The following is a 72,089-nucleotide window of genomic DNA, read 5'->3' on the forward strand; positions in this document are numbered from 1 at the left end:
GGGTGCGAAAGTATGAGTCTGATGAGGTCAAATCCCAGACCAATCCCAGATCTAACTTGCGTTATCCTCCAAAATATTGATCGAAACCAGGTTTAATCGACTGTTTCAGTGTGGTACCACATTACTACGTGATCCAGAACAGAAAAAACCCAGGGTCAGTTCATCAAGTACGTGAAAAACGCGAAAGTATGAGCCTGATTAGGGCGAATCCCAGACCTATCCCAGACCTAATTTGCGTTATCCTCTAAAATATTGATCGAAACCAGGTTTAATTGACTGTTTCAGCGTGGTACCACATTACTACGTGATACAATCCAGAAACAGCCCAGGATCTAGCCATGAAGTATGAGAAATATGCGAAAGTATGAGCCTGATGAGGGCAAATCCTAGACCTAACCCAAACCTAACATGCGTTATCCCCTAAAATATTTATCAAGACCAGGTTTAATTGAATGTTTCAGTGTGGTACCACATTACTACGTGATACAATCCAGAAACAGCCCAGGATCCAGCCATGAAGTATGAGAAATATGCGAAAGTATGAGCCTGATGAGGGCAAATCCTAGACCTAACCCAGACCTAACATGCGTTATGCTCTAAAATATTGATCGAAACCTGGTTTAATGCACTGTTTCAGTGTGGTACCACACTACTACGTGATCCAAACCAGAAAAAACCCAGGATCCGTTCAACAAGTATGTGAAGAATGCGAAAGTATGTGTCTATTGAGTGAAAATCCCAGACCTAACCTAGACCTAACATGCGTTATCCTCTAAAATATTGATCCAAACCAGGTTTAATGGACTCTTTCAGTGTGGTACCACACTACTACGTGATCCAAACCAGAAAAAACCCAGGATCCGTTCAACAAGTATGTGAAGAATGCGAAAGTATGTGTCTATTGAGTGAAAACCCCAGACCTAACCTAGACCTAACATGCGTTATCCTCTAAAATATTGATCCAAACCAGGTTTAATGGACTCTTTCAGTGTGGTACCACACTACTACGTGATCCAAACCAGAAAAAACCCAGGATCTGTTCAACAAGTATGTGAAAAACGCGAAAGTATGAGTCTGATGAGGTCAAATCCCAGACCTATCCCAGACTTAACTTGCGTTATCCTCTAAAATATTGATCGAAACCAGGTTTAATCGACTGTTTCAGCGTGGTATCACATTACTACGTGATACAATCCAGAAACAGCCCAGGATCTAGCCATGAAGTATGAGAAATATGCGAAAGTATGAGCCTGATGAGGGCAAATCCTAGTCCTAACCCAAACCTAACATGCGTTATCCTCTAAAATATTTATCAAGACCAGGTTTAATTGAATGTTTCAGTGTGGTACCACATTACTACGTGAACCAAACCAGAAAAAACCCAGGATCCGTTCAACAAGTATGTTAAAACTGCGACAGTATGACCCTGATGAGGGCAAATCCCAGGCCTAACCTAGACCTAACATGCGTTGTTCTCTAAAATATTGATGGAAACCAGGTTTAATGGACTGTTTCAGTGTGGCACCACATTACTATGTGATCCAAACCAGAGAATAACCCAGGATCTGTTCAACGAGTATGTGAAGGGTGCGAAAGTATGAGTCTGATGAGGTCAAATCCCAGACCTATCCCAGATCTAACTTGCGTTATCCTCCAAAATATTGATCGAAACCAGGTTTAATCGACTGTTTCAGTGTGGTACCACATTACTACGTGATCCAAACCAGAAAAGACCCAGGATCAGTTCATCAAGTACGTGAAAAACGCGAAAGTATGAGCCTGATTAGGGCGAATCCCAGACCTATCCCAGACCTAATTTGCGTTATCCTCTAAAATATTGATCGAAACCAGGTTTAATTGACTGTTTCAGCGTGGTACCACATTACTACGTGATACAATCCAGAAACAGCCCAGGATCTAGCCATGAAGTATGAGAAATATGCGAAAGTATGAGCCTGATGAGGGCAAATCCTAGACCTAACCCAAACCTAACATGCGTTATCCCCTAAAATATTTATCAAGACCAGGTTTAATTGAATGTTTCAGTGTGGTACCACATTACTACGTGATACAATCCAGAAACAGCCCAGGATCCAGCCATGAAGTATGAGAAATATGCGAAAGTATGAGCCTGATGAGGGCAAATCCTAGACCTAACCCAGACCTAACATGCGTTATGCTCTAAAATATTGATCGAAACCTGGTTTAATGCACTGTTTCAGTGTGGTACCACACTACTACGTGATCCAAACCAGAAAAAACCCAGGATCTGTTCAACAAGTATGCGAAAAACGCGAAAGTATGAGTCTGATGAGGTCAAATCCCAGACCTATCCCAGACCTAACTTGTGTTATCCTCTAAAATATTGATCGAAAACAGGTTTAGCCGACTGTTTCAGTGTGGTACCACATTACTACGTGATCCAAACCAGAAAAAACCCAGGATCCGTCTAACAAGTATGTGAAGAATGCGAAAGAATGAGCCCGATGAGAGCAAATCCCAGACCTAATCTTGACCTAACATGCGTTATCCTCTAAAATATTTATCCAGACCAGGTTTTATTGAATGTTTCAGTGTGGTACCACTTTACTATGTGATCCAATCCAGAAATAGCCCAGCATCTAGCCATGAAGTATGACAAATATGCGAAAGTAAGAGCCTGAAGAGGGCAAATCCTAGACCTATCCCAGACCTAACTTGCGTTATCCTCTAAAGTATTGATCGAAACCAGGTTTAATTGACTGTTTCAGCGTGGTACCACATTACTACGTGATACAATCCAGAAACAGCCCAGGATCTAGCCATGAAGTATGAGAAATATGGGAAAGTATGAGCCTGATGAGGGCAAATCTTAGACCTAACCCAGACCTAACATGCGTTATCCTCTAAGATATTGATCGAAACCTGGTTTAATCGACTGTCTCAGAGTGGTACCACATTACTATGTGATCCAAACCAGAAAATATCCCAGGATCTGTTCAACGAGTATGTGAAGTGTGCGAAAGTATGAGTCTGATGAGGTCAAATCCCAGACCTATCCCAGACCTAACATTCGTTATCCTCTAAAATATTGATCGAAACCAGGTTTAATCGACTGTTTCAGTGACGTACCACACTACTTCGTGATCCAAACCAGAAAAAGCCCAGGATCTGTTCAACAAGTATGTGAAAAACGCGAAAGTATGGGCCTGATGAGGGCAAATCCTAGACCTATCCCAGACCTAACTTGCGTTATCCTCTAAAATATTGATCGAAACCAGGTTTAATTGACTGTTTCAGAGTGGTACCACATTACTACGTGTTACAATCCAGAAACAGCCCAGGATCTAGCCATGAAGTATGAGAAATATGCGAAAGTATGAGCCTGATGAGGGCAAATCCTAGACCTAACCCAGACCTAACATGCGTTATCCTCTAAAATATTTATCAAGATCAGGTTGAATTGATTGTTTCAGTGTGGTCCCACATTACTACGTGATCCAAACCAGAAAAAACCCGGTATCTGTTCAACATGTATGGGATATATGCGAAAGAATGAGCCTGATGTGAGCAAATCCCAGACCCAACCTAGACCTAACATGAATTATTCTCTAAAATATTGATCGAAACCAGGTTTACTTGACTGCTCCAGTGTGGTCCCACATTACTACGTGATCCAAACCAGAAAAAACCCAGGATCCGTTCAACAAGTATGTGAAGAATGCGAAAGTATGAGTCTGATGAGGGAAAATCCCAGGCCTAACCTAGACCTAACATGCGTTATCCTCTAAAATATTGATCGAAACCAGGTTTAGTCGACTGTTTCAGTGTGGTCCCACATTACTACGTGATCCAAACCAGAAAAAACCCAGGATCCGTTCAACAAGTATATGAAGAATGCGAAAGTATGAGTCTGATGAGGTCAAATCCCAGACCTATCCCAGACTTAACTTGCGTTATCCTCTAAAATATTGATCGAAACCAGGTCTAATCGACTGTTTCAGCGTGGTACCACATTACTACGTGATACAATCCAGAAACAGACCAGGATCTAGCCATGAAGTATGAGAAATATGCGAAAGTATGAGCCTGATGAGGGCAAATCCTAGACCTATCCCAAACCTAACATGCGTTATCCTCTAAAATATTTATCAAGACCAGGTTTAATTGAATGTTTCAGTGTGGTACCACATTACTACGTGAACCAAACCAGAAAAAACCCTGGATCCGTTCAACAAGTATGTTAAATCTGCGACAGTATGACCCTGATGAGGGCAAATCCCAGACATATCCCAGACCTAACTTCCGTTGTCCTCTAAGATATTGATGGAAACCAGGTTTAATTGACCGTTTCAGTGTTGTACTTCATTACTACGTGATGCAGTCCAGAAAAAACCCAGGATCTAGCCATCAAGTATGAGAAATATGCGAAAGAATGAGCCTGATGAGAGCAAATCCCAGACATGACCTAGACCTAACATGAATTATTCTCTAAAATATTGATCGAAACCAGGTTTAATTGACTGTTTCAGTGTGGTCCCACATTACTACGTGATCCAAACCAGAAAAAACCCAGGATCCTTTCAACAAGTATGTGAAGAATGCGAAAGTATGAGTCTGATGAGTGAAAATCCCAGGCCTAACCTAGACCTAACATGCGCTATCCTCAAAAATATTGATCGAAACCTGGTTTAATCGTCCGTTTCAGTGTGGCACCACATGACTATGTGATCCAAACCAGAAAATAACCCAGGATCTGTTCATCGAGTATGTGAAGTGTGCGAAAGTATGAGTCTGATGAGGTCAAATCCCAGACCAATCCCAGACTTAACTTGCGTTATCCTCTAAAATATTGATCGAAACCAGGTTTAATCGACTGTTTCAGTGTGGTACCACATTACTACGTGATCCAAACCAGAAAAAACCCAGGATCAGTTCAACAAGTATGTGAAGAATGCGAAAGTATGAGTCTGATGAGTGTTATTCCCAGGGCTGACCTAGACCTAACATGCGTTATCCTCTAAAATATTGATCGAAACCAGGTTTAATCGACTGTTTCAGTGTGGTATAACACTACTACGTGACCCAAACCAGAAAAAACCCAGGATCTGTTCAACAAGTATGTCAAAAACGCGAAAGTATGAGCCTGATGAGGGCAAATCCCAGACCTATCCCAGACCTAACTTGCGTTATCCTCTAAAATATTGATCGAAACCAGGTTTAATCGACTGTTTCAGTGCGGTACCACATTACTACGTGATCCAAACCAGAAAAAACCCAGGATCAGTCCAACAAGTGTGTGAAGAATGCGAAAGAATGAGCCCGATGGGAGCAAATCCCTGACCTAACCTAGACCTAACATGAATTATTCTCTAAAATATTGATCAAAACCAGGTTTAATTGACTGTTTCAGTGTAGTACCACATTACTACGTGATCCAATCCAGAAATAGCCCAGGATCTAGCCATGAAGTATGAGAAATATACGAAAGTATGAGCCTGATGAGGGCAAATCCTAGACCTAACCCAGACCTAACATGCGTTATTCTCTAAAATATTTATCAAGACCAGGCTTAATTGAATGTTTCAGTGTGGTACCACATTACTACGTGACTAAAACCAGAAAAAACCCAGGATCCGTTCAACAAGTATGTGAAGAATGCGAAAGTATGAGTCTGATCAGTGAAAATCTCAGGCCTTACCTAGACCTAACTTGCGTTATGCTCTAAAATATTGTGCGAAACCAGGTTTAATGGACTGTTTCAGTGTGGTACCACACAACTTCGTGATCCAAACCAGAGAAAGCCCAGGATCTGTTTTAGAAGTATGTGAAAAACGCTAAACTGTGAGCCTGATGAGGGCAAATCTTGGACCTAACCCAGACATACGATGCGTTATCCGCTGAAATATTTATCCAGACCAGGTTTCATTGAATGTTGCAGTGTGGAACCACTTTACTACGTGATCCAATCCAGAAATAGCCCAGGATCTAGCCATGAAGTATGAGAAATATGCGAAAGTAAGAGCCTGATGAGGGCAAATCCTAGACCTATCCCAGACCTAACTTGCGTTATCCTCTAAAATATTGATCGAAACCAGGTTTAATTGACTGTTTCAGCGTGGTACCACATTACTACGTGATCCAATCCAGAAACAGCCCAGGATCTAGCCATGAAGTATGAGAAATATGCGAAAGTATGAGCCTGATGAGGGCAAATCCTAGACCTAACCCAGACCTAACATGCATTATCCTCTAAAATATTTATAAAGATCAGGTTTAATTGATTGTTTCAGTGTGGTCGCACATTACTACGTGATCCAAACCAGAAAAAACCCAGGATCTGTTCAACATGTATGAGAAATATGCGAAAGAATGAGCCTGATGAGAGCACATCCCGGACCTAACTTAGACCTAACATGAAATATTCTTTAAAATATTGATCGAAACCAGGTTTACTTGACTGTTTCAGTGTGGTCCCACATTACTACGTGATCCAAACCAGAAAAAACCCAGGATCTGTTCAACAAGTATGTGAAAAACGCGAAAGTATGAGTCTGATGAGGTCAAATCCCAGACCTATCCTAGACTTAACTTGCGTTATCCTCTAAAATATTGATCGAAACCAGGTTTAATCGACTGTTTCAGCGTGGTGCCACATTACTACGTGATACAATCCAGAATCAGCCCAGGATCTAGCCATGAAGTGTGAGAAATATGCGAAAGTATGAGCCTGATGAGGGCAAATCCTAGACCTAACCCAAACCTAACATGCGTTATCCTCTTAAATATTTATCAAGACCAGGTTTAATTGAATGTTTCAGTGTGGTAACACATTACTACGTGAACCAAACCAGAAAAAACCCAGGATCCGTTCAACAAGTATGTTAAAACTGCGACAGTATGACCCTGATGAGGGCAAATCCCAGGCCTAACCTAGACCTAACATGCGTTGTCCTCTAGAATATTGATGGAAACGAGGTTTAATTGACTGTTTCAGAGTTGTACTTCATTACTATGTGATGCAATCCAGAAAAAGCCCAGGATCTAGCCATCAAGTATGAGAAATATGCGAAAGAATGAGCCTGATGGGAGCAAATCCCAGACCTAACCTAGACCTAACATGAATTATTCTCTAAAATATTGATCAAAACCAGGTTTATTTGACTGTTTCAGTGTGGTACCACATTACTACGTGATCCAATCCAGAAATAGCCCAGGATCTAGCCATGAAGTATGAGAAATATGCGAAAGTATGAGCCTGATGAGGGCAAATCCTAGACCTAACCCAGACCTAACATGCGTTATTCTCTAAAATATTTATCAAGACCAGGTTTAATTGAATGTTTCAGTGTGGTACCACACTACTTCGTGATCCAAACCAGAGAAAGCCCAGGATCTGTTCAAGAAGTATGTGAAAAACGCTAAACTGTGAGCCTGATGAGGGCAAATCTTAGACCTAACCCAGACCTAAGATGCGTTATCCTCTAAAATATTTATCCAGACCAGGTTTCATTGAATGTTTCAGTGTGGTAGCACTTTACTACCTGATACAATCCAGAAACAGCCCAGGATCTAGCCATGAAGTATGAGAAATATGCGAAAGTATGAACCTGATGAGGGCAAATCCTAGACCTAACCCAAACCTAACATGCGTTATCCTCTAAAATATTTATCAAGAATAGGTTTAATTGAATGTTTCAGTGTGGTACCACATTACTACGTGAACCAAACCAGAAAAAACCCAGGATCCGTTCAACAAGTATGTGAAGAATGCGAAAGTATGAGTCTGATCAGTGAAAATCTCAGGCCTTACCTAGACCTAACTTGCGTTGTCCTCTAAAATATTGTTGGAAACCAGGTTTCATTGACTGTTTCAGTGTGGTACTACATTACTACGTGATGCAATCCAGAAACAGCCCAGGATCTAGCCATCAAGTATGAGAAATATGCGAAAGAATGAGCCTGATGAGAGCAAATCCCAGACCTAACCTAGACCTAACATGCGTTATCCTCTAAAATATTGAGCGAAACCAGGTTTAATGGACTGTTTCAGTGTGGTACCACACTACTTCGTGATCCAAACCAGAGAAAGCCCAGGATCTGTTCAAGAAGTATGTGAAAAACGCTAAACTGTGAGCCTGATGAGGGCAAATCTTAGACCTAACCCAGACCTAAGATGCGTTATCCTCTAAAATATTTATCCAGACCAGGTTTCATTGAATGTTTCAGTGTGGTAGCACTTTACTACCTGATACAATCCAGAATCAGCCCAGGATCTAGCCATGAAGTGTGAGAAATATGCGAAAGTATGAGCCTGATGAGGGCAAATCCTAGACCTAACCCAAACCTAACATGCGTTATCCTCTTAAATATTTATCAAGACCAGGTTTAATTGAATGTTTCAGTGTGGTAACACATTACTACGTGAACCAAACCAGAAAAAACCCAGGATCCGTTCAACAAGTATGTTAAAACTGCGACAGTATGACCCTGATGAGGGCAAATCCCAGGCCTAACCTAGACCTAACATGCGTTGTCCTCTAGAATATTGATGGAAACCAGGTTTAATTGACTGTTTCAGTGTTGTACTTCATTACTATGTGATGCAATCCAGAAAAAGCCCAGGATCTAGCCATCAAGTATGAGAAATATGCGAAAGAATGAGCCTGATGGGAGCAAATCCCAGACCAAACCTAGACCTAACATGAATTATTCTCTAAAATATTGATCAAAACCAGGTTTATTTGACTGTTTCAGTGTGGTACCACATTACTACGTGATCCAATCCAGAAATAGCCCAGGATCTAGCCATGAAGTATGAGAAATATGCGAAAGTATGAGCCTGATGAGGGCAAATCCTAGACCTAACCCAGACCTAACATGCGTTATTCTCTAAAATATTTATCAAAACCAGGTTTAATAGACTGTTTCAGTGTGGTACCACACTACTTCGTGATCCAAACCAGAGAAAGCCCAGGATCTGTTCAAGAAGTATGTGAAAAACGCTAAACTGTGAGCCTGATGAGGGCAAATCTTAGACCTAACCCAGACCTAAGATGCGTTATCCTCTAAAATATTTATCCAGACCAGGTTTCATTGAATGTTTCAGTGTGGTAGCACTTTACTACCTGATACAATCCAGAAACAGCCCAGGATCTAGCCATGAAGTATGAGAAATATGCGAAAGTATGAACCTGATGAGGGCAAATCCTAGACCTAACCCAAACCTAACATGCGTTATCCTCTAAAATATTTATCAAGAATAGGTTTAATTGAATGTTTCAGTGTGGTACCACATTACTACGTGAACCAAACCAGAAAAAACCCAGGATCCGTTCAACAAGTATGTGAAGAATGCGAAAGTATGAGTCTGATCAGTGAAAATCTCAGGCCTTACCTAGACCTAACTTGCGTTGTCCTCTAAAATATTGTTGGAAACCAGGTTTCATTGACTGTTTCAGTGTGGTACTACAGTACTACGTGATGCAATCCAGAAACAGCCCAGGATCTAGCCATCAAGTATGAGAAATATGCGAAAGAATGAGCCTGATGAGAGCAAATCCCAGACCTAACCTAGACCTAACATGCGTTATCCTCTAAAATATTGAGCGAAACCAGGTTTAATGGACTGTTTCAGTGTGGTACCACACTACTTCGTGATCCAAACCAGAGAAAGCCCAGGATCTGTTCAAGAAGTATGTGAAAAACGCTAAACTGTGAGCCTGATGAGGGCAAATCTTAGACCTAACCCAGACCTAAGATGCGTTATCCTCTAAAATATTTATCCAGACCAGGTTTCATTGAATGTTTCAGTGTGGTAGCACTTTACTACCTGATACAATCCAGAAACAGCCCAGGATCTAGCCATGAAGTATGAGAAATATGCGAAAGTATGAACCTGATGATGGCAAATCCTAGACCTAACCCAAACCTAACATGCGTTATCCTCTAAAATATTTATCAAGAATAGGTTTAATTGAATGTTTCAGTGTGGTACCACATTACTACGTGAACCAAACCAGAAAAAACCCAGGATCCGTTCAACAAGTATGTTAAAACTGCGACAGTATGACCCTGATGAGGGCAAATCTCAGGCCTAACCTAGACCTAACATGCGTTGTCCTCTAGAATATTGATGGAAACCAGGTTTAATTGACTGTTTCTGTGTTGTACTTCATTACTACGTGATGCAATCCAGAAAAAGCCCAGGATCTAGCCATCAAGTATGAGAAATATGCGAAAGAATGAGCCCGATGAGAGCAAATCCCAGACCTAACCTAGACCTAACATGAATTATTCTCTAAAATATTGATCGAAACCTGGTTTAATTGACTGTTTCAGTGTGGTCCCACATTACTACGTGACCCAAACCAGAAATAACCCAGGATCCGTTCAACAAGTATGCGAAGAATGCGAACGTATGAGTCTGATGGGTGAAAATCCCAGGCCTAACCTAGACCTAACATGCGTTATCCTCTAAAATATTGATCCAAACCAGGTTTAATGGACTGTTTCAGCGTGGTACCACACTACTACGTGATCCAAACCAGAAAAAACCCAGGATCTGTTCAACATGTATGAGAAATATGCGAAAGAATGAGCCTGATGAGAGCAAATCCCAGACCTAACCTAGACCTAACATGAATTATTCTCTAAAATATTGATCGAAACCAGGTTTAATTGACTGTTTCAGTGTGGTACCACTTTACTACGTGATCCAATCCAGAAATAGCCCAGGATCTACCCATGAAGTATGAGAAATATGCGAAAGTATGAGCCTGATGAGGGCAAATCCTAGACCAAACCCAAACCTAACATGCGTTATCCTCTAAAATATTTATCAAGACCAGGTTTAATTGAATGTTTCAGTGTGGTAACACATTACTACGTGAACCAAACCAGAAAAAACCCAGGATCTGTTCAACATGTATGAGAAATATGCGAAAGAATGAGCCTGATGAGAGCAAATCCCAGACCTAACTTAGACCTAGCATGAATTATTCTCTAAAATATTGATCGAAACCAGGTTTACTTGACTGTTTCAGTGTGGTCCCACATTACTACGTGATCCAAACCAGAAAAAACCCAGGATCTGTTCAACAAGTATGTGAAAAACGCGAAAGAATGAGCCTGATGAGAGCAAATCCCAGACCTAACCTAGACCTAACATGAATTATTCTCTAAAATATTGATCGACACCAGGTTTAATTGACTGTTTCAGCGTGGTACCACATTACTACGTGATACAATCCAGAAACAGCCCAGGATCTAGCCATGAAGAATGAGAAATATGCGAAAGTATGAGCCTGATGAGGACAAATCCTAGACCTAACCCAGACCTAACAAGCGTTATTCTCTAAAATATTTATCAAGACCAGGTTTAATTGAATGTTTCAGTGTGGTACCACAATACTACGTGATCCAAACCAGAAAAAACCCAGGATCCGTTCAACAAGTATGTGTAGAATGCGAAAGTATGAGTCTGATCAGTGAAAATCTCAGGCCTTACCTAGACCTAACTTGCGTTGTCCTCTAAAATATTGTTGGAAACCAGGTTTCATTGACTGTTTCAGTGTGGTACTACATTACTACGTGATGCAATCCAGAAAAAGCCCAGGATCTAGCCATCAAGTATGAGAAATATGCGAAAGAATGAGCCTGATGAGAGCAAATCCCAGGCCTAACCTAGACCTAACATGCGTTATCCTCTAAAATATTGAGCGAAACCAGGTTTAATGGACTGTTTCAGTGTGGTACCACACTACTTCGTGATCCAAACCAGAGAAAGCCCAGGATCTGTTCAAGAAGTATGTGAAAAACGCTAAACTGTGAGCCTGATGAGGGCAAATCTTAGACCTAACCCAGACCTAAGATGCGTTATCCTCTAAAATATTTGTCCAGACCAGGTTTCATTGACTGTTTCAGCGTGGTACCACATTACTACGTGATACAATCCAGAAACAGCCCAGGATCTAGCCATGAAGTATGAGAAATATGCGAAAGTATGAGCCTGATGAGGGCAAATCCTTGACCTAACCCAAACCTAACATGCGTTATCCTCTAAAATATTTATCAAGACCAGGTTTAATTGAATGTTTCAGTGTGGTACCACATTACTACGTGAACCAAACCAGAAAAAACCCAGTATCCGTTCAACAAGTATGTTAAAACTGCGACAGTATGAGCCTGATGAGGGCAAATCCCAGGCCTAACCTAGACCTAACATGCGTTGTCCTCTAAAATATTGATGGAAACCAGGTTTAATTGACTGTTTCAGTGTTGTACTTCATTGCTACGTGATGCAATCCAGAAAAAGCCCAGGATCTAGCCATCAAGTATGAGAAATATGCGAAAGAATGAGCCTGATGAGAGCAAATCCCAGACCTAACCTAGACCTAACATGAATTATTCTCTAAAATATTGATCGAAACCAGGTTTAATTGACTGTTTCAGTGTTGTACTTCATTACTACGTGATGCAATCCAGAAAAAGCCCAGGATCTAGCCTCCAGGTATGAGAAATATGCGAAAGAATGAGCCTGATGAGAGCAAATCCCTGACCTAACCTAGACCTAACATGAATTATTCTTTAAAATGTTGATCAAAACCAGGTTTAATAGACTGTTTCAGTGTGGTACCACATTACTACGTGATCCAATCCAGAAATAGCCCAGGATCTAGCCATGAAGTATGAGAAATATGCGAAAGAATGAGCCTGATGAGAGCAAATCCCAGACCTAACCTAGACCTAACATGCGTTATCCCCTAAAATATTGATCGAAACCAGGTTTCATTGAATGTTTCAGTGTGCTGCCACTTTACTACGTGATGCAATCCAGAAAAAGCCCAGGATCTAGCCATGAAGTATGAGAAATATGCGAAAGTATGAGTCTGATGAGTGAAAATCCCAGGCCTAACCTAGACCTAACATGCGTTATCCTCAAAAATATTGATCGAAACCTGGTTTAATCGACTGTTTCAGTGTGGTACCACATTACTATGTGATCCAAACCAGAAAATAACCCAGGATCTGTTCAACGAGTATGTGAAGAGTGCGAAAGTATGAGTCTGATGAGGTCAAATCCCAGACCAATCCCCGACTTAACTTGCGTTATCCTCTAAAATATTGATCAAAACCAGGTTTAATCGACTATTCCAGTGTGGTACCACATTACTACGTGATCCAAACCAGAAAAAACCCAGGATCTAGCCATCAAGTATGAGAAATATGCGAAAGAATGAGCCTGATGAGAGCAAATCCCAGACCTAACCTAGACCTTACATGCGTTATGCTCTATTATATTGAGCGAAACCAGGTTTAATGGACTGTTTCAGTGTGGTACCACACTACTTCGTGATCCAAACCAGAAAAAACCCAGGATCTGTTCAACAAGTATGTGAAAAACGCTAAACTGTGAGCCTGATGAGGGCCAATCTTAGACCTAACCCAGACATAAGATGCGTTATCCTCTAAAATATTTATCCAGACCAGGTTTCATTGAATGTTTCAGTGTGGTACCACTTTACTACGTGATCCAATCCAGAAATAGCCCAGGATCTAGCCATGAAGTATGAGAAATATGCGAAAGTAAGAGCCTGATGAGGGCAAATCCTAGACCTATCCCAGACCTAACTTGCGTTATCCTCTAAAATATTGATCGAAACCAGGTTTAATTGACTGTTTCAGCGTGGTACCACATTACTACGTGATCCAAACCAGAAAAAACCCAGGATCCGCTCAACAAGTATGTTAAAACTGCGACAGTATGACCCTGATGTGGGCAAATCCCAGGCCTAACCTAGACCTAACATGCGTTGTCCTCTAGAATATTGATGGAAACCAGGTTTAATTGACTGTTTCAGTGTTCTACTTCATTACTACGTGATGCAATCCAGAAAAAGCCCAGGATCTAGCCATCAAGTATGAGAAATATGCGAAAGAATGAACCTGATGAGAGCAAATCCCAGACCTAACCTAGACCTAACATGAATTATTCTCTAAAATATTGATCGAAACCAGGTTTCATTGAATGTTTCAGTGTGGTACCACTTTACTACCTGATACAATCCAGAAACAGCCCAGGATCTAGCCATCAAGTATGAGAAATATGCGAAAGAATGAGCCTGATGGGAGCAAATCCCTGACCTAACCTAGACCTAACATGAATTATTCTCTAAAATATTGATCAAAACCAGGTTTAATTGACTGTTTCAGTGTAGTACCACATTACTACGTGATCCAATCCAGAAAAAGCCCAGGATCTAGCCATCAAGTATGAGAAATATGCGAAAGAATGATTCTGATGGGAGCAAATCCCTGACCTAACCTAGACCTAACATGCGTTATTCTCTAAAATATTTATCAAGACCAGGTTTAATTGAATGTTTCAGTGTGGTACCACATTACTACGTGATCAAAACCAGAAAAAACCCAGGATCCGTTCAAGAAGTATGTGAAGAATGCGAAAGTATGAGTCTGATCAGTGAAAATCTCAGGCCTTACCTAGACCTAACTTGCGTTGTCCTCTAAAATATTGATGGAAACCAGGTTTCATTGACTGTTTCAGTGTGGTACTACATTACTACGTGATGCAATCCAGAAAAAGCCCAGGATCTAGCCATCAAGTATGAGAAATATCCGAAAGAATGAGCCTGATGAGAGCAAATCCCAGACCTAACCTAGACCTAACATGCGGTGTCCTCTAGAATATTGATGGAAACCAGGTTTAATTGACTGTTTCAGTGTTGTACTTCATTACTACGTGATGCAATCCAGAAAAAGCCCAGGATCTAGCCATCAAGTATGAGAAATATGCGAAAGAATGAGCCTGATGAGAGCAAATCCCAGACCTAACCTAGACCTTACATGCGTTATCCTCTAAAATATTGAGCGAAACCAGGTTTAATGGACTGTTTCAGTGTGGTACCACACTACTTCGTGATCCAAACCAGAAAAAACCCAGGATCTGTTCAACAAGTATGTGAAAAACGCTAAACTGTGAGCCTGATGATGGCAAATCTTAGACCTAACCCAGACCTAAGATGCGTTATCCTCTAAAATATTTATCCAGACCAGGTTTCATTGAATGTTTCAGTGTGGTAGCACTTTACTACCTGATACAATCCAGAAACAGCCCAGGATCTAGCCATGAAGTATGAGAAATATGCGAAAGTATGAACCTGATGATGGCAAATCCTAGACCTAACCCAAACCTAACATGCGTTATCCTCTAAAATATTTATCAAGAATAGGTTTAATTGAATGTTTCAGTGTGGTACCACATTACTACGTGAACCAAACCAGAAAAAACCCAGGATCCGTTCAACAAGTATGTTAAAACTGCGACAGTATGACCCTGATGAGGGCAAATCTCAGGCCTAACCTAGACCTAACATGCGTTGTCCTCTAGAATATTGATGGAAACCAGGTTTAATTGACTGTTTCTGTGTTGTACTTCATTACTACGTGATGCAATCCAGAAAAAGCCCAGGATCTAGCCATCAAGTATGAGAAATATGCGAAAGAATGAGCCCGATGAGAGCAAATCCCAGACCTAACCTAGACCTAACATGAATTATTCTCTAAAATATTGATCGAAACCTGGTTTAATTGACTGTTTCAGTGTGGTCCCACATTACTACGTGACCCAAACCAGAAATAACCCAGGATCCGTTCAACAAGTATGCGAAGAATGCGAACGTATGAGTCTGATGGGTGAAAATCCCAGGCCTAACCTAGACCTAACATGCGTTATCCTCTAAAATATTGATCCAAACCAGGTTTAATGGACTGTTTCAGCGTGGTACCACACTACTACGTGATCCAAACCAGAAAAAACCCAGGATCTGTTCAACATGTATGAGAAATATGCGAAAGAATGAGCCTGATGAGAGCAAATCCCAGACCTAACCTAGACCTAACATGAATTATTCTCTAAAATATTGATCGAAACCAGGTTTAATTGACTGTTTCAGTGTGGTACCACTTTACTACGTGATCCAATCCAGAAATAGCCCAGGATCTACCCATGAAGTATGAGAAATATGCGAAAGTATGAGCCTGATGAGGGCAAATCCTAGACCAAACCCAAACCTAACATGCGTTATCCTCTAAAATATTTATCAAGACCAGGTTTAATTGAATGTTTCAGTGTGGTAACACATTACTACGTGAACCAAACCAGAAAAAACCCAGGATCTGTTCAACATGTATGAGAAATATGCGAAAGAATGAGCCTGATGAGAGCAAATCCCAGACCTAACTTAGACCTAGCATGAATTATTCTCTAAAATATTGATCGAAACCAGGTTTACTTGACTGTTTCAGTGTGGTCCCACATTACTACGTGATCCAAACCAGAAAAAACCCAGGATCTGTTCAACAAGTATGTGAAAAACGCGAAAGAATGAGCCTGATGAGAGCAAATCCCAGACCTAACCTAGACCTAACATGAATTATTCTCTAAAATATTGATCGACACCAGGTTTAATTGACTGTTTCAGCGTGGTACCACATTACTACGTGATACAATCCAGAAACAGCCCAGGATCTAGCCATGAAGAATGAGAAATATGCGAAAGTATGAGCCTGATGAGGACAAATCCTAGACCTAACCCAGACCTAACAAGCGTTATTCTCTAAAATATTTATCAAGACCAGGTTTAATTGAATGTTTCAGTGTGGTACCACAATACTACGTGATCCAAACCAGAAAAAACCCAGGATCCGTTCAACAAGTATGTGTAGAATGCGAAAGTATGAGTCTGATCAGTGAAAATCTCAGGCCTTACCTAGACCTAACTTGCGTTGTCCTCTAAAATATTGTTGGAAACCAGGTTTCATTGACTGTTTCAGTGTGGTACTACATTACTACGTGATGCAATCCAGAAAAAGCCCAGGATCTAGCCATCAAGTATGAGAAATATGCGAAAGAATGAGCCTGATGAGAGCAAATCCCAGGCCTAACCTAGACCTAACATGCGTTATCCTCTAAAATATTGAGCGAAACCAGGTTTAATGGACTGTTTCAGTGTGGTACCACACTACTTCGTGATCCAAACCAGAGAAAGCCCAGGATCTGTTCAAGAAGTATGTGAAAAACGCTAAACTGTGAGCCTGATGAGGGCAAATCTTAGACCTAACCCAGACCTAAGATGCGTTATCCTCTAAAATATTTGTCCAGACCAGGTTTCATTGACTGTTTCAGCGTGGTACCACATTACTACGTGATACAATCCAGAAACAGCCCAGGATCTAGCCATGAAGTATGAGAAATATGCGAAAGTATGAGCCTGATGAGGGCAAATCCTTGACCTAACCCAAACCTAACATGCGTTATCCTCTAAAATATTTATCAAGACCAGGTTTAATTGAATGTTTCAGTGTGGTACCACATTACTACGTGAACCAAACCAGAAAAAACCCAGTATCCGTTCAACAAGTATGTTAAAACTGCGACAGTATGAGCCTGATGAGGGCAAATCCCAGGCCTAACCTAGACCTAACATGCGTTGTCCTCTAAAATATTGATGGAAACCAGGTTTAATTGACTGTTTCAGTGTTGTACTTCATTGCTACGTGATGCAATCCAGAAAAAGCCCAGGATCTAGCCATCAAGTATGAGAAATATGCGAAAGAATGAGCCTGATGAGAGCAAATCCCAGACCTAACCTAGACCTAACATGAATTATTCTCTAAAATATTGATCGAAACCAGGTTTAATTGACTGTTTCAGTGTTGTACTTCATTACTACGTGATGCAATCCAGAAAAAGCCCAGGATCTAGCCTCCAGGTATGAGAAATATGCGAAAGAATGAGCCTGATGAGAGCAAATCCCTGACCTAACCTAGACCTAACATGAATTATTCTTTAAAATGTTGATCAAAACCAGGTTTAATAGACTGTTTCAGTGTGGTACCACATTACTACGTGATCCAATCCAGAAATAGCCCAGGATCTAGCCATGAAGTATGAGAAATATGCGAAAGAATGAGCCTGATGAGAGCAAATCCCAGACCTAACCTAGACCTAACATGCGTTATCCCCTAAAATATTGATCGAAACCAGGTTTCATTGAATGTTTCAGTGTGCTGCCACTTTACTACGTGATGCAATCCAGAAAAAGCCCAGGATCTAGCCATGAAGTATGAGAAATATGCGAAAGTATGAGTCTGATGAGTGAAAATCCCAGGCCTAACCTAGACCTAACATGCGTTATCCTCAAAAATATTGATCGAAACCTGGTTTAATCGACTGTTTCAGTGTGGTACCACATTACTATGTGATCCAAACCAGAAAATAACCCAGGATCTGTTCAACGAGTATGTGAAGAGTGCGAAAGTATGAGTCTGATGAGGTCAAATCCCAGACCAATCCCCGACTTAACTTGCGTTATCCTCTAAAATATTGATCAAAACCAGGTTTAATCGACTATTCCAGTGTGGTACCACATTACTACGTGATCCAAACCAGAAAAAACCCAGGATCTAGCCATCAAGTATGAGAAATATGCGAAAGAATGAGCCTGATGAGAGCAAATCCCAGACCTAACCTAGACCTTACATGCGTTATGCTCTATTATATTGAGCGAAACCAGGTTTAATGGACTGTTTCAGTGTGGTACCACACTACTTCGTGATCCAAACCAGAAAAAACCCAGGATCTGTTCAACAAGTATGTGAAAAACGCTAAACTGTGAGCCTGATGAGGGCCAATCTTAGACCTAACCCAGACATAAGATGCGTTATCCTCTAAAATATTTATCCAGACCAGGTTTCATTGAATGTTTCAGTGTGGTACCACTTTACTACGTGATCCAATCCAGAAATAGCCCAGGATCTAGCCATGAAGTATGAGAAATATGCGAAAGTAAGAGCCTGATGAGGGCAAATCCTAGACCTATCCCAGACCTAACTTGCGTTATCCTCTAAAATATTGATCGAAACCAGGTTTAATTGACTGTTTCAGCGTGGTACCACATTACTACGTGATCCAAACCAGAAAAAACCCAGGATCCGCTCAACAAGTATGTTAAAACTGCGACAGTATGACCCTGATGTGGGCAAATCCCAGGCCTAACCTAGACCTAACATGCGTTGTCCTCTAGAATATTGATGGAAACCAGGTTTAATTGACTGTTTCAGTGTTCTACTTCATTACTACGTGATGCAATCCAGAAAAAGCCCAGGATCTAGCCATCAAGTATGAGAAATATGCGAAAGAATGAACCTGATGAGAGCAAATCCCAGACCTAACCTAGACCTAACATGAATTATTCTCTAAAATATTGATCGAAACCAGGTTTCATTGAATGTTTCAGTGTGGTACCACTTTACTACCTGATACAATCCAGAAACAGCCCAGGATCTAGCCATCAAGTATGAGAAATATGCGAAAGAATGAGCCTGATGGGAGCAAATCCCTGACCTAACCTAGACCTAACATGAATTATTCTCTAAAATATTGATCAAAACCAGGTTTAATTGACTGTTTCAGTGTAGTACCACATTACTACGTGATCCAATCCAGAAAAAGCCCAGGATCTAGCCATCAAGTATGAGAAATATGCGAAAGAATGATTCTGATGGGAGCAAATCCCTGACCTAACCTAGACCTAACATGCGTTATTCTCTAAAATATTTATCAAGACCAGGTTTAATTGAATGTTTCAGTGTGGTACCACATTACTACGTGATCAAAACCAGAAAAAACCCAGGATCCGTTCAAGAAGTATGTGAAGAATGCGAAAGTATGAGTCTGATCAGTGAAAATCTCAGGCCTTACCTAGACCTAACTTGCGTTGTCCTCTAAAATATTGATGGAAACCAGGTTTCATTGACTGTTTCAGTGTGGTACTACATTACTACGTGATGCAATCCAGAAAAAGCCCAGGATCTAGCCATCAAGTATGAGAAATATCCGAAAGAATGAGCCTGATGAGAGCAAATCCCAGACCTAACCTAGACCTAACATGCGGTGTCCTCTAGAATATTGATGGAAACCAGGTTTAATTGACTGTTTCAGTGTTGTACTTCATTACTACGTGATGCAATCCAGAAAAAGCCCAGGATCTAGCCATCAAGTATGAGAAATATGCGAAAGAATGAGCCTGATGAGAGCAAATCCCAGACCTAACCTAGACCTTACATGCGTTATCCTCTAAAATATTGAGCGAAACCAGGTTTAATGGACTGTTTCAGTGTGGTACCACACTACTTCGTGATCCAAACCAGAAAAAACCCAGGATCTGTTCAACAAGTATGTGAAAAACGCTAAACTGTGAGCCTGATGATGGCAAATCTTAGACCTAACCCAGACCTAAGATGCGTTATCCTCTAAAATATTTATCCAGACCAGGTTTAATGGACTGTTTCAGTGTGGTACCACACTACTTCGTGATCCAAACCAGAGAAAGCGCAGGATCTGTTCAAGAAGTATGTGAAAAACGCTAAACTGTGAGCCTGAAGAGGGCAAATCTTAGACCTAACCCAGACCTAAGATGCGTTATCCTCTAAAATATTTATCCAGACCAGGTTTCATTGAATGTTTCAGTGTGGTACCACTTTACTACCTGATACAATCCAGAAACAGCCCAGGATCTAGCCATCAAGTATGAGAAATATGCGAAAGAATGAGCCTGATGGGAGCAAATCCCTGACCTAACCTAGACCTAACATGAATTATTCTCTAAAATATTGATCAAAACCAGGTTTAATTGACTGTTTCAGTGTAGTACCACATTACTACGTGATCCAATCCAGAAATAGCCCAGGATCTAGCCATGAAGTATGAGAAATATGCGAAAGTATGAGCCTGATGAGGACAAAAACCTAGACCTAACCCAGACCTAACATGCGTTATTCTCTAAAATATTTATCAAGACCAGGTTTAATTGAATGTTTCAGTGTGGTACCACATTACTACGTGATCAAAACCAGAAAAAACCCAGGATCCGTTCAAGAAGTATGTGAAGAATGCGAAAGTATGAGTCTGATCAGTGAAAATCTCAGGCCTCACCTAGACCTAACTTGCGTTGTCCTCTAAAATATTGATGGAAACCAGGTTTCATTGACTGTTTCAGTGTGGTACTACATTACTACGTGATGCAATCCAGAAAAAGCCCAGGATCTAGCCATCAAGTATGAGAAATATGCGAAAGAATGAGCGTGATGAGAGCAAATCCCAGACCTAACCTAGACCTAACATGCGTTATCCTCTAAAATATTGAGCGAAACCAGGTTTAATGGACTGTTTCAGTGTGGTACTACATTACTACGTGATGCAATCCAGAGAAAGCCCAGGATCTGTTCAAGAAGTATGTGAAAAACACTAAATTGTGAGCCTGATGAGGGCAAATCTTAGACCTAACCCAGACCTAAGATGCGTTATTCTCTAAAATATTTATCCAGACCAGGTTTCATTGAATGTTTCAGTGTGTTACCACTTTACTACGTGATCCAATCCAGAAATAGCCCAGGATCTAGCCATGAAGTATGAGAAATATGCGAAAGTAAGAGCCTGATGAGAGCAAATCCTAGACCTGTCCCAGACCTAACTTGCGTTATCCTCTAAAATATTGATCAAAACCAGGTTTAATTGACTGTTTCAGCGTGGTACCACATTACTACGTGATGCAATCCAGAAAAAGCCCAGGATCTAGCCATCAAGTATGAGAAATATGCGAAAGAATGAGCCTGATGAGAGCAAATCCCAGACCTAACCTAGATCTTACATGCGTTATGCTCTATAATATTGAGCGAAACCAGGTTTAATGGACTGTTTCAGTGTGGTACCACACTACTTCGTGATCCAAACCAGAAAAAACCCAGGATCTGTTCAACAAGTATGTGAAAATAGCTAAACTGTGAGCCTGATGAGGGCAAATCTTAGACCTAACCCAGACATAAGATGTGTTATCCTCTAAAATATTTATCCAGACCAGGTTTCATTGAATGTTTCAGTGTGGTACCACTTTACTACGTGATCCAATCCAGAAATTGCCCAGGATCTAGCCATGAAGTATGAGAAATATGCGAAAGAATGAACCTGATGAGAGCAAATCCCAGACCTAACCTAGACCTAACATGAATTATTCTCTAAAATATTGATCGAAACCAGGTTTAATTGACTGTCTCAGTGTTGTACTACATTACTACGTGGTGCAATCCAGAAAAAGCCCAGGATCTAGCCATCAAGTATGAGAAATATGCGAAAGAATGAGCCTGATGAGAGCAAATCCCAGACCTAACCTAGACCTTACATGCGTTATCCTCTAAAATATTGAGCGAAACCAGGTTTAATGGACTGTTTCAGTGTGGTACCACACTGCTTCGTGATCCAAACCAGAAAAAACCCAGGATCCGTTCAACAAGTATGTGAAGAATGCGAAAGTATGAGTCTGATCAGTGAAAATCTCAGGCCTCACCTAGACCTAACTTGCGTTGTCCTCTAAAATATTGAGGGAAACCAGGTTTCATTGACTGTTTCAGTGTGGTACTACATTACTACGTGATGCAATCCAGAAAAAGCCCAGGATCTGTCCAAGGAGTATGTGAAAAACACTAAATTGTGAGCCTGATGAGGGCAAATCTTAGACCTAACCCAGACCTAAGATGCGTTATTCTCTAAAATATTTATCCAGACCAGGTTTCATTGAATGTTTCAGTGTTTACCACTTTACTACGTGATCCAATCCAGAAATAGCCCAGGATCTAGCCATGAAGTATGAGAAATATGCGAAAGTAAGAGCCTGACGAGAGCAAATCCTAGACCTAACCTAGACCTTACATGCGTTATCCTCTAAAATATTGAGCGAAACCAGGTTTAATGGACTGTTTCAGTGTGGTACCACACTGCTTCGTGATCCAAACCAGAAAAAACCCAGGATCCGTTCAACAAGTATGTGAAGAATGCGAAAGTATGAGTCTGATCAGTGAAAATCTCAGGCCTCACCTAGACCTAACTTGCGTTGTCCTCTAAAATATTGAGGGAAACCAGGTTTCATTGACTGTTTCAGTGTGGTACTACATTACTACGTGATGCAATCCAGAAAAAGCCCAGGATCTGTCCAAGGAGTATGTGAAAAACACTAAATTGTGAGCCTGATGAGGGCAAATCTTAGACCTAACCCAGACCTAAGATGCGTTATTCTCTAAAATATTTATCCAGACCAGGTTTCATTGAATGTTTCAGTGTGTTACCACTTTACTACGTGATCCAATCCAGAAATAGCCCAGGATCTAGCCATGAAGTATGAGAAATATGCGAAAGTAAGAGCCTGATGAGAGCAAATCCTAGACCTGTCCCAGACCTAACTTGCGTTATCCTCTAAAATATTGATCAAAACCAGGTTTAATTGACTGTTTCAGCGTGGTACCACATTACTACGTGATGCAATCCAGAAATTGCCCAGGATCTAGCCATGAAGTATGAGAAATATGCGAAAGAATGAACCTGATGAGAGCAAATCCCAGACCTAACCTAGACCTAACATGAATTATTCTCTAAAATATTGATCGAAACCAGGTTTAATTGACTGTCTCAGTGTTGTACTACATTACTACGTGGTGCAATCCAGAAAAAGCCCAGGATCTAGCCATCAAGTATGAGAAATATGCGAAAGAATGAGCCTGATGAGAGCAAATCCCAGACCTAACCTAGACCTTACATGCGTTATCCTCTAAAATATTGAGCGAAACCAGGTTTAATGGACTGTTTCAGTGTGGTACCACACTGCTTCGTGATCCAAACCAGAAAAAACCCAGGATCCGTTCAACAAGTATGTGAAGAATGCGAAAGTATGAGTCTGATCAGTGAAAATCTCAGGCCTCACCTAGACCTAACTTGCGTTGTCCTCTAAAATATTGAGGGAAACCAGGTTTCATTGACTGTTTCAGTGTGGTACTACATTACTACGTGATGCAATCCAGAAAAAGCCCAGGATCTGTCCAAGGAGTATGTGAAAAACACTAAATTGTGAGCCTGATGAGGGCAAATCTTAGACCTAACCCAGACCTAAGATGCGTTATTCTCTAAAATATTTATCCAGACCAGGTTTCATTGAATGTTTCAGTGTGTTACCACTTTACTACGTGATCCAATCCAGAAATAGCCCAGGATCTAGCCATGAAGTATGAGAAATATGCGAAAGTAAGAGCCTGACGAGAGCAAATCCTAGACCTGTCGCAGACCTAACTTGCGTTATCCTCTAAAATATTGATCAAAACCAGGTTTAATTGACTGTTTCAGCGTGGTACCACATTACTACGTGATGCAATCCAGAAAAAGCCCAGGATCTGTTCAACAAGTATGTGAAAAACTCTAAACTGTGAGCCTGATGAGGGCAAATCTTAGACCTAACCCAGACATAAGATGCGTTATCCTCTAAAATATTTATCCAGACCAGGTTTCATTGAATGTTTCAGTGTGGTACCACTTTACTACGTGATCCAATCCAGAAATAGCCCAGGATCTAGCCATGAAGTATGAGAAATATGCGAAAGTAAGAGCCTGATGAGGGCAAATCCTAGACCTATCCCAGACCTAACTTGCGTTATCCTCTAAAATATTGATCGAAACCAGGTTTAATTGACTGTTTCAGCGTGGTACCACATTACTACGTGATCCAAACCAGAAAAAACCCAGGATCTGTTCAACAAGTATGTGAAAAACGCGAAAGTATGAGTCTGATGAGGTCAAATCCCAGACCTATCCCAGACTTAACTTGCGTTATCCACTAAAATATTGATCGAAACCAGGTTTAATCGACTGTTTCAGCGTGGTGCCACATTACTACGTGATACAATCCAGAAACAGCCCAGGATCTAGCCATCAAGTATGAGAAATATGCGAAAGAATGAGCCTGATGGGAGCAAATCCCTGACCTAACCTAGACCTAACATGAATTATTCTCTAAAATATTGATCAAAACCAGGTTTAATTGACTGTTTCAGTGTAGTACCACATTACGACGTGATCCAATCCAGAAATAGCCCAGGATCTAGCCATGAAGTATGAGAAATATGCGAAAGTAAGAGCCTGATGAGGGCAAATCCTAGACCTATCCCAGACCTAACTTGCGTTATCCTCTAAAATATTGATCGAAACCAGGTTTAATTGACTGTTTCAGCGTGGTACCACACTACTACGTGATCCAAACCAGAAAAAACCCAGGATCTGTTCAACAAGTATGTGAAAAACGCGAAAGTATGAGTCTGATGAGGTCAAATCCCAGACCTATCCCAGACTTAACTTGCGTTATCCACTAAAATATTGATCGAAACCAGGTTTAATCGACTGTTTCAGCGTGGTGCCACACTACTACGTGATCCAAACCAGAAAAAACCCAGGATCTGTTCAACAAGTATGTGAAAAACGCGAATGTATGAGCCTGATGAGGGCAAATCCCAGACATATCCCAGACCTAACTTGCGTTGTCCTCTAAGATATTGATGGAAACCAGGTTTAATTGACTGTTTCAGTGTTGTACTTCGTTACTACGTGATGCAATCCAGAAAAAGCACAGGATCTAGCCATCAAGTATGAGAAATATGCGAAAGAATGAGCCTGATGAGAGCAAATCCCAGACCTGACCTAGACCTAACATGAATTATTCTCTAAAATATTGATCGAAACCAGGTTTAATTGACTGTTTCAGTGTGGTCCCACATTACTACGTGATCCAAACCAGAAAAAACCCAGGATCCGTTCAACAGGTATGTGAAGACTGCGAAAGTATGAGTCTGATGAGTGAAAATCCCAGACCTAACCTAGACCTAACATGCGTTATCCTCTAAAATATTGATCCAAACCAGGTATAATGGACTGTTTCAGTGTGGTACCACACTACTACGAGATCCAAACCAGAAAAAACCCAGGATCTGGTCAACAAGTATGTGAAAAACGCGAAAGTATGAGCCTGATGAGGGCAAATCCAAGACCTATCCCAGACCTAACTTGCGTTGTCCTCTAAGATATTGATGGAAACCAGGTTTAATTGACTGTTTCAGTGTTGTACTTCATTACTACGTGATGCAATCCAGAAAAAGCCCAGGATCTAGCCGTGAAGTATGAGAAATATGCGAAAGTATGAGCCTGATGAGGGCAAATCCTAGACCTAACCCAGACCTAACATGCGTTAGCCTCTAAAACATTTGTCAAGACCAGGTTTAATTGAATGTTTCAGTGTGGTACCACATTACTACGTGATGCAATCCAGAAAAAGCCCAGGATCTAGCCATCAAGTTTGAGAAATATGCGAAAGAATGAGCCTGATGAGGGCAAATCCCAGACCTAACCTTGACCTAACATGAATTATTCTCTAAAATATTGATCGAAACCAGGTTTAATTGACCGTTTCAGTGTGGTACCACATTACTACGTGATCCAAACCAGAAAAAACCCAGGATCCGTTCAACAAGTATGTGAAAAATGCGAAAGTATGAGTCCGATCAGTGAAAATCTCAGGCCTTACCTAGACCTAACATGCGTTGTCCTCTAAAATATTGATGGAAACCAGGTTTCGTTGTCTGTTTCAGTGTGGTACTACATTACTACGTGATGCAATCCAGAAAAAGCCCAGGATCTAGCCATCAAGTATGAGAAATATGCGAAAGAATGAGCCTGATGAGAGCAAATCCCAGACCTAACCTAGACCTAACATGCGTTATCCTCTAAAATATTGATGGAAAACAGGTTTCATTGACTGTTACAGCGTGGAACCACATTACTACGTGACACAATCCAGAAACAGCCCAGCATCTAGCCATGAAGTATGAGAAATATGCGAAAGAATGAGCCTGATGAGTGCAAATACCAGACCAAACCTTGACCTAACATGAATTATTCTCTAAAATATTGATCGAAACCAGGTCTAATTGACTGTTTCAGTGTGGTCCCACATTACTACGTGATCCAAACCAGAAAAAACCCAGGATCCGTTCAACAAGAATGTGAAGAATGCGAAAGTATGGGTCCGATGAGTGAAAATCCCAGGCCTAACCTAGACCTAACATGCGTTCTCCTCTAAAATATTGATCGAAACCTGGTTTAATCGACTGTTTCAGTGTGGTACCACATTACTATGTGATCCAATCCAGAAAATAACCCAGGATCTGTTCAACGAGTATGTGAAGTGTGCGAAAGTATGAGTCTGATGAGGTCAAATCCCAGACCTATCCCAGGCCTAACTTGCGTTATCCTCTAAAATATTGATCGAAACCAGGTTTAGTTGACCGTTTCAGTGTGGTACCACATTACTACGTGATCCAAACCAGAAAAATCCCAGGATCCGTTCAACAAGTATGTGAAGAATGTGAAACTATGAGTCTGATGGGTGAAAATCCCAGGCCTAACCTAGACCAAACATGCGTTATCCTCTAAAATATTGATCGAAACCTGGTTTAATCGACTGTTTCAGTGTGGTACCACACTACTACGTGATCCAAACCAGAAAAAACCCAGGATCAGTTCAACAAGTATGTGAAAAACGCGAAAGTATGAGCCTGATGAGGGCAAATCCCAGACATATCCCAGACATAACATGAATTATTCTCTAAAATATTGATCGAAACCAGGTTTAATTGATTGTTTCAGTGTGGTCCCACGTTACCACGTGATCCAAACCAGAAAAAACCCAGGATCTGTTCAACAAGTATGTGAAAAACGCGAAAGTATGAGCCTGATGAGGGCAAATCCCAGACATATCCCAGACATAACATGAATTATTCTCTAAAATATTGGTCGAAACCAGGTTTAATTGACTGTTTCAGTATGGTCCCACATTACTACGTGATCCAAACCAGAAAAAACCCAGGATCTGTTCAACGAGTATGTGAAGTGTGCGAAAGTATGAGTCTGATGAGGTCAAATCCCAGGCCAATCCCAGACCTAACTTGCGTTATCCTCTAAAATTTTGATCGAAACCAGGTTTAATTGACCGTTTCAGTGTGGTACCACATTTCTACGTGATCCAAACCAGAAAAAACCCAGGATCAGTTCAACAAGTATGTGAAAAACGCGAAAGTATGAGCCTGATGAGGGCAAATCCCAGACATATCCCAGACATAACATGAATTATTCTCTAAAATATTGATCGAAACCAGGTTTAATTGACTGTTTCAGTATGGTCCCACATTACTACGTGATCCAAACCAGAAAAAACCCAGGATCCGTTCAACAAGTATGTGAAGAATGCGAAAGTATGAGTCTGATGAGTGAAAATCCCAGGCCTATCCTAGACCTAACATGCGTTATCCTCAAAAATATTGATCGAAACCAGGTTTAATTGACTGTTTCAGTGTTGTACTTCATTACTACGTGATGCAATCCAGAAGAAGCCCAGGATCTAGCCATCAAGTATGAGAAATATGCGAAAGAATGAGCCTGATGAGAGCAAATCCGAGACCTGACCTAGACCTAACATGAATTATTCTCTAAAATATTGATCGAAACCAGGTTTAATTGACTGTTTCAGTGTGGTCCCACATTACTACGTGATCCAAACCAGAAAAAACCCAGGATCCGTTCAACAAGTATGTGAAAAACGCGAAAGTATGAGCCTGATGAGGGCAAATCCCAGACATATCCCAGACCTAACTTGCGTTGTCCTCTAAGATATTGATGGAAACCAGGTTTAATTGACTGTTTCAGTGTTGTACTTCATTACTACGTGATGCAATCCAGAAGAAGCCCAGGATCTAGCCATCAAGTATGAGAAATATGCGAAAGAATGAGCCTGATGAGAGCAAATCCCAGACCTGACATAGACCTAACATGAATTATTCTCTAAAATATTGATCGAAACCAGGTTTAATTGACTGTTTCAGTGTGGTACCACATTACTACGTGATCCAAACCAGAAAAACCCCAGGATCCGTTCATTAAGTATGTGAAGAGTGCGATAGTGTGAGTCTGATGAGTGAAAATCCCAGACCTAACCTAGACCTAACATGCGTTATCCTCTAAAATATTGATCGAAACCAGGTTTAATGGACTGTTTCAGCGTGGTACCACACTACTACGTGATCCAAACCAGAAAATAACCCAGGATCTGTTCAACGAGTATGTGAAGTGTGCGAAAGTATGAGTCTGATGATGTCAAATCCCAGACCAATCCCAGACTTAACTTGCGTTATCCTCTAAAATATTGATCGAAACCAGGTTTAATCGACTGTTTCGGTGTGGTACCACATTACTACGTGATCTAAACCAGAAAAAACCCACGATCCGTTCAACAAGTATGTGAAGACTGCGAAGGTATGAGTCTGATGAGTGAAAATCCCAGACCTAACCTAGACCTAACATGCGTTATCCTCTAAAATATTGATCCAAACCAGGTATAATGGACTGTTTCAGTGTGGTACCACACTACTACGTGATCCAAACCAGAAAAAACCCAGGATCTGTTCAACAAGTATGTGAAAAACGCGAAAGTATGAGCCTGATGAGGGCAAATCCAAGACCTATCCCAGACCTAACTTGCGTTGTCCTCTAAGATATTGATGGAAACCAGGTTTAATTGACTGTTTCAGTGTTGTACTTCATTACTACGTGATGCAATCCAGAAAAAGCCCAGGATCTAGCCATGGATTATGAGGAATATGCGAAAGTATGAGCCTGATGAGGGCAAATCCTAGACCTAACCCAGACCTAACATGCGTTAGCCTCTAAAATATTTATCAAGACGAGGTTTAATTGAAAGTTTCAGTGTGGTACCACTTTACTACGTGATCCAATCCAGAAATAGCCCAGGATCTAGCCATGAAGTATGAGAAATATGCGAAAGTAAGAGCCTGATGAGGGCAAATCCTAGAACTATCCCAGACCTAACTTGCGTTATCCTCTAAAATATTGATCGAAACCATGTTTAATTGACTGTTTCAGCGTGGTACCTCATTACTACGTGATACAATCCAGAAACAGCCGAGGATCTAGCCTTGAAGTATGAGAAATATGCGAAAGTATGAGCCTGATGAGGGCAAATCATAGACCTAACCCAGACCTAACATGCGTTATCCACTAAAATATTTATCAAGGCCAGGTTTAATTGATTGTTTCAGTGTGGTCCCACATTACTACGTGATCCAAACCAGAAAAAACCCAGGATATGTTCAACATGTATGAGAAATATGCGAAAGAATGAGCCTGATGAGGGCAAATCCCAGACCTAACCTAGACCTAACATGAATTATTCTCTAAAATATTGATCGAAACCAGGTTTAATTGACTGTTTCAGTGTGGTCCCACATTACTACGTGATCCAAACCAGAAATAACCCAGGATCCGTTCAACAAGTATGTGAAGAATGCGAAAGTATGAGTCTGATGAGTGAAAATCCCAGGCCTAACCTAGACCTAACATGCGTTATCCTCTAAAATATTGATCCAAACCAGGTTTAATGGACTGTTTCAGCGTGGTACCACACTACTACGTGATCGAAACCAGAAAAAACCCAGGATCTGTTCAACAAGTATGTGAAAAACGCGAAAGTATGAGCCTGATGAGGGCAAATCCCAGACATATCCCAGACCTAACTTGCGTTGTCCTCTAAGATATTGATGGAAACCAGGTTTAATTGACTGTTTCAGTGTTGTACTTCATTACTACGTGATGCAATCCAGAAGAAGCCCAGGATCTAGCCATCAAGTATGAGAAATATGCGAAAGAATGAGCCTGATGAGAGCAAATCCCAGAACTGACCTAGACCTAACATGAATTATTCTCTAAAATATTGATCGAAACCAGGTTTAATTGACTGTTTCAGTGTGGTCCCACATTACTACGTCATCCAAACCAGAAAAAACCCAGGAGCCGTTCAACAAGTATGTGAAGAATGCGAAAGTATGAGTCTGATGATGTCAAATCCCAGACCAATCCCAGACCTAACTTGCGTTATCCTCTAAAATATTTATCAAGACCAGGTTTAATTGATTGTTTCAGTGTGGTCCCACATTACTACGTGATCCAAACCAGAAAAAACCCAGGACCTGTTCAACAAGTATGTGAAAAACGCGAAAGTATGAGCCTGATGAGCGCAAATCCCAGACATATCCCAGACATAACTTGCGTTGTCCTCTAACATATTGATGGAAACCAGGTTTAATTGACTGTTTCAGTGTTGTACTTCATTACTACGTGATGCAATCCAGAAGAAGCCCAGGATCTAGCCATCAAGCATGAGAAATATGCGAAAGAATGAGCCTGATGAGAGCAAATCCCAGACCTGACCTAGACCTAACATGAATTATTCTCTAAAATATTGATCGAAACCAGGTTTAATTGAATGTTTCAGTGTGGTCCCACATTACTACGTGATCCAAACCAGAAAATACCCAGGATCCGTTCAACAAGTATGTGAAGAATGCGATAGTATGAGTCTGATGAATGAAAATCCCAGGCCTAACCTAGACCTAACATGCGTTATCCTCAAAAATATTGATCGAAACCTGGTTTAATCGACTGTTTCAGTGTGGTACCACATTACTATGTGATCCAAACCAGAAAATAACCCAGGATCTGTTCAACGAGTATGTGAAGTGTGCGAAAGTATGAGTCTGATGATGTCAAATCCCAGACCAATCCCAGACTTAACTTGCGTTATCCTCAAAAATATTGATCGAAACCAGGTTTAATCGACTGTTTCAGTGTGGTACCACATTACTACGTGATCCAAACCAGAAAAAACCCAGGATCCGTTCAACAAGTATGTGAAGAATGCGAAAGTATGAGTCTGATGAGTGAAAATCCCAGGCCTAACCTAGACCTAACATGCGTTATCCTCAAAGATATTGATCGAAACCTGGTTTAATCGACTGTTTCAGTGTGGTACCACATTACTATGTGATCCAAACCGGAAAATAACCCAGGATCTGTACAACGAGTATGTGAAGTGTGCGAAAGTATGAGTCTGATGAGGTCAAATCCCAGACCAATGCCAGACTTAACTTGCGTTATCCTCTAAAATATTAATCGAAACCAGGTTTAATCGACTGTTTCAGTGTGGTACCACATTACTACGTGATCTAAACCAGAAAAAACCCAGGATCTAGCCATCAAGTATGAGAAATATGCGAAAGAATGGGCCTGATGAGAGCAAATCCCAGACCTAACGTAGACCTTACATGCGTTATCCTCTAAAATATTGAGCGAAACCAGGTTTAGTGGACTGTTTCAGTGTGGTACCACACTACTTCGTGATCCAAACCAGAAAAAACCCAGGATCTGTTCAACAAGTATGTGAAAAACGCTAAACTGTGAGCCTGATGAGGGCAAATCTTAGACCTAACCCAGACCTAAGATGCGTTAACCTCTAATATATTTATCCAGACCAGGTTTCATTGAATGTTTCAGTGTGGTACCACTTTACTACGTGATCCAATCCAGCAATAGCACAGGATCTAGCCATGAAGTATGAGAAATATGCGAAAGTAAGAGCCTGATGAGGGCAAATCCTAGACCTATCCCAGACCTAACTTGCGTTATCCTCTAAAATATTGATCGAAACCAGGTTTAATTGACTGTTTCAGCGTGGTACCACATTACTACGTGATACAATCCAGAAACAGCCCAGGATCTAGCCTTGAAGTATGAGAAATATGCGAAAGTATGAGCCTGATGAGGGCAAATCCTAGACCTAACCCAGACCTAACATGCGTTATCCTCTAAAATATTTATCAAGACCAGGTTTAATTGATTGTTTCAGTGTGGTCCCACATTACTACGTGGTCCAAACCAGAAAAAACCCAGGATCTGTTCAACATGTATGAGAAATATGCGAAAGAATGAGCCTGATGAGAGCAAATCCCAGACCTAACATAGACCTAGCATGAATTATTCTCTAAAATATTGATCGAAACCAGGTTTAATTGACTGTTTCAGTGTGGTCCCACACTACTACGTGATCCAAACCAGAAAATAACCCAGGATCTGTTCAACGAGTATGTGAAGTGTGCGAAAGTATGAGTCTGATGATGTCAAATCCCAGACCAATCCCAGACTTAACTTACGTTATCCTCTAAAATATTGATCGAAACCAGGTTTAATCGACTGTTTCAGTGTGGTACCACATTAATACGTGATGCAATCCAGAAAAAGCCCAGGATCTAGCCATGAAGTATGAGAAATATGCGAAAGTAAGAGCCTGATGAGGGCAAATCCTAGAACTATCCCAGACCTAACTTGCGTTATCCTCTAAAATATTGATCGAAACCAGGTTTAATTGACTGTTTCAGTGTTGTACTTCATTACTACGTGATGCAATCCAGAAAAAGCCCAGGATCTAGCCATCAAGTATGAGAAATATGCGAAAGAATGAGCCTTATGAGAGCAAGTCCCTGACCTAACCTAGACCTAACATGAATTATTCTCTAAAATAATGATCGAAACCAGGTTTAATTGACTGTTTCAGTGTGGTCCCACATTACTACGTGATCCAAACCAGAAATAACCCAGGATCCGTTCAACAAGTATGTGAAGAATGCGAAAATATGAGTCTGATGAGTGAAAATCCCAGGCCTAACCTAGACCTAACATGCGTTATCCTCTAAAATATTGATCCAAACCAGGTTTAATGGACTGTTACAGCGTGGTACCACACTACTACGTGATCCAAACCAGAAAAAACCCAGGATCTGTTCAACAAGTATGTGAAGAATGCGAAAGTATGAGTCTGATGAGGGCAAATCCCAGACATATCCCAGACCTAACTTGCGTTGTCCTCTAAGATATTGATGGAAACCAGGTTTAATTGACTGTTTCAGTGTTGTACTTCATTACTACGTGATGCAATCCAGAAAAAGCCCAGGAGCTAGCCATCAAGTATGAGAAATATGCGAAAGAATGAGCCTGATGAGAGCAAATCCCAGGCCTAACCTAGACCTAACATGAATTATTCTCTAAAATATTGATCGAAACCAGGTTTAATTGACTGTTTCAGCGTGGTACCACATTACTACGTGATACAATCCAGAAACAGCCCAGGATCTAGCCTTGAAGTATGAGAAATATGCGAAAGTATGAGCCTGATGAGGGCAAATCCTAGACCTAACCCAGACCTAACATGCGTTATCCTCTAAAATATTTATCAAGACCAGGTTTAATGGACTGTTTCAGTGTGGTACCACATTACTACGTGATCCAAACCAGAAAAAACCCAGGATCTGTTCAACAAGTATGTGAAGAATGCGAAAGTATGAGTCTGATGAGGGCAAATCCCAGACATATCCCAGACCTAACTTGCGTTGTCCTCTAAGATATTGATGGAAACCAGGTTTAATTGACTGTTTCAGTGTTGTACTTCATTACTACGTGATGCAATCCAGAAAAAGCCCAGGAGCTAGCCATCAAGTATGAGAAATATGCGAAAGTATGAGTCTGACGAGTGAAAATCCCAGGCCTAACCTAGACCAAACTGCGCTGTCCTCTAAAATATTGATGGAAACCAGGTTTCATTGACTGTTTCAGTGTGGTACCACAATACTACGTGATCCAAACCAGAAAAAACCCAGGATCCGTTTAACAAGTATGTGAAGAATGCGAAAGTATGAGTCTGATGAGGGCAAATCCTAGACCTAACCCAGACCTAACATGCGTTATCCTCTAAAATATTTATCAAGACCAGGTTTAATGGACTGTTTCAGTGTGGTACCACATTACTACGTGATCCAAACCAGAAAAAACACAGGATCCGTTCTACAAGTATGTGAAGAATGCGAAAGTATGAGACTGATGGGTGAAAATCCCAGGCCTAACCTAGACCAAACATGCGCTGTCCTCTAAAATATTGATGGAAACCAGGTTTCATTGACTGTTTCAGTGTGGTACCACAATACTACGTGATCCAAACCAGAAAAAACCCAGGATCAGTTCAACAAGTATGTGAAGAATGCGAAAGTATTATCCTGATGAGTGTAATTCCCAGGGCAAACCTAGACCTAACATGCGTTATCCTCTAAAATATTGATCGAAACCAGGTTTCATTGACTGTTTCAGTGTGGTACTACATTACTACGTGATGCAATCCAGAAAAAGCCCAGGATCTAGCCATCAAGTATGAGAAATATGCGAAAGAATGAGCCTGATGGGAGAAAATCCCAGACCTAACCTAGACCTAACATGCGTTATCCTCTAAAATATTGAGCGAAACCAGTTTTAATTGACTGTTTCAGCGTGGTACCACATTACTACGTGATACAATCCAGAAACAGCCCAGGATCTAGCCATGAAGTATGAGAAATATGCGAGAGAATGAGCCTGATGAGAGCAAATCCCAGACCTAACCTTGACCTAACATGGGTTATCCTCTAAAATATTCATGCAAACCAGGTATAATGGACTGTTTCAGTGTGGTACCACACTACTACGTGATCCAAACCAGAAAAAACCCAGGATCAGTTCAACAAGTATGTGAAGAATGCGAAAGTATGAGTCTGATGAGTGTAATTCCCAGGGCTAACCTAGACCTAACATGCGTTGTCCTCTAAAATATTGATGGAAACCAGGTTTCATTGACTGTTTCAGTGTGGTACTACATTACTACGTGATGCAATCCAGAAAAAGCCCAGGATCTAGCCATCAAGTATAAGAAATATGCGAAAGAATGAGCCTGATGAGAGAAAATCCCAGACCTAACCTAGACCTAACATGCGTTATCCTCTAAAATATTGAGCGAAACCAGGTTTAATTGACTGTTTCAGCGTGGTACCACATTACTGCGTGATACAATCCAGAAACAGCCCAGGATCTAGCCATGAAGTATGAGAAATATGCGAAAGAATGAGCCTGATGGGAGCAAATCCCAGACCTAACCTTGACCTAACATGAATTATTCTCTAAAATATTGATCGAAACCAGGTTTAATTGACCGTTTCAGTGTGGTACCACATTACTACGTCATCCAAACCAGAAAAAACCCAGGATCCGTTCAACAAGTATGTGAAAAATGCGAAAGTATGAGTCTGATCAGTGAAAATCTCAGGCCTTACCTAGGCCTAACATGCGTTGTCCTCTAAAATATTGATGGAAACCAGGTTTCATTGTCTGTTTCAGTGTGGTACTACATTACTACGTGATGCAATCCAGAAAAAGCCCAGGATCTAGCCATGAAGTATGAGAAATATGCGAAAGTATGAGCCTGATGAGGGCAAATCCTAGACCTAACCCAAACCTAACATGCGTTATCCTCTAAAATATTTATCAAGACCAGGTTTAATTGAATGTTTCAGTGTGGTACTACATTACTACGTGATGCAATCCAGAAAAAGCCCAGGATCTAGCCATCAAGTATGAGAAATATCCGAAAGAATGAGCCTGATGAGAGCAAATCCCAGACCTAACCTAGACCTAACATGCGTTGTCCTCTAGAATATTGAGCGAAACCAGGTTTAATGGGCTGTTTCAGTGTGGTACCACACAACTTCGTGATCCAAACCAGAGAAAGCCCAGGATCTGTTTTAGAAGTATGTGAAAAACGCTAAACTGTGAGCCTGACGAGGGCAAATCTTAGACCTAACCCAGACCTAAGAAGCGTTATCCTCTAAAATATTTATCCAGACCAGGTTTCATTGAATGTTTCAGTGTGGTACCACTTTACTACGTGATCCAATCCAGAAATAGCCCAGGATCTAGCCATGAAGTATGAGAAATATGCGAAAGTAAGAGCCTGATGAGAGCAAATCCTAGACCTAACCCAGAGCTAACGTGCGTTATCCTCTAAAATATTTATCAAGATCAGGTTTAATTGATTGTTTCAGTGTGGTCCCACATTACTACGTGATCCAAACCAGAAAAAACCCAGTATCTGTTCAACATGTATGAGAAATATGCGAAAGAATGAGCCTGATGAGTGCAAATACCAGACCAAACCTTGACCTAACATGAATTATTCTCTAAAATATTGATCGAAACCAGGTTTAATTGACTGTTTCAGTGTGGTCCCACATTACTACGTGATCCAAACCAGAAAATAACCCAGGATCTGTTCAACGAGTATGTGAAGTGTGCGAAAGTATGAGTCTGATGATGTCAAATCCCAGACCAATCCCAGACTTAACTTACGTTATCCTCTAAAATATTGATCGAAACCAGGTTTAATCGACTGTTTCAGTGTGGTACCACATTAATACGTGATGCAATCCAGAAAAAGCCCAGGATCTAGCCATGAAGTATGAGAAATATGCGAAAGTAAGAGCCTGATGAGGGCAAATCCTAGAACTATCCCAGACCTAACTTGCGTTGTCCTCTAAGATATTGATGGAAACCAGGTTTAATTGACTGTTTCAGTGTTGTACTTCGTTACTACGTGATGCAATCCAGAAAAAGCACAGGATCTAGCCATCAAGTATGAGAAATATGCGAAAGAATGAGCCTGATGAGAGCAAATCCCAGACCTGACCTAGACCTAACATGAATTATTCTCTAAAATATTGATCGAAACCAGGTTTAATTGACTGTTTCAGTGTGGTCCCACATTACTACGTGATCCAAACCAGAAAAAACCCAGGATCCGTTCAACAGGTATGTGAAGACTGCGAAAGTATGAGTCTGATGAGTGAAAATCCCAGACCTAACCTAGACCTAACATGCGTTATCCTCTAAAATATTGATCCAAACCAGGTATAATGGACTGTTTCAGTGTGGTACCACACTACTACGAGATCCAAACCAGAAAAAACCCAGGATCTGGTCAACAAGTATGTGAAAAACGCGAAAGTATGAGCCTGATGAGGGCAAATCCAAGACCTATCCCAGACCTAACTTGCGTTGTCCTCTAAGATATTGATGGAAACCAGGTTTAATTGACTGTTTCAGTGTTGTACTTCATTACTACGTGATGCAATCCAGAAAAAGCCCAGGATCTAGCCGTGAAGTATGAGAAATATGCGAAAGTATGAGCCTGATGAGGGCAAATCCTAGACCTAACCCAGACCTAACATGCGTTAGCCTCTAAAACATTTGTCAAGACCAGGTTTAATTGAATGTTTCAGTGTGGTACCACATTACTACGTGATGCAATCCAGAAAAAGCCCAGGATCTAGCCATCAAGTTTGAGAAATATGCGAAAGAATGAGCCTGATGAGGGCAAATCCCAGACCTAACCTTGACCTAACATGAATTATTCTCTAAAATATTGATCGAAACCAGGTTTAATTGACCGTTTCAGTGTGGTACCACATTACTACGTGATCCAAACCAGAAAAAACCCAGGATCCGTTCAACAAGTATGTGAAAAATGCGAAAGTATGAGTCCGATCAGTGAAAATCTCAGGCCTTACCTAGACCTAACATGCGTTGTCCTCTAAAATATTGATGGAAACCAGGTTTCATTGTCTGTTTCAGTGTGGTACTACATTACTACGTGATGCAATCCAGAAAAAGCCCAGGATCTAGCCATCAAGTATGAGAAATATGCGAAAGAATGAGCCTGATGAGAGCAAATCCCAGACCTAACCTAGACCTAACATGCGTTATCCTCTAAAATATTGATGGAAAACAGGTTTCATTGACTGTTACAGCGTGGAACCACATTACTACGTGACACAATCCAGAAACAGCCCAGCATCTAGCCATGAAGTATGAGAAATATGCGAAAGAATGAGCCTGATGAGTGCAAATACCAGACCAAACCTTGACCTAACATGAATTATTCTCTAAAATATTGATCGAAACCAGGTCTAATTGACTGTTTCAGTGTGGTCCCACATTACTACGTGATCCAAACCAGAAAAAACCCAGGATCCGTTCAACAAGAATGTGAAGAATGCGAAAGTATGGGTCCGATGAGTGAAAATCCCAGGCCTAACCTAGACCTAACATGCGTTCTCCTCTAAAATATTGATCGAAACCTGGTTTAATCGACTGTTTCAGTGTGGTACCACATTACTATGTGATCCAATCCAGAAAATAACCCAGGATCTGTTCAACGAGTATGTGAAGTGTGCGAAAGTATGAGTCTGATGAGGTCAAATCCCAGACCTATCCCAGGCCTAACTTGCGTTATCCTCTAAAATATTGATCGAAACCAGGTTTAGTTGACCGTTTCAGTGTGGTACCACATTACTACGTGATCCAAACTAGAAAAATCCCAGGATCCGTTCAACAAGTATGTGAAGAATGTGAAACTATGAGTCTGATGGGTGAAAATCCCAGGCCTAACCTAGACCAAACATGCGTTATCCTCTAAAATATTGATCGAAACCTGGTTTAATCGACTGTTTCAGTGTGGTACCACACTACTACGTGATCCAAACCAGAAAAAACCCAGGATCTGTTCAAGAAGTATGTGAAAAACGCGAAAGTATGAGTCTGATGAGGTCAAATCCCAGACCATTCCCTGACTTAACTTGCGTTATCCTCTAAAATTTTGATCGAAACCAGGTTTAATTGACCGTTTCAGTGTGGTACCACATTACTACGTGATCCAAACCAGAAAAAACCCAGGATCAGTTCAACAAGTATGTGAAAAACGCGAAAGTATGAGCCTGATGAGGGCAAATCCCAGACATATCCCAGACATAACATGAATTATTCTCTAAAATATTGATCGAAACCAGGTTTAATTGATTGTTTCAGTGTGGTCCCACGTTACCACGTGATCCAAACCAGAAAAAACCCAGGATCTGTTCAACAAGTATGTGAAAAACGCGAAAGTATGAGCCTGATGAGGGCAAATCCCAGACATATCCCAGACATAACATGAATTATTCTCTAAAATATTGGTCGAAACCAGGTTTAATTGACTGTTTCAGTATGGTCCCACATTACTACGTGATCCAAACCAGAAAAAACCCAGGATCTGTTCAACGAGTATGTGAAGTGTGCGAAAGTATGAGTCTGATGAGGTCAAATCCCAGGCCAATCCCAGACCTAACTTGCGTTATCCTCTAAAATTTTGATCGAAACCAGGTTTAATTGACCGTTTCAGTGTGGTACCACATTTCTACGTGATCCAAACCAGAAAAAACCCAGGATCAGTTCAACAAGTATGTGAAAAACGCGAAAGTATGAGCCCGATGAGGGCAAATCCCAGACATATCCCAGACATAACATGAATTATTCTCTAAAATATTGATCGAAACCAGGTTTAATTGACTGTTTCAGTATGGTCCCACATTACTACGTGATCCAAACCAGAAAAAACCCAGGATCCGTTCAACAAGTATGTGAAAAACGCGAAAGTATGAGCCTGATGAGGGCAAATCCCAGACATATCCCAGACCTAACTTGCGTTGTCCTCTAAGATATTGATGGAAACCAGGTTTAATTGACTGTTTCAGTGTTGTACTTCATTACTACGTGATGCAATCCAGAAGAAGCCCAGGATCTAGCCATCAAGTATGAGAAATATGCGAAAGAATGAGCCTGATGAGAGCAAATCCCAGACCTGACATAGACCTAACATGAATTATTCTCTAAAATATTGATCGAAACCAGGTTTAATTGACTGTTTCAGTGTGGTACCACATTACTACGTGATCCAAACCAGAAAAACCCCAGGATCCGTTCATTAAGTATGTGAAGAATGCGATAGTATGAGTCTGATGAGTGAAAATCCCAGACCTAACCTAGACCTAACATGCGTTATCCTCTAAAATATTGATCGAAACCAGGTTTAATTGACTGTTTCAGTGTGGTACCACATTACTACGTGATCCAAACCAGAAAAACCCCAGGATCCGTTCATTAAGTATGTGAAGAATGCGATAGTATGAGTCTGATGAGTGAAAATCCCAGACCTAACCTAGACCTAACATGCGTTATCCTCTAAAATATTGATCGAAACCAGGTTTAATGGACTGTTTCAGCGTGGTACCACACTACTACGTGATCCAAACCAGAAAATAACCCAGGATCTGTTCAACGAGTATGTGAAGTGTGCGAAAGTATGAGTCTGATGATGTCAAATCCCAGACCAATCCCAGACTTAACTTGCGTTATCCTCTAAAATATTGATCGAAACCAGGTTTAATCGACTGTTTCGGTGTGGTACCACATTACTACGTGATCTAAACCAGAAAAAACCCACGATCCGTTCAACAAGTATGTGAAGACTGCGAAGGTATGAGTCTGATGAGTGAAAATCCCAGACCTAACCTAGACCTAACATGCGTTATCCTCTAAAATATTGATCCAAACCAGGTATAATGGACTGTTTCAGTGTGGTACCACACTACTACGTGATCCAAACCAGAAAAAACCCAGGATCTGTTCAACAAGTATGTGAAAAACGCGAAAGTATGAGCCTGATGAGGGCAAATCCAAGACCTATCCCAGACCTAACTTGCGTTGTCCTCTAAGATATTGATGGAAACCAGGTTTAATTGACTGTTTCAGTGTTGTACTTCATTACTACGTGATGCAATCCAGAAAAAGCCCAGGATCTAGCCATGGATTATGAGGAATATGCGAAAGTATGAGCCTGATGAGGGCAAATCCTAGACCTAACCCAGACCTAACATGCGTTAGCCTCTAAAATATTTATCAAGACGAGGTTTAATTGAAAGTTTCAGTGTGGTACCACTTTACTACGTGATCCAATCCAGAAATAGCCCAGGATCTAGCCATGAAGTATGAGAAATATGCGAAAGTAAGAGCCTGATGAGGGCAAATCCTAGAACTATCCCAGACCTAACTTGCGTTATCCTCTAAAATATTGATCGAAACCAGGTTTAATTGACTGTTTCAGCGTGGTACCTCATTACTACGTGATACAATCCAGAAACAGCCGAGGATCTAGCCTTGAAGTATGAGAAATATGCGATAGTATGAGCCTGATGAGGGCAAATCATAGACCTAACCCAGACCTAACATGCGTTATCCACTAAAATATTTATCAAGGCCAGGTTTAATTGATTGTTTCAGTGTGGTCCCACATTACTACGTGATCCAAACCAGAAAAAACCCAGGATATGTTCAACATGTATGAGAAATATGCGAAAGAATGAGCCTGATGAGGGCAAATCCCAGACCTAACCTAGACCTAACATGAATTATTCTCTAAAATATTGATCGAAACCAGGTTTAATTGACTGTTTCAGTGTGGTCCCACATTACTACGTGATCCAAACCAGAAATAACCCAGGATCCGTTCAACAAGTATGTGAAGAATGCGAAAGTATGAGTCTGATGAGTGAAAATCCCAGGCCTAACCTAGACCTAACATGCGTTATCCTCTAAAATATTGATCCAAACCAGGTTTAATGGACTGTTTCAGCGTGGTACCACACTACTACGTGATCGAAACCAGAAAAAACCCGGGATCTGTTCAACAAGTATGTGAAAAACGCGAAAGTATGAGCCTGATGAGGGCAAATCCCAGACATATCCCAGACCTAACTTGCGTTGTCCTCTAAGATATTGATGGAAACCAGATTTAATTGACTGTTTCAGTGTTGTACTTCATTACTACGTGATGCAATCCAGAAGAAGCCCAGGATCTAGCCATCAAGTATGAGAAATATGCGAAAGAATGAGCCTGATGAGAGCAAATCCCAGAACTGACCTAGACCTAACATGAATTATTCTCTAAAATATTGATCGAAACCAGGTTTAATTGACTGTTTCAGTGTGGTCCCACATTACTACGTCATCCAAACCAGAAAAAACCCAGGAGCCGTTCAACAAGTATGTGAAGAATGCGAAAGTATGAGTCTGATGATGTCAAATCCCAGACCAATCCCAGACCTAACTTGCGTTATCCTCTAAAATATTTATCAAGACCAGGTTTAATTGATTGTTTCAGTGTGGTCCCACATTACTACGTGATCCAAACCAGAAAAAACCCAGGACCTGTTCAACAAGTATGTGAAAAACGCGAAAGTATGAGCCTGATGAGGGCAAATCCCAGACATATCCCAGACATAACTTGCGTTGTCCTCTAAGATATTGATGGAAACCAGGTTTAATTGACTGTTTCAGTGTTGTACTTCATTACTACGTGATGCAATCCAGAAGAAGCCCAGGATCTAGCCATCAAGCATGAGAAATATGCGAAAGAATGAGCCTGATGAGAGCAAATCCCAGACCTGACCTAGACCTAACATGAATTATTCTCTAAAATATTGATCGAAACCAGGTTTAATTGAATGTTTCAGTGTGGTCCCACATTACTACGTGATCCAAACCAGAAAATACCCAGGATCCGTTCAACAAGTATGTGAAGAATGCGATAGTATGAGTCTGATGAATGAAAATCCCAGGCCTAACCTAGACCTAACATGCGTTATCCTCAAAAATATTGATCGAAACCTGGTTTAATCGACTGTTTCAGTGTGGTACCACATTACTATGTGATCCAAACCAGAAAATAACCCAGGATCTGTTCAACGAGTATGTGAAGTGTGCGAAAGTATGAGTCTGATGATGTCAAATCCCAGACCAATCCCAGACTTAACTTGCGTTATCCTCAAAAATATTGATCGAAACCAGGTTTAATCGACTGTTTCAGTGTGGTACCACATTACTACGTGATCCAAACCAGAAAAAACCCAGGATCCGTTCAACAAGTATGTGAAGAATGCGAAAGTATGAGTCTGATGAGTGAAAATCCCAGGCCTAACCTAGACCTAACATGCGTTATCCTCAAAGATATTGATCGAAACCTGGTTTAATCGACTGTTTCAGTGTGGTACCACATTACTATGTGATCCAAACCGGAAAATAACCCAGGATCTGTACAACGAGTATGTGAAGTGTGCGAAAGTATGAGTCTGATGAGGTCAAATCCCAGACCAATGCCAGACTTAACTTGCGTTATCCTCTAAAATATTAATCGAAACCAGGTTTAATCGACTGTTTCAGTGTGGTACCACATTACTACGTGATCTAAACCAGAAAAAACCCAGGATCTAGCCACCAAGTATGAGAAATATGCGAAAGAATGGGCCTGATGAGAGCAAATCCCAGACCTAACGTAGACCTTACATGCGTTATCCTCTAAAATATTGAGCGAAACCAGGTTTAGTGGACTGTTTCAGTGTGGTACCACACTACTTCGTGATCCAAACCAGAAAAAACCCAGGATCTGTTCAACAAGTATGTGAAAAACGCTAAACTGTGAGCCTGATGAGGGCAAATCTTAGACCTAACCCGGACCTAAGATGCGTTAACCTCTAATATATTTATCCAGACCAGGTTTCATTGAATGTTTCAGTGTGGTACCACTTTACTACGTGATCCAATCCAGCAATAGCACAGGATCTAGCCATGAAGTATGAGAAATATGCGAAAGTAAGAGCCTGATGAGGGCAAATCCTAGACCTATCCCAGACCTAACTTGCGTTATCCTCTAAAATATTGATCGAAACCAGGTTTAATTGACTGTTTCAGCGTGGTACCACATTACTACGTGATACAATCCAGAAACAGCCCAGGATCTAGCCTTGAAGTATGAGAAATATGCGAAAGTATGAGCCTGATGAGGGCAAATCCTAGACCTAACCCAGACCTAACATGCGTTATCCTCTAAAATATTTATCAAGACCAGGTTTAATTGATTGTTTCAGTGTGGTCCCACATTACTACGTGGTCCAAACCAGAAAAAACCCAGGATCTGTTCAACATGTATGAGAAATATGCGAAAGAATGAGCCTGATGAGAGCAAATCCCAGACCTAACATAGACCTAGCATGAATTATTCTCTAAAATATTGATCGAAACCAGGTTTAATTGACTGTTTCAGTGTGGTCCCACACTACTACGTGATCCAAACCAGAAAATAACCCAGGATCTGTTCAACGAGTATGTGAAGTGTGCGAAAGTATGAGTCTGATGATGTCAAATCCCAGACCAATCCCAGACTTAACTTGCGTTATCCTGTAAAATATTGATCGAAACCAGGTTTAATCGACTGTTTCAGTGTGGTACCACATTAATACGTGATGCAATCCAGAAAAAGCCCAGGATCTAGCCATGAAGTATGAGAAATATGCGAAAGTAAGAGCCTGATGAGGGCAAATCCTAGAACTATCCCAGACCTAACTTGCGTTATCCTCTAAAATATTGATCGAAACCAGGTTTAATTGACTGTTTCAGTGTTGTACTTCATTACTACGTGATGCAATCCAGAAAAAGCCCAGGATCTAGCCATCAAGTATGAGAAATATGCGAAAGAATGAGCCTTATGAGAGCAAGTCCCTGACCTAACCTAGACCTAACATGAATTATTCTCTAAAATAATGATCGAAACCAGGTTTAATTGACTGTTTCAGTGTGGTCCCACATTACTACGTGATCCAAACCAGAAATAACCCAGGATCCGTTCAACAAGTATGTGAAGAATGCGAAAATATGAGTCTGATGAGTGAAAATCCCAGGCCTAACTTAGACCTAACATGCGTTATCCTCTAAAATATTGATCCAAACCAGGTTTAATGGACTGTTACAGCGTGGTACCACACTACTACGTGATCCAAACCAGAAAAAACCCAGGATCTGTTCAACAAGTATGTGAAGAATGCGAAAGTATGAGTCTGATGAGGGCAAATCCCAGACATATCCCAGACCTAACTTGCGTTGTCCTCTAAGATATTGATGGAAACCAGGTTTAATTGACTGTTTCAGTGTTGTACTTCATTACTACGTGATGCAATCCAGAAAAAGCCCAGGAGCTAGCCATCAAGTATGAGAAATATGCGAAAGAATGAGCCTGATGAGAGCAAATCCCAGGCCTAACCTAGACCTAACATGAATTATTCTCTAAAATATTGATCGAAACCAGGTTTAATTGACTGTTTCAGCGTGGTACCACATTACTACGTGATACAATCCAGAAACAGCCCAGGATCTAGCCTTGAAGTATGAGAAATATGCGAAAGTATGAGCCTGATGAGGGCAAATCCTAGACCTAACCCAGACCTAACATGCGTTATCCTCTAAAATATTTATCAAGACCAGGTTTAATGGACTGTTTCAGTGTGGTACCACATTACTACGTGATCCAAACCAGAAAAAACCCAGGATCTGTTCAACAAGTATGTGAAGAATGCGAAAGTATGAGTCTGATGAGGGCAAATCCCAGACATATCCCAGACCTAACTTGCGTTGTCCTCTAAGATATTGATGGAAACCAGGTTTAATTGACTGTTTCAGTGTTGTACTTCATTACTACGTGATGCAATCCAGAAAAAGCCCAGGAGCTAGCCATCAAGTATGAGAAATATGCGAAAGTATGAGTCTGACGAGTGAAAATCCCAGGCCTAACCTAGACCAAACATGCGCTGTCCTCTAAAATATTGATGGAAACCAGGTTTCATTGACTGTTTCAGTGTGGTACCACAATACTACGTGATCCAAACCAGAAAAAACCCAGGATCCGTTTAACAAGTATGTGAAGAATGCGAAAGTATGAGTCTGATGAGGGCAAATCCTAGACCTAACCCAGACCTAACATGCGTTATCCTCTAAAATATTTATCAAGACCAGGTTTAATGGACTGTTTCAGTGTGGTACCACATTACTACGTGATCCAAACCAGAAAAAACCCAGGATCCGTTCTACAAGTATGTGAAGAATGCGAAAGTATGAGACTGATGAGTGAAAATCCCAGGCCTAACCTAGACCAAACATGCGCTGTCCTCTAAAATATTGATGGAAACCAGGTTTCATTGACTGTTTCAGTGTGGTAACACAATACTACGTGATCCAAACCAGAAAAAACCCAGGATCAGTTCAACAAGTATGTGAAGAATGCGAAAGTATTATCCTGATGAGTGTAATTCCCAGGGCAAACCTAGACCTAACATGCGTTATCCTCTAAAATATTGATCGAAACCAGGTTTCATTGACTGTTTCAGTGTGGTACTACATTACTACGTGATGCAATCCAGAAAAAGCCCAGGATCTAGCCATCAAGTATGAGAAATATGCGAAAGAATGAGCCTGATGAGAGAAAATCCCAGACCTAACCTAGACCTAACATGCGTTATCCTCTAAAATATTGAGCGAAACCAGTTTTAATTGACTGTTTCAGCGTGGTACCACATTACTACGTGATACAATCCAGAAACAGCCCAGGATCTAGCCATGAAGTATGAGAAATATGCGAGAGAATGAGCCTGATGAGAGCAAATCCCAGACCTAACCTTGACCTAACATGAATTATTCTCTAAAATATTTATCGAAACCAGGTTTAATTGACCGTTTCAGTGTGGTACCACATTACTACGTGATCCAAACCAGAAAAAACCCAGGATCCGTTCAACAAGTATGTGAAAAACGCTAAACTGTGAGCCTGATGAGGGCAAATCCTAGAACTATCCCAGACCTAACTTGCGTTATTCTCTAAAATACAGATCGAAACCAGGTTTAATTGACTGTTTCAGCGTGGTACCACATTACTACGTAATACAATCCAGAAACAGTTCAGGACCTAGCCTTGAAGTATGAGAAATATGCGAAAGTATGAGCCTGATGAGGGCAAATCCTAGACCTAACCCAGACCTAACATGCGTTATCCTCTAAAATATTTATCAAGACCAGGTTTAATGGACTGTTTCAGTGTGGTACCACATTACTACGTGATCCAAACCAGAAAAAACCCAGGATCCGTTCAACAAGTATGTGAAGAATGCGAAAGTATGAGTCTGATGAGTGAAAATCCCAGGCCTAACCTAGACCTAACATGCGCTGTCCTCTAAAATATTGATGGAAACCAGGTTTCATTGACTGTTTCAGCGTGGTACCACACTACTACGTGATCCAAACCAGAAAAAACCCAGGATCTGTTCAACAAGTATGTGAAAAACGCGAAAGTATGAGCCTGATGAGGGCAAATCCCTGACATATCCCAGACCTAACTTGCGTTGTCCTCTAAGATATTGATCGAAACCAGGTTTAATCGACTGTTTTAGTCTGGCACCACATTACTACGTGATCCAAACCATAAAAAACCCACGATCCGTTCAACAAGTATGTGAAGACTGCGAAAGTATGAGTCTGATGAGTGAAAATCCCAGACCTAACCTAGACCTAACATGCGGTATCCTCTAAAATATTGATCCAAACCAGGTTTCATTGGCTGTTTCAGTGTGGTACTACATTACTACGTGATGCAATCCAGAAAAAGCCCAGGATCTAGCCATCAAGTATGAGAAATATGCGAAAGAATGAGCCTGATGAGAGAAAATCCCAGACCTAACCTAGACCTAACATGCGTTATCCTCTAAAATATTGAGCGAAACCAGGTTTAATTGACTGTTTCAGCGTGGTACCACATTACTACGTGATACAATTCAGAAACAGCCCAGGATCTAGCCATGAAGTATGAGAAATATGCGAAAGAATGAGCCTGATGAGAGCAAATCCCAGACCTAACCTTGACCTAACATGAATTATTCTCTAAAATATTGATCGAAACCAGGTTTAATTGACCGTTTCAGTGTGGTGCCACATTACTACGTGATCCAAACCAGAAAAACCCCAGGATCCGTTCAACAAGTATGTGAAAAATGCGAAAGTATGAGTCCGATCAGTGAAAATCTCAGGCCTTACCTAGACCTAACTTGCGTTGTCCTCTAAAATATTGATGGAATCCTGGTTTCATTGACTGTTTCAGTGTGGTACTACATTACTACGTGATGCAATCTAGACAAAGCCCAGGATCTAGCCATCAAGCATGAGAAATATGCGAAAGTATGAGCCTGATGAGGGCAAATCCCAGACATATCCCAGACCTAACTTGCGTTGTCCTCTAAGATAATGATGGAAACCAGGTTTAATTGACTGTTTCAGTGATGTACTTCATTACTACGTGATGCAATCGAGAAGAAGCCAAGGATCTAGCCATCAAGTATGAGAAATATGCGAAAGAATGAGCCTGATGAGAGCAAATCCCAGACCTGACCTAGACCTAACATGAATTATTCTCTAAAATATTGATCGAAACCAGGTTTAATTGACTGTTTCAGTGTGGTCCCACACTACTACGTGATCCAAACCAGAAAAAACCCAGGATCTGTTCAACAAGTATGTGAAAAACGCGAAAGTATGAGCCTGATGAGGGCAAATCCCAGACATATCCCAGACCTAACTTGCGTTGTCCTCTAAGATATTGATCGAAACCAGGTTTAATCGACTGTTTTAGTCTGGCACCACATTACTACGTGATCCAAACCAGAAAAAACCCACGATCCGTTCAACAAGTATGTGAAGACTGCGAAAGTATGAGTCTGATGAGTGAAAATCCCAGACCTAACCTAGACCTAACATGGGTTATCCTCTAAAATATTGATCCAAACCAGGTATAATGGACTGTTTCAGTGTGGTACCACACTACTACGTGATCCAAACCAGAAAAAACCCAGGATCAGTTCAACAAGTATGTGAAGAATGCGAAAGTATGAGTCTGATGAGTGTAATTCCCAGGGCTAACCTAGACCTAACATGCGTTGTCCTCTAAAATATTGATGGAAACCAGGTTTCATTGACTGTTTCAGTGTGGTACTACATTACTACGTGATGCAATCCAGAAAAAGCCCAGGATCTAGCCATCAAGTATAAGAAATATGCGAAAGAATGAGCCTGATGAGAGAAAATCCCAGACCTAACCTAGACCTAACATGCGTTATCCTCTAAAATATTGAGCGAAACCAGGTTTAATTGACTGTTTCAGCGTGGTACCACATTACTGCGTGATACAGTCCAGAAACAGCCCAGGATCTAGCCATGAAGTATGAGAAATATGCGAAAGAATGAGCCTGATGGGAGCAAATCCCAGACCTAACCTTGACCTAACATGAATTATTCTCTAAAATATTGATCGAAACCAGGTTTAATTGACCGTTTCAGTGTGGTACCACATTACTACGTCATCCAAACCAGAAAAAACCCAGGATCCGTTCAACAAGTATGTGAAAAATGCGAAAGTATGAGTCTGATCAGTGAAAATCTCAGGCCTTACCTAGGCCTAACATGCGTTGTCCTCTAAAATATTGATGGAAACCAGGTTTCATTGTCTGTTTCAGTGTGGTACTACATTACTACGTGATGCAATCCAGAAAAAGCCCAGGATCTAGCCATCAAGTATGAGAAATATGCGAAAGAATGAGCCTGATGAGAGCAAATCCCAGACCTAACCTAGACCTAACATGCGTTGTCCTGTAAAATATTGATGGAAACCAGGTTTCATTGACTGTTTCAGTGTGTTACCACACTACTTCGTGATCCAAACCAGAAAAAACCCAGGATCTGATCAACAAGTATGTGAAAAACGCGAAACTGTGAGCCTGATGAGGGCAAATCTTAGACCTAACCCAGACCTAAGATGCGCTACCCTCTAAAATATTTATCCAGACCAGGTTTCATTGAATGTTTCTGTGTGGTACCACTTTACTACGTGATCCAAACCAGAAAAAACCCAGGATCCGTTCAACAAGTATGTGAAGAATGCGAAAGTATGAGTCTGATGAGGGCAAATCCTAGACCTATCCCAGACCTAACATGCGTTATCCTCTAAAATATTGATCCAAACCAGGTTTAATGGACTGTTTCAGTGTGGTACCACACTACTACGTGATCCAAACCAGAAAAAACCCAGGATCTGTTCAAGAAGTATGTGCCTGATGAGGGCAAATTCCAGACCTATCCCAGACCTAACTTGCGTTGTCCTCTAAGATATTGATGGAATCCAGGTTTAATTGACTGTTTCAATGTTGTACTTCATTACTACGTGATGCAATCCAGAAAAAGCCCAGGATCTAGCCATCAAGTATGAGAAATATGCGAAAGTAGGAGCCTGATGATGGCGAATCCCAGACCTATCCCAAACCTAACATGCGTTATCCTCTAAAATATTTATCATGACCAGGTTTAATTGATTGTTTCAGTGTGGTCCCACATTACTACGTGATCCAAACCAGAAAAAGCCCAGGATCCGTTCAACAAGTATGTGAAGAATGCGAAAGTATGAGTCAGATGAGTGAAAATCCCCGGCCTAACCCAGTCCTAACATGCGTTATCCTCAAAAATATTGATCGAAACCAGGTTTAGTCGACAGTTTCAGTGTGGAACCACACTACTACCTGACCCAAACCGGAAAAAACTCAGGATCTGTTCAACAAGTATGTGAAAAACGCGAAAGTATGAGCCTGATGAGGGCAAATCCCAGACCTATCCCAGACCTAACTTGCCTTATCCTCTAAAATATTGAACGAAACCAGGTTTAATTGACTGTTTCAGCGTGGTACCACATTACTACGTGATCCAAACCAGAAAAACCCCAGGATCTGTTCAAAAAGTATGTGAAGAATGCGAAAGTATGAGTCTGATGAGGGAAAATCCCAGGCCTCACCTAGACCTAACATGCGTTATCCTCAAGAGTATTGATCGAAAACAGGTTTAATCGCCTGTTTCAGTGTGGTACCACTTTGCTACGCGATCCAATGCAAACAAAACACTCACTGAGGTCAACATGTCTGTTAAAACTGCGAAAGTATGACCCTGATGAGGGCAAATCCCAGGCCTAACCTAGACCTAACAGGCGTTATCCTCTAAAATATTGATCGAAACCAGGTTTAATCGACTGTTTCAGTGTGGTACCACATTACTACCTGATCCAAACCAGAAAAATACCCAGGATCTGTTCAACAAGTATGTGAAGAACGCGAAAATATGACCCTGATGAGGGCAAATCCCAGACCTATACCAGACCTAACTTGCGTTGTCCTCTAAAATATTGATGGAAACCAGGTTTAATTGACTGTTTCAGTGTGGTACCACATTACTACGTGATCCAATCCAGAAAAAGCCCTGGATCTAGCCAACAAGTATGAGTAATATGCGAAAGTATGAGCCTGCTGTGGGCAAATCCTAGACCTAACCCAGACCTAACATGTGTTTTCCTCTAAAATATTTATCAAGACCAGGTTTAATTGAATGTTTCAGTGTGCTACCACATTACTACGTGATCCAAACCAGAAAAAACCCAGGATCCGTTCAACAAGTAGGTGAAGAATGCGAAAGTATGTGTCTGATGAGGGCAAAACCCAGGCCTAACCGAGGCAGAACATGCGTTATCCTCTAAAATATTGATCGATACCAGGTTTAATGGACTGTTTCAGTGTGCTACCACACTACTACGTGATCCAAACCAGAAAAAACCCAGGATCCGTTCAACAAGTATGTGAAGAATGCGAGAGTATGTGTCTGATGAGGGCAAATCACAGGCCTAACCGAGGCAGAACATGCGTTATCCTCTAAAATATTGATCGAAACCAGGTTTAATGGACTGTTTCAGTGTGGTACCACATCACTACGTGATCCAAACCAGAAAATGCCCAGAATCTAGCCAACAAGCCTGGTTTCAGTGTGGCATCACAATACTACGGGATCCAAATCAGAAAAAGCCCAGAATCTGGCCATCAAGTATGAGAAATATGTGAAAGTGCGAGCCTGATGAGAGCAAATCCCAGACCTAACCTAGACCTAACATGAGTTATTCACTAAAATATTGATCGAAACCAGGTTTAATCGACTGTTTCAGTGTGGTACCACTTTACTACGTGATCCAAACCAGAAAAACCCAGGATGTGTTCAACAAGTATGTGAAAAATGCGAAGGTATGAGCCTGATGAGGGCAGATCCCAGACCTATCCCAGACCTAACTTGCGTTATCCTCTAAAATATTGATCGAAACCAGGTTTAATGGTCTGTGTCACTGTGGTACCACATTACTACGTGATCCAAACCAGAAAAAACCCAGGATCTGTTCAACAAGTATGTGAAGAATGCGAAAGTATGAGTCTGATGAGGGAAAATCCCAGGCCTAACCTAGTCCTAACATGCGTTATCCTCAAAAATATTGATCGAAACGAGGTTTAATCGACTGTTTCAGTGTGGTACCACATTACTACCTGATCCAAACCAGAAAAATACCCAGGATCTGTTCAACAAGTTTGTGGAGAACGCGAAAATATGACCCTGATGAGGGCAAATCCCAGACCTATACCAGACCTAACTTGCGTTGTCCTCTAAAATATTGATGGAAACCAGGTTCAATTGACTGTTTCAGTGTGGTACCACATTACTACGTGATCCAATCCAGAAAAAGCCCTGGATCTAGCCATCAAGTATGAGTAATATGCGAAAGTATGAGCCTGCTGTGGGCAAATCCTAGACCTAACCCAGACCTAACATGTGTTTTCCTCTAAAATATTTATCAAGACCAGGTTTAATTGATTGTTTCAGTGTGCTACCACATTACTACGTGATCCAAATCAGAAAAAACCCAGGATCCGTTCAACAAGTATGTGAAGAATGCGAAAGTATGTGTCTGATGAGGGCAAAACCCAGACCTAACCTAGGCAGAACATGCGTTATCCTCTAAAATATTGATCGATACCAGGTTTAATGGACTGTTTCAGTGTGCTACCACACTACTACGTGATCCATACCAGAAAAAACCCAGGATCCGTTCAACAAGTATGTGAAGAATGCGAAAGTATGTGTCTGATGAGGGCAAAACCCAGGCCTAACCTAGGCAGAACATGCGTTACCCTCTAAAATATTGATCGATACCAGGTTTAATGGACTGTTTCAGTGTGCTACCACACTACTACGTGATCCAAACCAGAAAAAACCCAGGATCCGTTCAACAAGTATGTGAAGAATGCGAGAGTATGTGTCTGATGAGGGCAAATCACAGGCCTAACTTAGACCTAACATGCGTTATCCTCTAAAATATTGATCGAAACCAGGTTTAATGGACTGTTTCAGTGTGGTACCACATCACTACGTGATCCAAACCAGAAAAATACCCAGGATCCGTTCAACAAGTATGTGAAGAATGCGAAAGTATGTGTCTGATGAGGGAAAATCCCAGGCCTAACCTAGACCTAACATGCGTTACCCTCAAAAATATTTATCAGTACCAGGTTTAATTGAATGTTTCAGTGTGGTACCACATTTCTACGTGATCAAAAGCAGAAAAAACCCAGGATCTGTTCAACAAGTATGTGGAAAATGCGAAAGTATGAGCCTGATGAGGGCAAATCCCAGACCTATCCCAGACCTAACATGCGTTATCCTCTCAAATATTGATCGAAACCAGGTTTAATCGACTGTTTCAGTGTGGTACCACTTTACTACGTGATCCAAACCAGAGAAACCCTGGATCTGTTCAACAAGTATGTGAAAAACGCGAAACTATGAGCCTGATGAGGGCAAATCCCAGACCTATCCCAGACCTAACATGCGTTATCCTCTAAAATATTGATCGAGACCAGGTTTAATGGACCGTTTCAGTGGGGTACCACATTACTGCGTGTTCCAAACCAGAAAAAGCCAGGGATCTGTTCAACATGTATGTGAAAAATGCGAAAGTATGTCCCTGATGAGGGCAAATCCCAGGCCTACCCCAGACCTAACTTGCGTTATCCTGCAAAATATTGATCGAAACTAGGTTTAATTTACTGTTTCAGTGTGGTACCACATTACTACGTGATCCAAACCAGAAAAACCCAGGATGTGTTCAACAAGTATGTGAAAAATGCGAAGGTATGAGCCTGATGAGGGCAGATCCCAGACCTATCCCAGACCTAACTTGCGTTATCCTCTAAAATATTGATCGAAACCAGGTTTAATGGTCTGTGTCAGTGTGGTACCACATTACTACGTGATCCAAACCAGAAAAAACCCAGGATCTGTTCAACAAGTATGTGAAGAATGCGAAAGTATGAGTCTAATGAGGGAAAATCCCAGGCCTAACCTAGTCCTAACATGCGTTATCATCAAAAATATTGATCGAAACGAGGTTTAATCGACTGTTTCAGTGTGGTACCACATTACTACGTGATCCAAACCAGAAAAACCCAGGATCTGTTCAACAAGTATGTGAAAAACACCAATCTATGAGCCTGATGAGGGCAAATCCCAGACCTATCCCAGACCCAACATGCGTTATCCTCTAAAATATTGATCGAGACCAGGTTTAATGGACTGTTTCAGTGGGGTACCACATTACTGCGTGTTCCAAACCAGAAAAAGCCAGGGATCTGTTCAACATGTATGTGAAAAATGCGAAAGTATGTCCCTGATGAGGGCAAATCCCAGGCCTACCCCAGACCTAACTTGCGTTATCCTGCAAAATATTGATGGAAACTAGGTTTAATTTACTGTTTCAGTGTGGTACCACATTACTACGTGAGCCAATCCAGAAAAAGCCCAGGATCTAGCCATGAAGTATGAGAAGTATGCGATATTATGGGCCTGTTATGGGCATATCCTAGACCTAACCCATACCTAACATGCGTTATCCTCAAAAATATTGATCGACACCAGGTTTAATTGACTGTTTCAGTGTGGCATCACAATACTACGGGATCCAAATCAGAAAAAGCCCAGAATCTGGCCATCAAGTATGAGAAATATGTGAAAGTGCGAGCCTGATGAGAGCAAATCCCAGACCTAACCTAGACCTAACATGAGTTATTCACTAAAATATTGATCGAAACCAGGTTTAATCGACTGTTTCAGTGTGGTACCACTTTACTACGTGATCCAAACCAGAGAAACCCTGGATCTGTTCAACAAGTATGTGAAAAACGCGAAACTATGAGCCTGATGAGGGCAAATCCCAGACCTATCCCAGACCTAACATGCGTTATCCTCTAAAATATTGATCGAGACCAGGTTTAATGGACCGTTTCAGTGGGGTACCACATTACTGCGTGTTCCAAACCAGAAAAAGCCAGGGATCTGTTCAACATGTATGTGAAAAATGCGAAAGTATGTCCCTGATGAGGGCAAATCCCAGGCCTACCCCAGACCTAACTTGCGTTATCCTGCAAAATATTGATCGAAACTAGGTTTAATTTACTGTTTCAGTGTGGTACCACATTACTACGTGATCCAAACCAGAAAAACCCAGGATGTGTTCAACAAGTATGTGAAAAATGCGAAGGTATGAGCCTGATGAGGGCAGATCCCAGACCTGTCCCAGACCTAACTTGCGTTATCCTCTAAAATATTGATCGAAACCAGGTTTAATGGTCTGTGTCACTGTGGTACCACATTACTACGTGATCCAAACCAGAAAAAACCCAGGATCTGTTCAACAAGTATGTGAAGAATGCGAAAGTATGAGTCTGATGAGGGAAAATCCCAGGCCTAACCTAGTCCTAACATGCGTTATCCTCAATAATATTGATCGAAACGAGGTTTAATCGACTGTTTCAGTGTGGTACCACATTACTACCTGATCCAAACCAGAAAAATACCCAGGATCTGTTCAACAAGTTTGTGGAGAACGCGAAAATATGACCCTGATGAGGGCAAATCCCAGACCTATACCAGACCTAACTTGCGTTGTCCTCTAAAATATTGATGGAAACCAGGTTCAATTGACTGTTTCAGTGTGGTACCACATTACTACGTGATCCAATCCAGAAAAAGCCCTGGATCTAGCCATCAAGTATGAGTAATATGCGAAAGTATGAGCCTGCTGTGGGCAAATCCTAGACCTAACCCAGACCTAACATGTGTTTTCCTCTAAAATATTTATCAAGACCAGGTTTAATTGATTGTTTCAGTGTGCTACCACATTACTACGTGATCCAAATCAGAAAAAACCCAGGATCCGTTCAACAAGTATGTGAAGAATGCGAAAGTATGTGTCTGATGAGGGCAAAACCCAGGCCTAACCTAGGCAGAACATGCGTTATCCTCTAAAATATTGATCGATACCAGGTTTAATGGACTGTTTCAGTGTGCTACCACACTACTACGTGATCCATACCAGAAAAAACCCAGGATCCGTTCAACAAGTATGTGAAGAATGCGAAAGTATGTGTCTGATGAGGGCAAAACCCAGGCCTAACCTAGGCAGAACATGCGTTATCCTCTAAAATATTGATCGATACCAGGTTTAATGGACTGTTTCAGTGTGCTACCACACTACTACGTGATCCAAACCAGAAAAAACCCAGGATCCGTTCAACAAGTATGTGAAGAATGCGAGAGTATGTGTCTGATGAGGGCAAATCACAGGCCTAACTTAGACCTAACATGCGTTATCCTCTAAAATATTGATCGAAACCAGGTTTAATGGACTGTTTCAGTGTGGTACCACATCACTACGTGATCCAAACCAGAAAAATACCCAGGATCCGTTCAACAAGTATGTGAAGAATGCGAAAGTATGTGTCTGATGAGGGAAAATCCCAGGCCTAACCTAGACCTAACATGCGTTACCCTCAAAAATATTTATCAGTACCAGGTTTAATTGAATGTTTCAGTGTGGTACCACATTTCTACGTGATCAAAAGCAGAAAAAACCCAGGATCTGTTCAACAAGTATGTGGAAAATGCGAAAGTATGAGCCTGATGAGGGCAAATCCCAGACCTATCCCAGACCTAACATGCGTTATCCTCTAAAATATTGATCGAAACCAGGTTTAATCGACTGTTTCAGTGTGGTACCACTTTACTACGTGATCCAAACCAGAGAAACCCTGGATCTGTTCAACAAGTATGTGAAAAACGCGAAACTATGAGCCTGATGAGGGCAAATCCCAGACCTATCCCAGACCTAACATGCGTTATCCTCTAAAATATTGATCGAGACCAGGTTTAATGGACCGTTTCAGTGGGGTACCACATTACTGCGTGTTCCAAACCAGAAAAAGCCAGGGATCTGTTCAACATGTATGTGAAAAATGCGAAAGTATGTCCCTGATGAGGGCAAATCCCAGGCCTACCCCAGACCTAACTTGCGTTATCCTGCAAAATATTGATCGAAACTAGGTTTAATTTACTGTTTCAGTGTGGTACCACATTACTACGTGATCCAAACCAGAAAAACCCAGGATGTGTTCAACAAGTATGTGAAAAATGCGAAGGTATGAGCCTGATGAGGGCAGATCCCAGACCTATCCCAGACCTAACTTGCGTTATCCTCTAAAATATTGATCGAAACCAGGTTTAATGGTCTGTGTCAGTGTGGTACCACATTACTACGTGATCCAAACCAGAAAAAACCCAGGATCTGTTCAACAAGTATGTGAAGAATGCGAAAGTATGAGTCTAATGAGGGAAAATCCCAGGCCTAACCCAGTCCTAACATGCGTTATCATCAAAAATATTGATCGAAACGAGGTTTAATCGACTGTTTCAGTGTGGTACCACATTACTACGTGATCCAAACCAGAAAAAACCCAGGATCTGTTCAACAAGTATGTGAAAAATGCGAAGGTATGAGCCTGATGAGGGCAAATCCCAGACCTATCCCAGACATAACTTGCGTTACCCTCTAAAACATTGTTCGAAACCAGGTTTAATTGACTGTTTTAGTGTGGTACCTCTTTGCTACGCGATCCAGTGCAAAAAAAACACTCACTCAGGTCAACATGTATGTTAAAACTGCGAAAGTATGACCGTGATGAGGGCAAATCCCAGCCCTAACCTTGAACTAACATGCGTTATCCTCTAAGATATTGATCGAAACCAGAATTAATCGACCGTTTCAGTGTGGTACCACATTACTACGTGATCCAAACCAGAAAAAGCCAGGGGTCTGTGCAACAAGTATGTGATAAACGCGAAAATATGACCCTGATGAGGGCAAATCCCAGACCTATCCCAGACATAACTTGCGTTACCCTCTAAAACATTGTTCGAAACCAGGTTTAGTTGACTGTTTCAGTGTGGTACCACATTACTACGTGATCCAAACCAGAAAAAACCCGGGATCTGTTCAACAAGTATGTGAAGAATGCGAAAGTATGAGTCTGATGAGGGAAAATCCCAGGCCTCACCTAGACCTAACATGCGTTATCCTCAAGAGTATTGATCGAAAACAGGTTTAATCGCCTGTTTCAGTGTGGTACCACTTTGCTACGCGATCCAATGCAAACAAAACACTCACTGAGGTCAACATGTCTGTTAAAACTGCGAAAGTATGACCCTGAAGAGGGCAAATCCCAGGCCTAACCTAGACCTAACATGCGTTATCCTCTAAAATATTGATCGAAACCAGGTTTAGTCGACTATATCAGTGTGGTACCACATTACTACGTGATCCAAACCAGAAAAAGCCCAGAATCTGGCCATCAACTATGATAAATATGCGAAAATATGACCCTGATGAGGGCAAACCCCAGAACTAACCTAGACCTAACATGCGTTATCCTCAAAAATATTGATCGACACCAGGTTTAATCGACTGTTTCAGTGTGGTACCACATTACTACGTGATCCAAACTAGAAAAAACCCAGGATCCGTTCAACAAGTATGTGGAGAATGCGAAAGTATATGTCTCATGAGGGAAAATTCCAAGCCTAACCTAGACCTAACATGCGTTATCCTCAAAAATATTGATCGACACCAGGTTTAATCGACTGCTCCAATCCAGAAAAGGCCCAGGATCTAGCCATGAAGTATGAGAAGTATGCGATATTATGGGACTGATTAGGGCAAATCCTAGACCTAACCCAGACCTAACATGCGTTATCCTCAAAAATATTTATCAAGACCAGGTTTAATTGAATGTTTCAGTGTGGTACCACATTACTACGTGATCCAAACGAGAAAAAACCCAGGATCCGTGCAACAAGTATGTGGAGAATGCGAATGTATGTGTCTGATGAGGGAAAATCCCAGGCCTACCCCAGACCTAACTTGCGTTATCCTGCAACATATTGATGGAAACTAGGTTTAATTTACTGTTTCAGTGTGGTACCACATTACTACGTGAGCCAATCCAGAAAAAGCCCAGGATCTAGCCATGAAGTATGAGAAGTATGCGATATTATGGGCCTGTTATGGGCATATCCTAGACCTAACCCATACCTAACATGCGTTATCCTCAAAAATATTGTTCGACACCAGGTTTAATTGACTGTTTCAGTGTGGCATCACAATACTACGGGATCCAAATCAGAAAAAGCCCAGAATCTGGCCATCAAGTATGAGAAATATGTGAAAGTGCGAGCCTGATGAGAGCAAATCCCAGACCTAACCTAGACCTAACATGAGTTATTCACTAAAATATTGATCGAAACCAGGTTTAATCGACTGTTTCAACGTGTGGTACCACTTTACTACGTGATCCAAACCAGAGAAACCCTGGATCTGTTCAACAAGTATGTGAAAAACGCGAAACTATGAGCCTGATGAGGGCAAATCCCAGACCTATCCCAGACCTAACATGCGTTATCCTCTAAAATATTGATCGAGACCAGGTTTAATGGACCGTTTCAGTGGGGTACCACATTACTGCGTGTTCCAAACCAGAAAAAGCCAGGGATCTGTTCAACATGTATGTGAAAAATGCGAAAGTATGTCCCTGATGAGGGCAAATCCCAGGCCTACCCCAGACCTAACTTGCGTTATCCTGCAAAATATTGATCGAAACTAGGTTTAATTTACTGTTTCAGTGTGGTACCACATTACTACGTGATCCAAACCAGAAAAACCCAGGATGTGTTCAACAAGTATGTGAAAAATGCGAAGGTATGAGCCTGATGAGGGCAGATCCCAGACCTATCCCAGACCTAACTTGCGTTATCCTCTAAAATATTGATCGAAAACAGGTTTAATGGTCTGTGTCACTGTGGTACCACATTACTACGTGATCCAAACCAGAAAAAACCCAGGATCTGTTCAACAAGTATGTGAAGAATGCGAAAGTATGAGTCTGATGAGGGAAAATCCCAGGCCTAACCTAGTCCTAACATGCGTTATCCTCAAAAATATTGATCGAAACGAGGTTTAATCGACTGTTTCAGTGTGGTACCACATTACTACCTGATCCAAACCAGAAAAATACCCAGGATCTGTTCAACAAGTTTGTGGAGAACGCGAAAATATGACCCTGATGAGGGCAAATCCCAGACCTATACCAGACCTAACTTGCGTTGTCCTCTAAAATATTGATGGAAACCAGGTTCAATTGACTGTTTCAGTGTGGTACCACATTACTACGTGATCCAATCCAGAAAAAGCCCTGGATCTAGCCATCAAGTATGAGTAATATGCGAAAGTATGAGCCTGCTGTGGGCAAATCCTAGACCTAACCCAGACCTAACATGTGTTTTCCTCTAAAATATTTATCAAGACCAGGTTTAATTGAATGTTTCAGTGTGCTACCACATTACTACGTGATCCAAATCAGAAAAAACCCAGGATCCGTTCAACAAGTATGTGAAGAATGCGAAAGTATGTGTCTGATGAGGGCAAAACCCAGACCTAACCTAGGCAGAACATGCGTTATCCTCTAAAATATTGATCGATACCAGGTTTAATGGACTGTTTCAGTGTGCTACCACACTACTACGTGATCCATACCAGAAAAAACCCAGGATCCGTTCAACAAGTATGTGAAGAATGCGAAAGTATGTGTCTGATGAGGGCAAAACCCAGGCCTAACCTAGGCAGAACATGCGTTATCCTCTAAAATATTGATCGATACCAGGTTTAATGGACTGTTTCAGTGTGCTACCACACTACTACGTGATCCAAACCAGAAAAAACCCAGGATCCGTTCAACAAGTATGTGAAGAATGCGAGAGTATGTGTCTGATGAGGGCAAATCACAGGCCTAACTTAGACCTAACATGCGTTATCCTCTAAAATATTGATCGAAACCAGGTTTAATGGACTGTTTCAGTGTGGTACCACATCACTACGTGATCCAAACCAGAAAAATACCCAGGATCCGTTCAACAAGTATGTGAAGAATGCGAAAGTATGTGTCTGATGAGGGAAAATCCCAGGCCTAACCTAGACCTAACATGCGTTACCCTCAAAAATATTTATCAGTACCAGGTTTAATTGAATGTTTCAGTGTGGTACCACATTTCTACGTGATCAAAAGCAGAAAAAACCCAGGATCTGTTCAACAAGTATGTGGAAAATGCGAAAGTATGTGTCTCATGAGGGCAAATCCCAGGCCTAACCCAGACGTAACATGCGTTATCCTGTAAAATATCGATCGAAACTGGGTTTCATTTACTTTTTCAGTGTGGTACCACATTACTACGTGATCCATTCCAGAAAAAGCCCTGGATCTAGCCATCAAGTATGAGAAATATGCGATAGTATGAGCCTGATGAGGGCAAATCCTAGACCTAACCCAGACCTAACATGCGTTATCCTCTAAAATATTTATCAAGACCAGGTTTAATTGAATGTTTCAGTGTGGTACCACATTACTACGTGATCCAAACCAGAAAAAGCCCAGAATCTGGCCATCAACTATGAGAAATATGCGAAAGTACGCGCCTGATGAGATCAAATCCCAGACCTAACCAAGATCTATCATGCGTTATTCTCTAAAATATTGATCGACACCAGGTTTAATCGACTGCTTCAGTGTGGTACCACATTACTACGTGATCCAAACTAGAAAAAACCCAGGATCCGTTCAACAAGTATGTGGAGAATGCGAATGTATGTGTCTGATGAGGGAAAATCCCAGACCTAACCTAAACCTAACATGAGTTATTCACTAAAATATTGATCGAAACCAGGTTTAATCGACTGTTTCAGTGTGGTACCACTTTACTACGTGATCCAAACCAGAAAAACCCAGGATCTGTTCAACAAGTATGTGAAAAACACGAAACTATGAGCCTGATGAGGGCAAATCCCAGACCTATCCCAGACCTAACATGCGTTATCCTCTAAAATATTGATCAAGACCAGGTTTAATGGACTGTTTCAGTGGGGTACCACATTACTGCGTGTTCCAAACCAGAAAAAGCCAGGGATCTGTTCAACATGTATGTGAAAAATGCGAAAGTATGTCCCTGATGAGGGCAAATCCCAGGCCTACCCCAGACCTAACTTGCGTTATCCTGCAAAATATTGATGGAAACTAGGTTTAATTTACTGTTTCAGTGTGGTACCACATTACTACGTGAGCCAATCCAGAAAAAGCCCAGGATCTAGCCATGAAGTATGAGAAGTATGCGATATTATGGGCCTGTTATGGGCATATCCTAGACCTAACCCATACCTAACATGCGTTATCCTCAAAAATATTGATCGACACCAGGTTTAATTGACTGTTTCAGTGTGGCATCACAATACTACGGGATCCAAATCAGAAAAAGCCCAGAATCTGGCCATCAAGTATGAGAAATATGTGAAAGTGCGAGCCTGATGAGAGCAAATCCCAGACCTAACCTAGACCTAACATGAGTTATTCACTAAAATATTGATCGAAACCAGGTTTAATCGACTGTTTCAGTGTGGTACCACTTTACTACGTGATCCAAACCAGAGAAACCCTGGATCTGTTCAACAAGTATGTGAAAAACGCGAAACTATGAGCCTGATGAGGGCAAATCACAGGCCTAACTTAGACCTAACATGCGTTATCCTCTAAAATATTGATCGAAACCAGGTTTAATGGACTGTTTCAGTGTGGTACCACATCACTACGTGATCCAAACCAGAAAAATACCCAGGATCCGTTCAACAAGTATGTGAAGAATGCGAAAGTATGTGTCTGATGAGGGAAAATCCCAGGCCTAACCTAGACCTAACATGCGTTACCCTCAAAAATATTTATCAGTACCAGGTTTAATTGAATGTTTCAGTGTGGTACCACATTTCTACGTGATCAAAAGCAGAAAAAACCCAGGATCTGTTCAACAAGTATGTGGAAAATGCGAAAGTATGTGTCTCATGAGGGCAAATCCCAGGCCTAACCCAGACGTAACATGCGTTATCCTGTAAAATATCGATCGAAACTGAGTTTCATTTACTGTTTCAGTGTGGTACCACATTACTACGTGATCCATTCCAGAAAAAGCCCTGGATCTAGCCATCAAGTATGAGAAATATGCGATAGTATGAGCCTGATGAGGGCAAATCCTAGACCTAACCCAGACCTAACATGCGTTATCCTCTAAAATATTTATCAAGACCAGGTTTAATTGAATGTTTCAGTGTGGTACCACATTACTACGTGATCCAAACCAGAAAAAGCCCAGAATCTGGCCATCAACTATGAGAAATATGCGAAAGTACGCGCCTGATGAGATCAAATCCCAGACCTAACCAAGATCTATCATGCGTTATTCTCTAAAATATTGATCGACACCAGGTTTAATCGACTGCTTCAGTGTGGTACCACATTACTACGTGATCCAAACTAGAAAAAACCCAGGATCCGTTCAACAAGTATGTGGAGAATGCGAATGTATGTGTCTGATGAGGGAAAATCCCAGACCTAACCTAAACCTAACATGAGTTATTCACTAAAATATTGATCGAAACCAGGTTTAATCGACTGTTTCAGTGTGGTACCACTTTACTACGTGATCCAAACCAGAAAAACCCAGGATCTGTTCAACAAGTATGTGAAAAACACGAAACTATGAGCCTGATGAGGGCAAATCCCAGACCTATCCCAGACCTAACATGCGTTATCCTCTAAAATATTGATCAAGACCAGGTTTAATGGACTGTTTCAGTGGGGTACCACATTACTGCGTGTTCCAAACCAGAAAAAGCCAGGGATCTGTTCAACATGTATGTGAAAAATGCGAAAGTATGTCCCTGATGAGGGCAAATCCCAGGCCTACCCCAGACCTAACTTGCGTTATCCTGCAAAATATTGATGGAAACTAGGTTTAATTTACTGTTTCAGTGTGGTACCACATTACTACGTGAGCCAATCCAGAAAAAGCCCAGGATCTAGCCATGAAGTATGAGAAGTATGCGATATTATGGGCCTGTTATGGGCATATCCTAGACCTAACCCATACCTAACATGCGTTATCCTCAAAAATATTGATCGACACCAGGTTTAATTGACTGTTTCAGTGTGGCATCACAATACTACGGGATCCAAATCAGAAAAAGCCCAGAATCTGGCCATCAAGTATGAGAAATATGTGAAAGTGCGAGCCTGATGAGAGCAAATCCCAGACCTAACCTAGACCTAACATGAGTTATTCACTAAAATATTGATCGAAACCAGGTTTAATCGACTGTTTCAGTGTGGTACCACTTTACTACGTGATCCAAACCAGAGAAACCCTGGATCTGTTCAACAAGTATGTGAAAAACGCGAAACTATGAGCCTGATGAGGGCAAATCCCAGACCTATCCCAGACCTAACATGCGTTATCCTCTAAAATATTGATCGAGACCAGGTTTAATGGATCGTTTCAGTGGGGTACCACATTACTGCGTGTTCCAAACCAGAAAAAGCCAGGGATCTGTTCAACATGTATGTGAAAAATGCGAAAGTATGTCCCTGATGAGGGCAAATCCCAGGCCTACCCCAGACCTAACTTGCGTTATCCTGCAAAATATTGATCGAAACTAGGTTTAATTTACTGTTTCAGTGTGGTACCACATTACTACGTGATCCAAACCAGAAAAACCCAGGATGTGTTCAACAAGTATGTGAAAAATGCGAAGGTATGAGCCTGATGAGGGCAGATCCCAGACCTATCCCAGACCTAACTTGCGTTATCCTCTAAAATATTGATCGAAACCAGGTTTAATGGTCTGTGTCAGTGTGGTACCACATTACTACGTGATCCAAACCAGAAAAAACCCAGGATCTGTTCAACAAGTATGTGAAGAATGCGAAAGTATGAGTCTGATGAGGGAAAATCCCAGGCCTAACCTAGTCCTAACATGCGTTATCATCAAAAATATTGATCGAAACGAGGTTTAATCGACTGTTTCAGTGTGGTACCACATTACTACGTGATCCAAACCAGAAAAAACCCAGGATCTGTTCAACAAGTATGTGAAAAATGCGAAGGTATGAGCCTGATGAGGGCAAATCCCAGACCTATCCCAGACATAACTTGCGTTACCCTCTAAAACATTGTTCGAAACCAGGTTTAATTGACTGTTTTAGTGTGGTACCTCTTTGCTACGCGATCCAGTGCAAAAAAAACACTCACTCAGGTCAACATGTATGTTAAAACTGCGAAAGTATGACCGTGATGAGGGCAAATCCCAGCCCTAACCTTGAACTAACATGCGTTATCCTCTAAGATATTGATCGAAACCAGAATTAATCGACCGTTTCAGTGTGGTACCACATTACTACGTGATCCAAACCAGAAAAAGCCAGGGGTCTGTGCAACAAGTATGTGATAAACGCGAAAATATGACCCTGATGAGGGCAAATCCCAGACCTATCCCAGACATAACTTGCGTTACCCTCTAAAACATTGTTCGAAACCAGGTTTAGTTGACTGTTTCAGTGTGGTACCACATTACTACGTGATCCAAACCAGAAAAAACCCGGGATCTGTTCAACAAGTATGTGAAGAATGCGAAAGTATGAGTCTGATGAGGGAAAATCCCAGGCCTCACCTAGACCTAACATGCGTTATCCTCAAGAGTATTGATCGAAAACAGGTTTAATCGACTGTTTCAGTGTGGTACCACATTACTACGTGATCAAAACCAGAAAAGGCCCAGAATCTGGCCATCAAGTATGAGAAATATGCGAAATTATGAGCCTGATGATGGCAAATCCTAGACCTTACCCAGACCTAACATGCGTTATCCTCTAAAATATATATCAAGACCAGGTGTAATTGAATGTTTCAGTCTGGTAGCACATTACTACGTGATCCAAACCAGAAAAAACCCAGGATCCGTTCAACAAGTATGTGAAGAATGCGAAAGTATGAGTCTGATGAGTGATAATCCCAGGCCTAACGTAGACCTAACATGCGTTATCCTCAAAAATATTGATCGAAACCAGGTTTAATCGACTGTTTCAGTGTGGTACCACATTACTACGTGATCCAAACCAGAAAAAAACCCAGGATCTGTTTAACAAGTATGTGAAGTATGCGTAAGTATGAGTCTGATGAGGGCAAATCTCCGGCCTAACCTAGACATAACATGCGTTATCCTCCAAAATATTGATCGAAACCAGGTTTTGTGGACTGTTTCAGTGTGGTACCACATTACTGCGTGATCCAAACCAGAAAAAACCCAGGATCTGCTCAACAAGTATGTGAAAAATGCGAAAGTATGACCCTGATGAGGGCAAATCCCGAACCTATCTCAGACATAACTTGCGTTATCCTCTAAACTATTGATCGAAACCAGGTTTAATCGACTATTTCAGTGTGGTACCACATTACTACGTGATCCAAACCAGAAAAAGCCCAGAATCTGGCCATCAACTATGAGAAATATGCGAAAATATGACCCTGATGAGGGCAAACCCCAGAACTAACCTAGACCTAACATGCATTATCCTCAAAAATATTGATCGTCACCAGGTTTAATCGACTGTTTCAGTGTGGTACCACATTACTACGTGATCCAAACCAGGAAAAACCCAGAATCCGTTCAACAAGTATGTGGAGAATGCGAAAGTATGTGTCTCATGAGGGAAAATCACAGGCCTAACCTAGACCTAACATGCGTTATCCTCAAAAATATTGATCGACACCAGGTTTAATCGACTGCTTCAGTGTGGTACCACATTACTACGTGATCCAATCCAGAAAAAGCCCAGGATCTAGTCATGAAGTATGAGAAATATGCGATATTATGGGCCTGTTAAGGGCAAATCCTAGACCTAACCCATACCTAACATGCGTTATCCTCAAAAATATTGATCGACACCAGGTTTAATCGACTGTTTCAGTGTGGTAATACATTACTACGTGATCCAAACCAGAAAAAGCCCAGAATCTGGCCACCAAGTATGAGAAATATGTGAAAGTACGAGCCTGATGAGATCAAATCCCAGAACTAACCTAGACCTAACATGAGTTATTCACTAAAATATTGATCGAAACCAGGTTTATTCGACTGTTTCAGTGTGGTACCACATTACTACGTGATCCAAACCAGAAAAACCCAGGATCTGTACAACAAGTATGTGAAGAATGAGGAAGTATGAACCTGACGAGGGCAAATCCCAGGACATATCCCAGACATAACTTGCGTTATCCTCTAAAATATTGATCGAAACCAGGTTTAATTGACTGTTTTAGTGTGGCATCACATTACTACGTGATCCAAACCAGTGGAAGCCCAGGATCTGGCCAACAGGAATGAGAAATATGCGAAAGTATGAGCCTGATGAGAGCAAATCCCAGACCTAACCTAGACCTAACATGAATTATTCTCTAAAATATTGATCGAAACCAGGTTTAATCGACTGTTTCAGTGTGGTACCACATTACTACGTGATCCAAACCAGAGAAAAACCCAGGATCTGTTCAACAAGTATGTGAAAAACGCGAAAGTATGAGCCTGATGAGGGCAAATCCCCAGATCTATCCCAGACATACCTTGCGTTATCCTCTAAAATATTGATCGAAACCAGGTTTAATTGACAGGTTTAGTGTGGCATCACATTACTACGTGATCCAGACCAGTGGAAGCCCAGGATCTGGCCAACAAGAATGAGAAATATGCGAAAGTATGAGCCTGATGAGAGCAAATCCCAGACCTAACCTAGACCTAACATGAATTATCCTCTAAAATACTGATCGAAACCAGGATTAATGGACTGTTTCAGTGTGGTACCACATTACTACCTGATCCAAACCAGAAAAAACCCAGGATCTGTTCAACAAGTATGTGAAAAACGCGAAAGTATGAGCCTGATGAGGGCAAATCCCAGACCTATCCCAGACATAACTTGCGTTATCCTCTAAAATATTGATCGAAACCAGGTTTAATCGACTGTTTCAGTGTGGTACCACATTACTACGTGATCCAAACCAGAAAAGGCCCAGAATCTGGCCATCAAGTATGAGAAATATGCGAAAGTACGAGTCTGATGAGAGCAAACCCCAGCCCTAACCAAGACCTAACATGCGTTATTCTCTAAAACATTGACCGGAACCAGGTTTAATGGACTGTTTCAGTGTGGAACCACATTACTACGGGATCCAAACCAGAAAAAACCCAGGATCTGTTCAACAAGAATATGAAAAACGCGAAAGTATGAGCCTGATGAGGGCAAATCCCCAGACCTATCCCAGACATAACTTGCGTTATCCTCTAAAATATTGATCGAAACCAGGTTTAATGGACTGTTTCAGTGTGGTACCACATTACTGCGTGATCCAAACCAGAAAAAGCCCAGGATCTAGCCATGAAGTATGAGAAATATGCGAAATTATGCGCCTGATTAGGGCAAGTCCTAGACCTAACCCAGACCTAACATGTGTTATCCTCTAAAATATTTATCAAGACCAGGTTTAATTGACCGTTTCAGTGTGGCATCACATTACTACGTGATCCAAACCAGTGGAAGCCTAGGATCTGCCTATCAAGTATGAGAAATATGCGAAAGTACCAGCCTGATGAGAGCAAATCCCAGACCTAACCTAGACCTAACATGAATTATTCTCTAAAATATTGATCGAAACCAGGTTTAATGGACTGTTTCAGTGTGGTACCACATTACTACGTGATCCAATCCAGAAAAAGCCCAGGATGTAGCCATCAAGTATGAGAAATATGCGAAAGTATGAGCCTGCTGAGGGCAAATCCTAGACCAAACCCAGACCTAACATGCGTTATCCTCTAAAATATTGATCGAAACCAGGTTTAATGGACTGTTTCAGTGTGGTACCACATTACTACGTGATCCAAACCAGAAAAAAACCCAGGATCTGTACAACAAGTATGTGAAGAATGCGAAAGTATGTGTCTGATGAGGGAAAATCCCAGGCCTAACCTAGACCTAACATGCGTTACCCTCAAAAATATTTATCAGTACCAGGTTTAATTGAATGTTTCAGTGTGGTACCACATTTCTACGTGATCAAAAGCAGAAAAAACCCAGGATCTGTTCAACAAGTATGTGGAAAATGCGAAAGTATGTGTCTGATGAGGGCAAATCCCAGGCCTAACCCAGACGTAACATGCGTTATCCTGTAAAATATCGATCGAAACTGGGTTTCATTTACTTTTTCAGTGTGGTACCACATTACTACGTGATCCATTCCAGAAAAAGCCCTGGATCTAGCCATCAAGTATGAGAAATATGCGATAGTATGAGCCTGATGAGGGCAAATCCTAGACCTAACCCAGACCTAACATGCGTTATCCTCTAAAATATTTATCAAGACCAGGTTTAATTGAATGTTTCAGTGTGGTACCACATTACTACGTGATCCAAACCAGAAAAAGCCCAGAATCTGGCCATCAACTATGAGAAATATGCGAAAGTACGCGCCTGATGAGATCAAATCCCAGACCTAACCAAGATCTATCATGCGTTATTCTCTAAAATATTGATCGACACCAGGTTTAATCGACTGCTTCAGTGTGGTACCACATTACTACGTGATCCAAACTAGAAAAAACCCAGGATCCGTTCAACAAGTATGTGGAGAATGCGAATGTATGTGTCTGATGAGGGAAAATCCCAGACCTAACCTAGTCCTAACATGCGTTATCATCAAAAATATTGATCGAAACGAGGTTTAATCGACTGTTTCAGTGTGGTACCACATTACTACGTGATCCAAACCAGAAAAAACCCAGGATCTGTTCAACAAGTATGTGAAAAATGCGAAGGTATGAGCCTGATGAGGGCAAATCCCAGACCTATCCCAGACATAACTTGCGTTACCCTCTAAAACATTGTTCGAAACCAGGTTTAATGGACTGTTTCAGTGGGGTACCACGTTACTGCGTGTTCCAAACCAGAAAAAGCCAGGGATCTGTTCAACATGTATGTGAAAAATGCGAAAGTATGTCCCTGATGAGGGCAAATCCCAGGCCTACCCCAGACCTAACTTGCGTTATCCTGCAAAATATTGATGGAAACTAGGTTTAATTTACTGTTTCAGTGTGGTACCACTTTACTACGTGATCCAAACCAGAGAAACCCTGGATCTGTTCAACAAGTATGTGAAAAACGCGAAACTATGAGCCTGATGAGGGCAAATCCCAGACCTATCCCAGACCTAACATGCGTTATCCTCTAAAATATTGATCGAGACCAGGTTTAATGGACCGTTTCAGTGGGGTACCACATTACTGCGTGTTCCAAACCAGAAAAAGCCAGGGATCTGTTCAACATGTATGTGAAAAATGCGAAAGTATGTCCCTGATGAGGGCAAATCCCAGGCCTACCCCAGACCTAACTTGCGTTATCCTGCAAAATATTGATCGAAACTAGGTTTAATTTACTGTTTCAGTGTGGTACCACATTACTACGTGATCCAAACCAGAAAAACCCAGGATGTGTTCAACAAGTATGTGAAAAATGCGAAGGTATGAGCCTGATGAGGGCAGATCCCAGACCTATCCCAGACCTAACTTGCGTTATCCTCTAAAATATTGATCGAAACCAGGTTTAATGGTCTGTGTCAGTGTGGTACCACATTACTACGTGATCCAAACCAGAAAAAACCCAGGATCTGTTCAACAAGTATGTGAAGAATGCGAAAGTATGAGTCTGATGAGGGAAAATCCCAGGCCTAACCTAGTCCTAACATGCGTTATCATCAAAAATATTGATCGAAACGAGGTTTAATCGACTGTTTCAGTGTGGTACCACATTACTACGTGATCCAAACCAGAAAAAACCCAGGATCTGTTCAACAAGTATGTGAAAAATGCGAAGGTATGAGCCTGATGAGGGCAAATCCCAGACCTATCCCAGACATAACTTGCGTTACCCTCTAAAACATTGTTCGAAACCAGGTTTAATTGACTGTTTTAGTGTGGTACCTCTTTGCTACGCGATCCAGTGCAAAAAAAACACTCACTCAGGTCAACATGTATGTTAAAACTGCGAAAGTATGACCGTGATGAGGGCAAATCCCAGCCCTAACCTTGAACTAACATGCGTTATCCTCTAAGATATTGATCGAAACCAGAATTAATCGACCGTTTCAGTGTGGTACCACATTACTACGTGATCCAAACCAGAAAAAGCCAGGGGTCTGTGCAACAAGTATGTGATAAACGCGAAAATATGACCCTGATGAGGGCAAATCCCAGACCTATCCCAGACATAACTTGCGTTACCCTCTAAAACATTGTTCGAAACCAGGTTTAGTTGACTGTTTCAGTGTGGTACCACATTACTACGTGATCCAAACCAGAAAAAACCCGGGATCTGTTCAACAAGTATGTGAAGAATGCGAAAGTATGAGTCTGATTGGCATTGGCAATATCCTTGGATATTGCCAATGCCTTTAACACCCT

Source organism: Colletes latitarsis, unplaced genomic scaffold (genome assembly GCF_051014445.1).
Source record: "Colletes latitarsis isolate SP2378_abdomen unplaced genomic scaffold, iyColLati1 scaffold0006, whole genome shotgun sequence".
Lineage (NCBI taxonomy): Eukaryota > Metazoa > Arthropoda > Insecta > Hymenoptera > Colletidae > Colletes > Colletes latitarsis.